A 72,089-nucleotide genomic window follows, 5' to 3' on the forward strand; every position below is an offset into this window, starting at 1 on the left:
AGAGCATGCATGAGGATAGGAAATAGCAGAAAAGAGAATGCAGGAGACGATTAGCACTGAAATGCAACAAAAGTTATAAAAAGGTAAAACAAGTATTTAGAAACTGTTTACGATATTCAGCGCTTTAGCAAACTAAATGTAATTAAGTTGTGGTTCACATTTACGCTTAAAATGAAGCCTGAACTAAGAGAAATACAGAAGCTGCTATACCCCCACCTCCCATACCCTTCTGAAAATACTAGTCGCTTAGCTGTCTGGTATCAGTATTTTCTTAGACACAAGATCAGATCAAGATCAACTCAGATAAGGAAAATTAAAGTCAATATTTATAATCTAAATAGCTTTTCCAGGTCAGTGACTCAGAAGTAACCAATGCCAATAAACCCAAATTACAGCCAAGGAATCAGTGTTTCCAGAAAGGAAGGTCAGAAAGAACAGCCAGCTTAATTTTCTGAACAGATTTCCTTTAACTAAGGGACCCGGTTTTAATTTTCCTTGCACCTAATTGGGCATTATTTGAAAAGTGAATTTTCTCCACATTCCCTAAGCTAAGTGAAAATTCCCTTAAAAAGAGAACAGATTATTTGGTTTTAGTAAAACAACCCCAACGAGTCTCTTCCGCTGATTTAAAATATACGTTCAACTGAGCTTTAAAAATATAATTTCCAACATTCAAACTGATATTTCATATGTAAGAATATGTGCAGTAGCTCTCAATGTATTTTGTATAATTATTTTAATACTATTTTTGTTCAAAAACACCACTTTCATGTTGTTTACTTTGTTTAAGAACCCCTGTAGATTTTTGTTGACTGTTGTGGAATAAAGGAAACACTACCCGTATCTATTGCTATTAAGAAATGTTCTTTGAGTCCAGGAATCTTTACACTTTCAGAAAACTGTGATATATCTCATGGGTTTCAGAATGTGTATGCATCTTGTCTGTGTGAATCACTTTTCAGCTCACTTTGAGGAAAAGGCTATAAAAATTCAATTTAGGAACACAGTTCCATTTGTAATTGGGCACTGCAGACCTCTACAAAGCTATAAATGACTGTCTGGCCATAGAGATAATCCTTATAATTTCTTCAGTCTGATGTTAGATGGGGTGTAGAATGTACTGTTGTATCTCTTTAGAAACTGTGTTAGGCTTTTGTTTTTTTTTTGTTTTTTTCAGAATCCTTGCTTAATAATATTCAAAGTAGTTTTTGAAAACGGTGGTGATTTATAAAAATCGTAGACATTAACCTGCATAATTTAAGTTAGTGAGTCATATCCTTAGGCAACTTACACATTAGTCAGTTTAAAAAGAAAAACTGAACCAATTCCCCCATCCACACATTTGTTGAGGTGGATGGGGTCAGGGCCATCTTTAAGGCAGGGCAAAAGGGGCAGCTGCCCTGGGCCCTGTCATTGTTGTGGGGCCCAAAGCAGCTGCCTCGTACTTGCCAATTATCCTGGTTTAAATGCCCTCATCCCTTGAGGTTTTAGTCCTTTGCTGTGTCCCGATATCTCAGTGTGAAGTGCTGCTACTAATGCTGCCCAGCTCTGCCCTATTGTTGTGTACAGATGACTCACCTGCAGACCCTGTGTTTACATGTAAATAACCGGAATTCATATGTAAATAACTGTGGCTGGCAGCATTGATATGTAAATAAAGGTGGCATTCGTATCTATATCATGCTCCCCTGCAGTGAGGAGATGATGTGCTGCAGCCTCTAGCAACTAATCAGTGAGCCCGTAATGTGTCCTGTAACCTCTAGCAACCAGTCAGTAAGCATAGATGATATGCTTTAACTACTGGCAACCAATCGCAATTGCTGTCTGATCTGACACAGTAAACTAATTTTAAGTCTAGCTGCTATTTATTGTATGCCTCAGAGCAGATGGATAGTGAAAATTTTTGCCCAGGGTCCAATCAGAATTAAAGACGGCCCTGGATGGGGTAATCCTCCTGTTGAGCTATTGCATTTTGACAGTGGGGAGACTTCCTTGCCATCAGAATACACTGATCAGTGTTGCAGGCCATAGCCTGTAATCTGTAAACATCAGAAGCTTGATTTCTGTATAACTACAGTGTTCGTACTGTACGTGGATCAAAATGTGGCTGCTTGTATGTGAAACATGCCAGCCACCTATTCTCTACCCCTTCATTTTATTGCATAAGTCTATATCAAGAACATTTTGTTCTATTGTGCCTTTATCTATGGCTCTATCACATGAGCAGGTCACGAGTAACACCAATCACAGCACGGTTCAACCAGTTCAAGATTCCTTGCCCTTATCCCTATCCCTCCCCCCTTTTTTTCCCTTACCCTGGCACTATCAGAGTACAATGTACAACATTTATGTTAATTCAAAATTGTTCACACTTGGAAGGAAAATACCTCCCCTTTCCAAGGTTTCCTTTTTGAACCCTGTTGAATATATATGTTTATGGCTATTTTCCTTGGTTTGCTTTGTATTCTCTTTTTTAAAGACTCTGTACTGTATTGTAAACGGTAAAAATTCCAATAAAAATTGATTTAAAAAAAAATAAAAAATGTGGCTCCCTGCTGAACTGGCCAAATTTCAATCCATGTATGGTCAGCTTTACACTCTCTTGATAACTGGTATCCAACCACATGCCAAGCTGAAATTGTAATAGGAACAAACAATCACATCAGCTGCACTGAAGTGGAGCTCCAGGCAAAAAAAATAAATACAAGGTTGAGTGTTTAACGTTTACACTTCCAAAGGATTTTCAATTTTAGATTCTAGCCATCTGGATTTTAGCCATTCTTGTGAAGCAAAAACAGACAGCTCACTCATGAGTGCACTGTTACCTAGATGGAAAAAGCATGGGCAATAAAATTCTCTAAACTGAAAGTAGGGATGAGGCCAGATGTTCGAGTTGAACGTAAGTGTATTTAATATAAATATAAATATTAGGGCAGTTACTGATTAAAATTTTCCTGTTTGATTAATCGATTTTTTAAAATCGATTAATCGACTAATTTCGATTAATTATAACGCACATACAGTTTTTACAATTTTTTTTTTTATTAAACTTTAAGAAAAACGTAGAAAGTTAGTTTAACTTTAACTTTAACATCTCCCCACATCTCCCCCATGCTGTACTGTCCACATCTCCCCCCATGCTGTACTGTCCACATCTCCCCCATACCTTTATATTCCCGATTGTCTGCTCTGTCCAGAATAGACAGCAGGCAGACCCATCCGTCCTCAGAGTAGACGGCACAAGCAGGCGGGAGATGATGACGTCAGTGTGTGCGTCTAAGCCCCTGTCGGGTGGACCAAGATGGCCGTGGCTCCGGAGCTAGGCCAAAGCCGCGGCCTTTCCTATGGGCGAAACCGCGGAACTCACTCCACGGATCGTCCTCGATCAAAATGATTTTGATCGATCAAAGAAATTGATGATTAATCGAACAATTAATCGTTAATTTCCACAGCCCTAATATATATATATATATATATATATATATATATATATATATATATATATATATATATATATATATATATATATATATACTGTCTAGTATAGATACAGTATCACGCAAAAGTGAGTACACCTCTCACATTTTTGTAAATATTTTATTATATCTTTCCTTTCATGTGATAACACTGAAGAAATGACACTTTTCTACAATGTAAAGTAGTGAGTGTACAGCTTGTATAACAGTTTAAATTTACTGTCCTCTCAAAATAACGCAACACACAGCTATTAATGTCTAAATCACTGGCAACAAAAGTGAGTACACCCTATGTGAAAATGTCCAAATTGAGCCTAAAATGTCAAAATATGTCATCGCGCACGCCCAGTTCCATCTACCACCTCCAAGTCGCTTGTCTTGGCTCCACCATAGTGACAAATGCACACACGCCACCAGAGCTTGATGCTGGGGATCATCGAGGTGAGCTCCAACCAACATTGTGACCAGCGGGAGCCCCCTCCTCTTTCTTTCTATCTGCACATCCATCAACACTGTGTCAGAAGGAGGAGGCTTTCCATCACCCCACTCCTTCAGATTGGAGCTAGATTGCCCTCCACACACCCCAGGATTACCTCTTTCCATCTGTGAATGGCAAACTTCCTGAGAACAGTAAACCCCTCTCTTTCAAGATCATATGGTGGTACCATTTTTAAATTTGTCTGATCAGTTGTACAGCTACAATTTTTCTTCCACTGCAGTTTACATGAACATCTACAGCCCTGTGGATACTGCTGGGCTATATTTTAAGTGAAATAAGTTGTTTTTATCTGAATCCTAGGTATATATAATTTGATACATCTACACATATACTGTATCTACACTGCCTTTTGTTTCTGTATATCATGCTTTCCATTTTTCCATTGGTTCACTTCCAGGTTGAGAACTTCAGGAACTTGTTGCTTGTTACTATTATTTTACAGCACTCCTTAACCTTCTTGGGCATGGAGTTCACCAGAGCTTCACAGGTTGCCACTGGAGTCTTGAGATACTGTATATACAGTATCTCACAAATGTGAGTATACCCCTCACATTTTTGTAAATATTTTATTCTATCATTTTAGGTGACAGCACTGAAGAAATTACACTTTGCTACAATGTAAAGTTGTGAGTGTACAGCAGTGGCAGCCTGTCCATAGGGGGCGCCCGGGTGCCGCCCCCCCCCCCCCGTAGTCGCCAAAAAAAATAAATATATATATATATTTTTTTAAAACTACCCCTTTAAGACATAAAAAAAGGCATTTAACATAGTGCACTGTGGCGCCAGATGCATTGCACTATGGGAAGCGCCACGTATATGCAATCACAAGATTGCATACATGACACTTCATTTGCGAGCCTTTAACCCTCCTTGCAGCGCAATGCAGAATGCCGAGTAGCTTCCGCCTGTAAAATCACTGTGATTCTATGGACGGGAGCATTGTTGTTTAAACCCCGAGGTCACTTCTGGGTTTCGTGAAGCAGACGAAAGCCGGAAGTGACGTTGGCACCTCCGTTCCTCAGCCTGAGCGGAGCTGCAGTAAGGTGAGGGCATCAATAAATGTTCTCTACGGAGTGTGTGGAGCTAATGACTATTTTTAAGCAATTGAAAATTACTAAAATTAACTCCTTTACACATTGACTTGAGCAATATGATCCATGTTTTATTTTTTATTTAGAATATATCCAGCAGCCAGTTTTTTTTAATGAATAATGTCCTCAATGCTTGCAGCAGTTGTCCCTCCTTCCCACTCTCCCTCTCCCTCCGTCCCTCATTCATCTCAGACACTAACCACACCACCTTAGAGCCACACCCACTATTTCGATGAAACCATGCCCGTTTTCACCAAGTAGAAGGGGTCAAAAAAGAAGGGCGGAGTCTTGCGCCCCCATCCTAAAACTGCCACTGGTGTACAGCTTGTATAACAGTGTAAATTTGATATCCCCTCAAAATACCTCAACACACAGCCGTTAATGTCTAAACCACTGGCAACAAAAGTGAGAACACCCCTAAGTGAAAATATCCAAATTAGAACCAATTAGCCTTTTTCCCTCCCCGGTGTCATGTGACTTGTTAGTGCTACGGGATCTCAGGTGTATATGGGGAGCAGGTGTGTTAAATTTGGTGTTATCGCTCTCAGTCTCTCATACTGGCCACTGAAAGTTCAACATGGCGCCTCATGGCAAAGAACTCTCTGAGGATCTGAAAAAAGTTGCTCTACGTAAAGATGGCCTAGGCTATAAGAAGATTGCCAAGACCCTGAAACTGAGCTACAGCACAGTGGCCATGACCATACAGTGGTTTAACAGGACAGGTTCCACTCAGAACAGGCCTCGCCATAGTTGACCAAAGAAGTTGAGGGCACATTCTCAGAGTCATATCCAGAGGTTGTCTTTGGGAAATAGACGTATGAGTGCTGCCAGTATTGCTGCAGAGGTTGAAGGGGTGGGGGGTCAGCCTGTCAGTGCTCAGACCATACACCGCACACTACATCAAATAGGTCTGCATGGATGTCATCCCAGAAGAAAGCCTCTTCTAAAGATAATTCACAAGAAAGCCTGCAACCGTTTGCTGAAGACACGCAGACTATGGGCATGGATTACTGGAACCATGTCCTGTGTAAAACCAAGATAAACTTATTTGGTTCAGATGGTGTCAAGCACAAAGTACAAAGACAAAGGTGACAGGTGGTGGGAGTGTCATAGTCTGGGGCTGCATGAGTGCTGTCGATACTGGTGAGCTACAGTTCATTGAAGGAATCATGAATGCCAACATGTACTGTGACATACTGAAGCAGAACATGGCCATCTCCCTTCAGAGACTGGGCAGTATTCCAACATGAGAACGACCCCAAACTACCTCCAAGATTACTACTGGCTTGCTAAATAATCTGAGGGTAAAGGTGATGGACTGGCCAAGCATGTCTCCAGACCTAAACCCTATTGAGCATCTGTGGGGCATCCTCAAATGGAATGTGGAGGAGCGCAAGGTCTCTGACATCCACAAGCTCTGTGATGTTGCCATGGAGGAGTGGAAGAGAACTCCAGTGGCAACCTGTAAAGCTCTGGTGAACTCCATGCCCAAGAGGGTTGAGGCATGCTGGAAAATAATGGTGGCCACACAAAATATTGACACTTTGGGCCCAATTTGGACATTTTCCCTTTTTTTCCAGCGGTTTAGACATTAATGGCTGTGTGTTGAGTTATTTTGAAGAGACAGCAAATTTACACTGTTATACAAGCTGCACACTCACTACTTTATATTGTAGCAAAGTGTCATTTCTTGAGTGTTGTCACATGAAAAGATATAATAAAATATTTTAAAAAATGCGAGGGGTGTACTCACGTTTGTGAGATACTGTATACTCTGCATTTAGTGTAGACTAGATATTCAGTGTAGACTCTATATTCAGTCAGTTTAGGCAGTGTAGTATATATGAAACAGTGTATTGAAGTGGTTAAGGGGAACTCCATGACATAATTTAAAAAACAAATGGTGTAAATGGTGTAAAACAAATTTGTTTTAAAAATGGCGTAGGGTCCCCCCAAAATCAATACAAGACCCTTATCCGAGCATGGAACCTGACAGGTCAGGATTGGGGGGGATGATCGAGTGCCCCCGCCCTCCTGAACTATGCCAGGCCACATGCCCTCAACATGGGGAGGGTGCTTTTGGGGGAACCCATGTTGATGGGGACAAGAGCCTTATCCCCAGAACCCTTGCCCGGTGGTTGTGGGGGTCTGCGGGCGGGGAGCTTATCGGAATCTGGAAGCTCCCTTTAACAAGGGGGCATCCAGATCCTGCCCCCTATGTGAATGGCTATCAGGTACATTGTACTCTTACCCCTTCACCAAAAAAGTGTCAAAAAAGTAAAAACAATTAGTTTATTTAAAAAAAAAAAGTTTCCCGCAATGTCCATCCATCGTCAATCACGGCGCCGACTGGCCAGAAAAATAGAAAAAAATAATAATCTGCTTTGATGGGAGGCGTCCCGCCAACTGCTATCTCTTGGCTGTGGCAGCTGTTATATAGGCAAGGGCAGGACCACCTGGTTATGGCTACTCGGGTACACTCAAACAGAGCCGCTGCCATCACTTCCGGGTTGAGGGGGGAGTGGGCAGTGCACACGTTCGGAGCATGTGTGCTCCTTCGTTAGGCAATCTGATTTCAAATATAAAGTGTAAGCGCTAAATATATGCTGCCACAATAATCAAAATGAAAAGTGAAGGCAAAAAAAAATTGATAAATGTGAAAGAGTGAGCAACATATATGTTGAAAAAGGATATAGGAAACCCTATACAGTGTATTCATATAACCATGAATTTTTTGTGAAATATAAACACGAATATAAAAATATCAACACAAGTGGTGAAATATATAAACACAAATAATGATTAAGTAGAGTCCATATTTTGTGATAATAAATACATAAACATGAGTCCCAACAAAATGTGATGAAAACCGGAATCCAAATCAGATGTGACCATGAAAATTCCACCGCAGTGCAAATCCCCCCACCTTAAGAAGCGCAGGCTTACCAGATGGAAATGACCCGAATAGACATATATCTAAGGGGTCAAAAATCGCTTATGGTTCCAATTACTGAGGCACTGGTTCAGCGTTCTATGGTTGTATGGATCCCAAGACAAATGGTTCTTTCAATGTGTTAGACTGTATGTGGTAACAGCTTTTAAAGAGACAGCTCCGACATCAACTCAGATATGAAATGGAAGGATAAAGCCAAGATGGTGTAATAACGTTTTTAAAAGGCAATCTGATTGCCTGATGAAGGAGCACGCATGCTCTGAATGCACGCACCACCCACTCCACCCTCCACACGGAAGTGACGCTAGTGGCTCTGTGTGAGTGTACCCGAGTCCCGGGAAGCGTTGGGGGCCACCAGCACAGCCGGAACCAGTGGCAACCTTATCCCCTACCACAGCCGTCCTCCCTAGGAATGGAAGAACCCAGTAATATTAGCACATGCGCTGACATCTTTGTGAACTTGTGAGTTTTATCATTTACCTTTGGAATAAAATGCACTATCATTTATGCACTTAGATGGCGCTGCTCTCTTTCTTTTCTACATTCTTGTGATGTACACACCTTGCTGGTCAGTACGTTTACTCTGCAATTTTGTTACATAATATTACTGCTTTCTGATTTCTGATGCACTGTCCATTGAAGAAACTATAAGAAGAGAGTTGACATAAAAGGGTTAATTACGGAAACAGAAAGATTATTCCGTAAATAATGTATTTTACCTGTCTGCTTGCACAGAATCGAATTCTATATCAATCACAATATTTTCTTTCTGGAACTACACATTTTATGTCAGTAGAAAAGAAAAACATTCCTCTAGTAAGTAGAACAGTATGCATACAGTATATGCATTTTAACTGTATATTTAGTTGCTTTTTTTTTGAGTTTTACTTAGGGTACTTTCACACTGGAGCGGGGGTCTTTTAGCAGTAAAGCGCCGCTAGTTTTAGCAGTGTTTTACCATCATTTCAGCAGTGCTTTTTGGCCTCTAGCGGGCAAAGAAAGGGTTAAAAGCGCCAGTGTAGGAGCACTGTTTACAGCGCTCCAAAACCACCCCAAAGATGCTGCTTGCAGGATGTTTTTTTTCCCGTCACGCAAGCACACTGCCCCAGTGTGAAAGCACTTGGGGAGGCACACTGGGGAGGCATGAGAGCACGAGAGATGCTTTTTAAGGTGCTTTAGAGGCGCTATGTTTAGCGCTAAAACACCTAAAAAGCACCTCAGTGTGAAAGGGGTCTTAAATATGAATGATTGGTATAAAGCTGACCATAGATAAATCAAAATTCATCCAGTTCAACAGATCAACTTTTGTAATTTTGGAAAATTTTGGCCAACCAGTAGCTGATTAATCTATAGGTAGCTTTAGAGTGAGTTTTACCGTTCTTTACTGATAAAAAACAGACAACCTGGAGCAGTGAGGGAGATTTACTAAAACTGGGGCACATAGAATCTGATACAGCTGTGCATACCAACCAATCAGCTTTTAGGTTGTATTGGCAAAGCTTAATTGAACAAGCTGAACTTAGAATCTGATTGATTGCTATGCACAGCTGTACCAGATTCTGTGTGCAGCAGCTTTAGTAAATCTTCCCACTATGTACAGCCCTATTGGAAATGTGCCAAAGTGTAAACATTTAATTTCTAGTAAGCATAGGTGAATGTTAAGATGAAGAATAATCTGATTGATCACTCCTAATGAGACAATCAGAATTAGTGTGTGGTTCCTTGCAGCCATTATTTACTTTACCGGCTCACCTAGATGATAGATAAAAAATACTTTTAACAAAAACACTGCAGGCACAAATAAATCAAACGCACTTTAAAATGACTATAGATGTGATTCTAGGGTTGATTTACTAAAGGCTGATAGACTGTTCACTTTGCAAGTTCCATTGTACTCTGCAAGGACATTTTCACCAGATCTTAGTGAATGAGGTAAAGCACTGTTGAATTCCATTATCCAATGCTGTTTTTTTTAATTTTCCTTACGCATATTCTTTGCAAAATAAAGACTCTTTACATTCACTAAGCTCTGGATAAACTTACTCTGCAGAGTGTAACTGCATCTGCAAATTGAACAGCCTATTTGTCTTTAGCAAATCAATTCTCCAGTCTCCATTAGGGGTCCCTTTCACACTGCCATGCTTCAAAAATGTATACATTTTAAAGAAATGCTTAGCATGTTTTAAATTGGTTGTATTATTTGCGTTTTTTAACTGCTTAAGCCCCAGCCATTTGGCTGGCCAAAGACCAGACCACTCTTTGCGATTCGGCACTGCGTCGCTTTAACTGACAATTGCGCGGTTGTGCCACGTGGCACCCAAACAAAATTGACATTTTTTTTCCCCACGAATAGAGCTTGCTTTTGTATGATCTTCCACAATGAATACATTTATTAATTCAGGTATGGTACAAAATAATACACATTTCAGCATGTGGCCTTAGTCATAGCCATAGCTGAAACGCGTAAGCCCTGTATTATTTTATGCCACACCTTGATTAATAAATGTATTCATTGCAGAAGATCGAGCTGCCAGCTTTCCTTTATCTACATCAGGGATATGCAATTAGCGGACCTCCAGCTGTTTCAGAACTACAAGTCCCATGAGCCATTGCAAGACTCTGACAGCCACAAGCATGAACCCAAAGGCAGAGGCATGATGGGACTTTTGCAACAGCTGGAGGTCCGCTAATTGCATATCCCTGATCTACATGTTTGCTCAAGTGGTAGGGAGACACTACAAGCCAGTGCACTGACGCTCACTACCTTGGAGAATTACTACAGGTGTTTTCTACTATAATTAATACTGGTAAGTTGCTGCCTGTTTCTGTGTTCAGGGTGTCCATTACATCCCCCGTCGACACCCAGCTGTGATTGTACACATTGGGAGTTTTTCAGGAGGTCCCGGCTAAAGATGGTCAGAACCTGCTGATCGGCTATATCAAATCACAGCCCAGAGCCCTGTGTTGACAAGCAAACAGGGCTCTGTACAGAGGGAACACTCTCTCTGTTCCTTCTCCCTGCAAAGCAAAGCAGGGATAGAAAACAAAGAGACCATTAGTAAATCAACACATATTACACACAAATGAACACTTGTTAGGTACACATTTAGCCCACCACTCTATCACTGTCCCATTATACGTCATTGATAACCGCCATTAGTAGTATAATTTTTTTTTTATTCCAGTATAAGTACCATAGTTTGTAGACACTATAACTTTCACGAAAACCAAAGCCATGCAGCAGAATACATTTTGTCCAAAATTTAGGAAGGAATTAAAAAATTTTATTTTTTATTGGATATGTTTTATAGCAGAATTTTTAATCTTTATATTTTAAAAATTTCCTGTCATTTTTCCTTTTCAATTTTTTTTTAAACCCAGTGGTGATCACATACCAGCAAAAGAAAGCTCTATTTGTGTGGAAAAAAAAAATATAAATATAGTTTGAATACAGTTTCATGACCACGCAAATATCAGTTAAGCGCATACCGATTGGCTGCCGCAGTTGTTCTGCGGCAGCATGGTTTAGCTGCGCAAATCGCCGTTATGCTACACCCTCCCCCCGCTCGCTGCCCAAGCAGATGTGAGTGCCCGGTGGTCTCGATCGCCGCTGGGCTCCCGCGATCGCTCGGGGCCCACGGAGAACCGGCAGCTGTGTATGTAAACACATTGTTTCCAGTTCTCTGTGCAGGGATCTGACAGATCGTCTGTTCATACAGAGTATGGACAGCGATCTGTTAGTTTCCCTGCACAGTCCCATCCCCCCTTCAGTTAGAACACAAAACAGGAGACATATTAACCCCCCCCCCTGCCCCCTAGTGTTAACCCCTTTACTGCCAGTGACATTTTTACAGTAATCAATGCCATTTTAACCTCACTGATCGCTGTATTAATGCCAATGGTCCCAAAAATGCAATTTTTGTAATATGTACTTTTTGATCTCATACAGTGAGTCCATCCAATTGTTGCCCCTGATGAAGGGACCTAGTCCCAAAATGCATTGGGTTGATTGTAACACGTGGGAACATAACACTAATTTCTATCCAATTTTGTTATTGGTGTTTGATAATCCATGATTCTGTAATTTGAATATTTGTACATTTGTATATCATTGTAATAATAAAATTGTATGTATTTTGTCATTTTAAATTGTGTTGCCTTTAAAGTCCCATTCTATTGGGGGGTATTTTCCTTTTTTTTTGATCTTGTGAGTACCACCGTCTCCAGTCCAAAGCCCCCTACCCATCTGCCACTATGTAGATTGTCTAGTCCCTTATATCGGGACATAACTAATAGAAAAACAAGATGTCCTATAGACATCAAAAAGAAAAAAGAAAAAGAAAGCAAAAACATATAATAGATATAAGTATCATTCCTTTTATTTGCTATTTCTTTCAGTGTTGCATAAAATACCTGAAATTGAAAAAAAAAACTTTTTTCATTTGCAAATAACTTTTCCATGCTTTATAATAAAAGCATAATTTTTGCATCATAAGCACTTTTCTACTACAGTAAATTTTTGAACAGCAAATTCCTGGGTGATTAATACCCTAGAGCTGTTCATAAATGGCATTGACTGTGACCAATCACAGTGATCACAAAAGTAAACACACTGATGGAGATTTACTAAAAGTGGAGCACTCAAAATCTGGTGCAGGTGTGTATGGCATCCAATCAGCTTCTAACTTCAGCTTGTATTTAAGTTTTGAAAATGAAACCTGGAAGCTGATTGGTTTCTCTTCAGAGCTCCACCAGATTTTGCACTCTCCGGTTTTAGTAAATCATCCTCACTGCTGTTTATATTGGAGATTTCTCCCCTTTCTCTTACAAAGGAGGATGACGAAATAGTAGAAATTTATCAATTAAGTTTTGCAAATTAATGGATCATCATCAGCAGATTAATGATGAGGATTTTCATTGACTGCACTCCTTTCCATAAAATCTTTGAGTCCCTTCTTATCCTCTACATCTGATCTCCAGTCTGTGTCTGTGACTTGTTATGTTAGTCCTTTACCTTCCTTATCAAGCACATCTGCACATTAAAGTGATTGTAAAGGCAGAAGGTTTTTGTCTTAATGCATATGCATTAAGATAAAAACCTTTCTGTGTGCAGTGGCCCTCCTCAGCACCCTTAATATTTACCTGAGGTCCCTCTAGATCCAGCAATGTTGGAGGAGTGTCTTGGCTGCCCAGGACTCTCCTCATTGGCTGAGACAGCAGTGCGGCACCATTGGCTCCCACTGCTGTCAATCAAAATAAGGAGAGAAAGGGACGGTCCATGGTTCTATGTCTAAATGGACACAGGGAGCTGTGGCTCGGCTTGGGTGCCCCCATAGCAAGATGCTTGCTTTAGTGGCACTCAACGGGGGGGGGCAGGAGCACTGAATAGGGACCTGAGAAGAGGAAGATCTGGGCTGCTCTGTGCAAAATCTTTGCACAGAGCAAATAAGTATAACATGTTTGTTATTTTTAACTCCATTATCTCCATCCTCCCACAATGTTTGACCTGTATAAAAGCAGTAATGTTGTTTTTTTGTCCTGTCCTGGCATTTTTTTTTATATGCCTTACAGTAAAACGTAAGGGAAAATTTTATAATAAAAAACAAAACAAAAAACAAGGGTTATAAAATACCAACATAACAAAGCACAATCTGTCTCGAAAAAAAAAAAACTGATTTGAAATCAATTTGGGTACAGTGCTAGATGCACAGATAAATGTCAGTCAAACTATCACAGCACTAAAAATAGAAAAATTAACTGGTAATGAAGGAATATTACAGACTAAGTATACCTGGTTCTAGCCAAATTAGAAAAACAACACATCTTTTTTTTTGTTTACATTTTTTTTGTTGATACTGTATGTTATATAGAAATAACATATTTTTTGCAAGACAATATAGCCTAGTTTGTCTTAAAATATGTGTGCATTACTTTGTGTAAAGTAAGGACAAAGTTATTGCTGAATAAAGTGCCCCATAGAGGAAATGTAGAATTTGCTCTGGTTGATAAGGAGAATACAGATGAATGAGAGGAAGTGGTTAAAAGAGAACAGCTAGCAAGTTGAGTTCACTATAGATTTTACCTGCAATGCCTGAAAATAACCAGGAAAAATCTTTATTTCCAGGTAAAAAAATTTAAGTTCAATCAAGGAGTATATTCATTACCTGTTTTTATCTTTTAGAAAATGTAACTTGGAGCCCCAATTTCTTATGCAGCAAGCATACAGGCTTGTATCTCCATTACATGAGGAAGCAGATCAAATGTCATGCTGGTAGTTACCGATGTTACTGTAGCGGCCATAACCCGTTGCAGGGCGGCCTTGACTTAATGGGCTTACCAATTACCTTCTCGTGGCCTGCTCTTCCATGGCTAGGGGTTCCCAGGGTTGATACCCAATGACTTGAACTCTGACACAGATGAAGTCCTCTTTAAAGGGTTTTATTTTGCATTAAGAACCTTCAAATAACACAGTCTCTTGGGGAACAGAGGGCACCGGTGAAGAACTCAGGCACCTTGAACTGCAGGTCTAGCAAAGTCTCTATTTCCACCCAGAGAGTAGCCACTCGCAGCTGGGTACTTCAAGGCTGAGCAGATCTCTAGCCAGAGATCATGGCAGTCAGCACGTTGACTCAAACTTGATCTTGATCAATGTCCTTCCCATCTCAGTAACCAGGCACTTCTCAGGATGCCACTTGCCGGCCCTCCTCTGAAGAGTCCTCCCCCGGTCACTTCTACGAGCTGTGGTGTCCCTCCAAGCCGAGAGCACACCCGGACATTTTGAATCCTCCCTCAGTTACTGCGCCTCGGACCAGCAGGTTTTGCCGAATTGCAAAAAGTAGTCTGGTCTTTGGCCAGCCAAATGGTCCGTGGCTTAAGCGGTTAAATGGTGTAAAATTCCACTGGTAAATACTACTATAATAGTGACTTATGTGACACATGTATAATAATTAGTGACTGTATACTAAATAAATAGTAACTATTTATATACAGTAATAATATGACTTAAGGCTATGAATATGCAAAATACAACAATATAAAGTGCTTTTGTGCTTCGTGCTCCAACTGTGACTTTTGTTCCACCTGTGTGTGGTTCCGCACTCACCGGATAGGTTGCAAAGTAGATATTTGCCAGCACGCCATGGATCGACACAAAGTAGCATCCAAACGGATTACTTATTGCATGATCACAACACAAGGAGAACACTCTCCTTGTGTTGTAATCATGCAATAAATAATCAGTTTGTGACTTGAACCAGTATCCAGCTGGTTGTTGCTGCAGCACCCAAACTTTGAGAGCTTATTCAGGAATGTGTGCAATGGGAATATGAAGTATCACCGGAAAGGTTGGACTCCTATACCTTATGGCAAAGTGAGTCAGCTGTGCTTAGGGTCTCTTGGGGGGACCTATCTCTCCACAGTATTTTCTGGGTACTCAAACTGTGATGGCTACCTCCATGTAGTGGCATTCAAAGACCAGGATGAGTAGGCATATAATATATAAGAAGAGGAGGACTCCTTATGGTGTAAGATCCTTAAAACTTTTATTTGGCAATAACATCTTACTGTATAAAAATGTCCTGTTTAAAAAGTTCCAATAGGCATCCCGTGCAACTGTTGGCTCCTATAAAATGGCACTGTCTGCAGACCAGTGTGTGAACCAACTTCAGTGCCTGAAATGAAATATCAGGACTTCCATCTTGATGCGTTTCGTCATCAAAGTGTGACATTTTCAAAAGCAGGAAGTGCCCTTGCATTCCAGTCATTTATATAGGGTGATCATAACAGATTGATCTCCTTCCCCCATGCATAATTAGAACACACCACCAGGAAGTTCCACCCATAGAATGTATTACAAAGCTGTTAATGCCCTGAGTCTGGCGAGGGACATATTGTGTTGAATTAGGTTATACATCCTCCCATACTTTGGTTTCTTACGTTGAGTCCGACATGGACATCTAATGTTAGATTATGCCCTCTACTAGCTATTTATATAATTTTATTTAAATGAATCAAATAAAAGTAAAAATAAAAATGAAAGTAAAAATAAATATGAATGTAAAAAATAAATAAAAATAAAGATAAAATTAAAATGAACAATAATAACAAAAATAAATTAAGATTTAAATAAAAAAAATATATAAATGGTTAAAAAAAATGGAAATTAAATTGGAAATGAGATAAAAATGAAAAAAAAATACAATTTACAAATAAAATTTAAATATAATAAAAATAAAAATGAAGTAAGATAAGCAAACTGAGTGAAAATTAATGAATGTGCATATGGTGGCCAGAGTGAAATTGGGATAGTGATCATGAGTTGAAATGTATCCTCCCTCTCAGTTCCAAGCGCCCCACTTCCCCCCACTAGGGTTGAATTCCCCATGGTGTTTTTTTTCTTTATATTACAATTAAAAAATAGAGATGAAACAATTAATATCAATACTCAATACCACTAGACATCCCCCTTTCCGGGTGGACAACTACCTCTTTTATTTTTTCCAGGGTCTTAACATCTGCCCACATGTACTTTGATTAATTTTCCACTATAGACTTGAAAACTTCCAAGTATTGATGGTTGGGATTCTTGGGGTTGAACATAGAATTGTTTCTTAGTCCACTGTGCTTGAATTTACACACTCTCTATGTGGACCTCTTACCCATGCTGGGATGCCATGTTTGCTAAAAAATTGTGGTTCATTTTAGTAATATGTGTTTAATTGTTTAACAAATTATTGTTTCCTTAAAATATTTGTTTGCAAGAATTATCTTTTTCAAATGGATTTAAAATATACAATTATGGTGAAGGAATTAACAATTAACAGAGCAAAGTGAAGGGTACATTAACCACTTGAGGACTAGCCTTGTTTTGAGATTTTGGTGTTTACAACAGTTTTTTTTGCTAGAAAATGACTTAAAACCCCCAAACATTATATATATATTTTTTCTAACACCCTATAGAATAAAATTATGATCATTGCAATACTTTTTTTCACACCGTATTTGCGCAGCGGTCTTACAAGCCCACTTTTTTGGGAAAAAATGCACTTTTTTTAATAAAAAAATAAGACAACAGTAAAGTTAGCCCATTTTTTTTATATTGTGAAAGATAATGTTATGCCAAGTAAATTGATACCCAACATGTCACGCTTCAATATTGCGACCGCTCGTGGAATGGCGTCAAACTTTTACCCTTAAAAATCTCCATAGGCGACATTTAAAAAATTCTACAGGTTACATATTTTGAGTTACAGAGAAGGTCTAGGGCTAGAATTATTGCACTCACTCTAACAATTGTGGTGACACCTCACACAAGTGGTTTGACCACCGTTTTCATATGCGGGTGCTACTCACGTATGCGGTTGATTCTGTGTGCAAGCTCATCGGGATGGGCGGGTTAAAAAAAGCATTCTTATTTATTTTACTTGATTTTATTTATTTTTTCAGTTTTTTTTTTTTTTTTTTAAATGTGTCACTTTCATTCCTAGTACAAGGAATGTAAACATCCCTTGTAATAGAAAAAAGCATGACTGGTCCTCTAAAATATGGGATCTGGGATCAAAAAGTCCTTAGATCTCATATTTGGACTTAAATGCAATAAAAAAAGAAATTGTCATTTGAAAAAATTACTTTGAAAAAAATGCCCCATTTTTTAACGTCGCTTCCGCCCTGTTATGGGTGGGGGCCATTTTAGCCTCACTCGTCTTGATACCCGGCCACAGAGAGGTTCCTATTGCCTCCGTCGCTGCCGACTGCTCCGGTAAGCGGTGGAGAGCGGTGAGTGGCACCTCTCCCGCCACCGGTGATCTCATGGCAAATCTGCTGCAGAGACCACCATTATCGTAAACATGACTGACTCCTGAAGAGATGGATAGCTTGGTTGTGGCAGCAGCTGCTGCCATTACCGAGATATCCATTTTTAAAATGCCGACTTATATATGTACAGGAGCAGGTCAGCAAGTGGTATAGCTGTTTAATTTTTCTATTGCTCCTGAAAAATAATGTTAGCAACAATTAAAATACACCACCATACAACAAGTTATCTTGTTTTCCTTTAATGATAATGCCAGTAGAGATTTACATAAAATATTTTATTCAATCTAAGTATACAATATTTATTCAAAAATTCAACTAATAAAAATGTACATTACTTACCCTCAAAACAAATAAATAATGACAAAATATATTCTCTACAGAAAATATGTTAAATATGATTTTGTTTTTGTGGACAGTAAATACATTATAATGACAAATTATACATATTAAATACAACTATGTTTTACAGCAACGATATACAGCTACATTCACTGTAGCTTACAGACAGTTTGATTAGAAAAAGCACTACAATTAAACAAGTGTAGCATTATTTGAGCGACAATTTTAACTCCCATAAAAGCATGCTTTTCGGATGACCTCGTACATTTATGTCAAACTCCATTTAACTTCACAGAAAACCTAAAGATATATACAGGGCATAAAGGTCCCTAAAACATTTCATACACAACTTTGTCATAACATTTTTAAATCCACTTACACCTGACCTTCTTTTTTTATTGCTAGAAATCAAAAAAATCAAGGTTATAGTATGAATTCCATAAAGTGATTAAAAAAAAAAAAACAACGACAACAAAAAGCATCAATTGCAACTATAACAACAATTGTAAACACAGCAAGACAATGAGAGAGTAAGAAAGTATTAGTGTAGTTGTTCTAGGGAAAAGGTGATGTAAAACAATTGTTTCCATTCTAATCTTAAAGCAGTTAATGTAAATAATAAATGTAAATATTTTATGTGTACATCATCTTACTGTGTTTTAGATGTATTGGCCTGTTTTATTGTAATGTACTCAATCTCGGTGGACTTCAAATAACTTATTCATAGCTTATAGGGTTACAATACAGGTCACCTTGAAACTGAACTCTAAATTACCTTTTGAAATGAGCTTTTTCAACTTCAAATAGCCTTCCTTTACCCTGTTCATTTTATCTGTTGCACTTGGAAAAACTAAGTGCTAAAGCCTTTGTAATGGTTATTTATTTATAAATATAGTGTATACCTCTTTTAGATCATATTACCCTAAGCATATACAGTAGCTCTTGAAATGTTGTCTCTGTTGTACACTTGTACTGTTGTAAAAGATTCTGGATTGTCCTGATTTCCTTCTGTCCATAATTAAATCAATTTTTTATTAAATATTTCACAGAACATAAGTGAAAAAACATGTAGAAAAATATTCGCTTAGACGTGCATTTCCTCAGTTTATGACACAGTCTTGAGGATTATTCCATAATAAAGTCTGTATACAATGGACATGTTAACCAACGTAAAAAGTGTGATAAATAATATATAACTTGCTGGATCAAGAGTGAGGAACATCGCCCCCCCCCCCCCACCCCTGCCCAGGCACCTCAACCGGGAACACGCTGCACTCTATTTTCCAGTTCTTTCCATCTAGTATTGGGGCTTTGGGGGAACAATGTTTTGATTTGTGCCAATATTGAGGCAGTGTAGTAATCTTTGAGTACTACTAAGCCCACTCCTCCTGTCTTCCTAGTGTTGATTAGTTTGGAGAATGTACATCTTGCCCTCCTCCCTTGACAAAGATATTGGTTGATCGTGGATTGTATCATGGATTGCTTTAATAAAGAAGGTATTAGGTACTTGAATAGCAATGTTTTTGCTAGATCTTGAAGTCTGGAGTGTAGTTTGTCTATGAATGTGGAGTAATTTGCTTTGAACAATCCTGCCGTCTTGGGTGTTAAGGATGTATGACTTATTGTTGTTTACTTTGTAATAAGATATATATTTGAACATTTTGAGTGTTTGATATATCGAGGCTAATGAGGTCTCCACATTTGTGATCATGAGTATAACATCGTCAGCAAATAGACTAATGGTGTGTGTTGAGTTGCTAAACGTTTGTCCTGTAATTTGAGGGTAGTTGCGTATGTAACTCACCAGAGGTTCCATGAGAAAGTTGAATATTAATGGTGAAAGTGGCCACCCCTGCTGAGTTCCATTTGTGATATTAAATGGAGTGGAAAGAACCCCCGAGGTGTAAACCTGGGCAGAGGGCTTGGAGATTAATGCCATAATTGCAGAAAATATAATGCCACTGAATCCAAACGTCTCCAATACCTTAGCAAGATATCCTCAACTTGGTGCACGTTACAGACATAAATTTTTCTTTTGTGTGGTAAAAATGTAACCGTTGAATTACATCCCTATGGATCTGGTTGGGGAGGTATGAAGGTTTAGGCAGGTGATGGTCTATGATCACATCTAGATCCATGAGTTCAGGAAGGATTTCTTTAAACAGAGTAGTGGTGTGCTCACTCAGGTCTCCTTGCTGTATAGACTCTGGGATCCATCTGATTTTTAAGTTATCCTTCTATTTCTGTCCTCCATGTCAGCCATTTAGATTTGAGCCCTTCTATTACCTCCTCTTTTTCATCATGGGCATCTACTAAATCGTTAACAGTGGCTGCAAACTCCCCCATCTTGTTTTCAATGTGCTCTGGATTCTACAGCCTGTATCTCCTTATTGAACTTTTGCATGCAGGACATCATGTCAGTTTGGATTGAGCTCCTTAGAGACAGTAACATGTCCTTTAGTACTGGGTCCATAACTGGATGATTATTCATTGGGGACACCCCAATGCAATCAGGCAGCTCTCTAGTGTCCTCCTCAGAATCATGCAGGGACCAGCTGTAGGGCTGCATCCAGAGCCATCCATCTGGATTTTGGCTTTAGCTGGGCTTGCAGACTGAGGGATATTAGGGTAGGATTGCTGGCTGCCTAGGGACCCACTATTTTTTCTGATAGATGCAGAGTTAGCTGGGGTGGAGTGTATGTTATAATCTGGGGTGGATGTATGGCCGGCGCCATCTTGCCTACCTCCATCTGTCTGCCATGTAACAAAATCTGTCAGTTTCTGGGGCTTCTTGAGTTCTTTTCTTTTCCTGGCCATGGTCACCGATGCTGTGGTGTGGAGATCGCTCCGTTTTGGGGTGAAAACCCCCTCTGGAAAGTTGCTGTGTGCTGCTGTCTGTCTGTGGGAAGAGGAGCTCAGCTCTCACATTTTCATCTTTCTCTGCAGCCGGCCACGCTCCCCCTTCCGTCCATAATTAAATACAGTTGCTTATAATCATTCTGAACTAAAAAAAATAGTAATCCATTTGTGTGTCTGGTGGAAGAAATTTTGAAGCTGAAATTACAAAAATACAAAAATACAATTAATGTTGTTGTAAGTGTTGTTGTTTAAAACCTATTATAAAAAGGAAATGGAAAGATTGTTAGGGGATACTTGTACCTATACATGTCTTCTGTCCAATCCAGTTAGACAATATAAAAATTATCTCTCCAAATTAGTCAAGAAAGATATTTTGAGCAAGAAGGAGGCTGAATACCTGAACCCGACATCATGTCGTACCCCAGTGATATATTTTCTCCTGAAAATTCATAAGGACAGTATTAATCCACCGGGTAGGCCCATAGTCAATGGGGCAGACTCCTTAATGTTGAGATTCTGTCAATACCTCAACATCTTGTTGCAGCCCTTGGTACCCAGCGTACCCGAAGGACACCAAACGTCTACTTCAAATACTTGAAAATGTTGAAATTGAGAATTCCCCTTGTTTTTTTGGTAACAGCAGATGTAGGATCTCTGTATACCATAATATAACACAAAGATGCAAAAGAGTCAGTAAAATGGGCATTAAATAACTCCACAGTAGATAGAAAATACAGAAGATACTTATTGGAATGCCTAGAATTTGGATTGCTCCATAATTATTTCTGGTACAACAATGATTATTATTTACAAAAGACCAGTGTTGCCATGGGAGCCCATTTTTCTCCCATTGTGGCCAATTTATTTTTGGAACATTGGGAGTCCCAGGTGGTGTTGCATGACAGACTGGTACAATAAGCCATATATTTATTGATGACCTGTTCATAATATGGAAGGGGGATAACCAGCCTCCAGTCCTTCATGGACAGATTAAATCAGAACAACAAAAATATTGTGTTGACTTGGAAGTATGATCTGCTCTGTATGGTATTTTTGGATGTAGAAATATACATACGGGGGGGGGATGTGTACCAAAAATTATTGTAAATCCACTGACAGAAATGGGTATATAACTATTGATAGCTGTCATTATAGACCATGGTTACTTCATACACCAAGGGGTCAGTTTGTGCGATTAAGGAGAAACTGCACTAAAGAAGTTCATGCAAGCAACTCGGTTTGGAGAAAAATTCCTACAGAAAGGGTACGATAAGAAGTTCATAAATAAAGAATTAGAAGCAGTTAAAAACATGGATAGAAGACTTGTTAATAAAGGTAAAACAGAAAGCAAAATTAAAACAGGAGAGGAGTTCAGGATTCTACTAGGATACTCAAGGCACAAAATCGAAAATATTTTTAAAAAACACTGGGACATATTGTTGAGGGACAAGATATTGGGGGAAGCACTTCCATCAGTCCCTAAATTTATCTATAAAAAAGTTCCAAACTTAAGAAATATTTTGGCTACTGGTGTATTGGACCCACCCATTAAAGGGACAGGAATACTTACACCTTTTTTGATAGGTTTTTATCCATGCGGTAAATGTTTACCGTGTAGGATTACTAAAGGAAGTAATGCAAAAAAGTGCAAAGAGCTACTGGCAACAGCTAAAGGTAGGACCCATAAGATAAAGGAATTCATTACATGCTCATTAGAGGGGGTTGTTTATGTGCTGGAATGCCCATGCAAGCTCCAATATGTGGATCGTACCTCCAGACCCCTGATGGTAAGGGTACGAGAGCACATAAACAATATAACAAATGGTAAAAAGGACCATAGTGTTCCTAAGCACTTTAGAGGGGTCCATGGTAGGAACCCAAGGTACTTAAAATTTTGGGGAGTTGAAAAAGTGAAACCCCATTGGAGAGGTGGTCACTACATCAGAGAGATCAGTCGACGAGTCGACGTGAGCCTTTCTGGGTATATGAGACCAAGGTCTTGGCACCCAGGGGACTCAACATTGACTTGATTTAAACTTGATTTAAACTGCTTTGTTAGAAATAATTGAAGATAACAAAGGGGTCACCCAGAAAAAGTTTTAGGAACTTAAAGTTAGGTGAATATAAGATTGATTAATTAATTTAGAAAAATAATAAATAGTAAATATTAAGGTCAAAGTGGAAACTTATAGCATAAATAGAGAATAATCACCAATTAGAAAAAATATATATATATAGGAGAGAGTAAGTGGTTCAGTGGTAGAATTCTCGCCTGCTACATAGGAGGGCTGGGTTTGATTCCTGGTCATATTATATATTTTTTGGTCGGATTATTTTAAATGATTACTACATTTTAATGAATTTGATAGTTAAAATGAGTTTATGGTGTAAAATGAATGATAAAATGTATTGTATTTAGAGTGTTAACTGAGCATTCTTCACGGTAGTGAGTTAGAGTATGATAGGCATAATTTTTATAGTTTTTCTTTTTTTTGGGGGGGGGGGTTAACATACTCTTTAAGTTCCAACTCATAAGCTCTATTGCATGGATAAGCACAAACTATTCAGTTTGACCTGTTTGTCTTTCACACTGAATCTATCAAATTGACGTTTTATGTATTCTGTTACAAATTTTGGGATATGATAGCAAGTAAAAGATATATATTCTGTTACAAATCTTGGGCTATGATAGCAGGTAAAAGAACAGGAATCTGAACTGCTTGAATCCATTAACTGTGTTGCTCTTTAGGGCCAAGCCACATAGTGCTTTTAATTTGTTGCTGCAGAGAGATTTAGTTACTTACTGACAATCATGTCATAGGGCTAAACCTACCCAGGAGATTTTTAGCAGCACATTTGGTCTACTAAAATCATTAGAGATTAAGCACTAGGAGTAGCAATTAATCTTTAACACATGGACTTCCTATGAACTAAACTACACAAGCAGCATGTACTAGTGGTCAATCTTTCATGTTTGCATTATGCTCTATAATCATGTGCAACTAATTACTATGAAATGGCACTCCTGCAATTTACTTCAAATGGTTTTAGTAATACAATTGAGTTAATAAAAATCTCTTGTATAGCTCGAGTCTAATGAGGTGACTGCCAGCAAGTGCTCCAAATGTACTAGGACAAAATAGGACAAAAAAATAAATAAAAATATATTGTCTAATTTTATTGGCAGGCCAACCTACCCTGTTAGATGCCTCAGATCACAGGAGATGCAAGAGGGCTAATCCCTGACTACAGCGCTTATAGCCTTGTACACTAAATCAGCTGGTTCTGCAGGAACCAGCTGACATTCAGCCTATGTGTACAGCTGTCTGTTGAAAAGAAGTCAGTCATGCTGGAAAACTAGCATCCAACCCGCATCCAATCAGTGCTGGCAGCCAATGGTTTAGCAGGTACTGCCAAATATTTAGAATGAGCCTCCTTTTGGTGAATACTTTGGCTCAAGTGTTGGTCTACAAAAGCACCTTGTGAGAATGCCTTTGAAGGACAACACCAAGGAAGAGGACAAAAACTCCTGCAGGCAAATCTTCATTTTTGTTGGACTACGAAAAGCTCCCTTCATTTCTCTTATGTTTACAGGATCAAGTTTAAGCTCAGCTCACATAAGACCTGGCAGTACTGTAAGCCCTTGTACACACGGTCTGAGAATCCGTCGGAATGTGGCCTATCGGACCATGTTGTCGGATAATCCGACTGTGTGTGGTATGCATCGGACTGATTCAGTCGGAATATCCGTCGGACCCAATTTTCCAACTTGTTGGAAATATTTTCTGACCAACTGGTTTGATCGGACATACTCCGATCATGTGTAGAGAATTTTGATCGGACCAAGTGCCACGCATGCTCAGATCAAATTTCTACATCAAAGCTATTGGCTACTAGTCTGAACGTAGTCCCATCGTAACAAAATTACGTCATCACGTTCTGAATGATCGGATTTTTCGACAACTTAGTCTGACCGTGTGTATGCAAGTTCCGACGGATTTGGTTGTCAAAATCTCTGACCGTGTGTACAGGGGCTAAGGCTAATTTCATTTAAAACCATTGATACATATTCTGGCTGCACTGGACAAGCAAATGCTATGTGTGTCTTAGAATGGTGAATTTCCAGTCCAGTGCTGAAGTCAGGGAAGTTCTTTTTCCTGATAATAAACTAAAGCATCCCATGCTGTAAACTCCTGATAGCAGCCAAATATATTGCATTTTACCCTATAACAGTGATGGCAAACCTTATCACCCCAGATGTTTTGGAACTGCATTTCCCATGATGCTCATGCACTATGCAGTGTAGTTGAGCATCATGGGAAATGCAGTTCCAAAACATCTGAGGTGCCAAAGTTCGCCATCACGGACCTATACATAGAGCTTAAAAGCAATGCAATAAAATCTTGGTGCGGTGCTATAATTGATATATGTGTCAGATCAATTGGAAAATACAGTATATACATGTAACAATGGTAAATAATATTCTTCAAATGGTAACTTGTTCAACTAAAAACTATTAAAAATGGCAAGTTAGGAAATTTCTTGACAACTTAGATTAGATTGTATGCCTGCAGCTGTCTCAGGCTAGGAGGATGATTTTTCACACATTAGAAAAAAAGTGTTTGGTCAACCAATCAGGAACCCTCCAGTTTCATACACTAGTATTTCAGATGAACTTTTAGCTGTTAAAGATACATTCATTCACACATTAATTCTTCATCATGATAGAAGCACGGGTCTGGATTGCAACACACATTATTGCATGCATAGAAGCTACTTAGGTGCATATTATACATTGGACATATTATGCTGGATTGTAGTGTCTCTATGCTTGCTATGACATGACGGATGGGACTCTTTGGCTGCTGATCATTTTAATATTTACTCTGATGGATTTTGTCATCTGTTGCAAGTATCTTGTGTAATGTTTTCTGTGCTGGGACTCAATAAAATGCATCACTCTGGGTGAACTGAGTTGCTGCAGGAATAATTTGCTTCTTAGATATAGAAGTTTTGCATTCCATAACAGCTTTTTTTGAGCTCTTGCCTCAACAAAAATAATTATTACAATAATTATCATTGCATCACTATATGACTACAGTGACCACACATGCTCCCCTCCTGTCTCACTCACCAGAGCTCCTTGACCCCTTATTTTTATAAGTGGGGCAAAAAAATGCTTTGGGATACATCTTTCCTCCAATCCTCCAAAGTTTTCCTCCAATATTCATATATAGGGAAGAAAAGCCAGGAGGCAGCCTCCAATAGTTTAAAACCGCATTATTTTGGATAAAAACAAGTAAAAAGGCACTTGCATTTACTGTACGTATGTAAACAAGTATACCGCACTGTCTAAACGCAAGCAGCCAGCACAGCAGTGTAGGAATAAACAGAGAAAAATATAGAAAATGTGCAGCGCTAACAAATAACCAATATCAAAAATGAAATTGGCATGTGAAAAAATATATATTATGAATACATTGTGACATATACTCAATAAAGCATAGTGTCCATATATAAACATAAAGGACCACAAGGAGGTCCTAGGGCAGTGATGGCGAACCTTGGCACCCCAGATGTTCTGGAACTACATTTCCCATGATGCTCCACTACACTGCAGAGTGCATGAGCATCATGGGAAATGTAGTTCCAAAACTTCTGGGGTGCCAAGGTTCGCCATCACTGTCCTAGGGTGTTCCAAGGTGTGTAGTCCAATGAGACCTGTAGTAAGACACAAGACGCTCGGGCCACCACGTTTAGAATATCCCCTAGCACGGGTGTGTATTTGTTCTTAATTTAACCGTTTTTTATTTTTATTTATTTTTTATTTATGGTAGCTTGGCCATTTTGGGTCATACCTCTGGTCTGCTGTATATGTTTTTTTTAATCTAATAAATTTGTCAATTGTTTAATGGTACTTTCAAGATTGGAGTCCACTTTTGTTCCCCCTTTCCCTTCACTCGTGGCTGGGTGGCCCGAGCGTCTCGTGTCTTACTACAGGTTTGTTCATTGAAGAACCTTCGTATATGATAGCCTATCGGAGAGCTCTGCAAAACTCCGGAAACTAACAGTGATTGGACGGCTACCCTGCCCATCTGCTCCGCGTCGTCTGAGAGGAAAGCAGGACGATCGGCTGGTTCCGGAATCTTTCGGCCCGCGTCGGTAACCTTCGGAAGATCCGTACGTGCTCACGCCCTCAGCGGCGTGTGAGAGCGGAGTATGCATCTGTGATCCCTGCAGAGGGTTTGTCTGCCAGCGCTAACGACTCCGTTGATCTGGAGTCCATCCATTGCGGTAAGAGTCCAACTTTTTTTCCGGTCTGGAAGTGATACTGGCAAAACCAGGAAGGTCTCATCAAACTTTTGAGAAGGACTGATTTCCCTGTTCTCTATAATTTGGGGACTTACGTTATAACTAGGATTTTTTTATATAAGGACTTTTTGATTGAATTTCTTATATGGTGTATTTTTCTTTTTTGACTCATGGTTTATATATAATCTATATTGGATTTCATAATTTTTTACACTATAGATTTCACGTATATTCAGCGCAACGTTATTCATAATTTTTTGATTTGATCCATAATTGATATTTGATGGTTTTTAGTTGCAGCTTTTAGGTTTTGCCCCAAGCGCGATATTTTTGTTTGTTTTTTGTTTTTCCACTTTGAGACTGATAAAATTGCTCAGTTCTGTTTGATGAAAAATAAAAGACTTATGCCGCGTACACACGAGCGGACTTTTCAACATCCAAAGTCCGACGGAATGATTCCGTCAGACTATTCGATCGTGTGTGGGCTGCAACGGACTTTTGATTCGCAAAAGTCTGACGGACTTTAGAAAATGGAACATGCTTCAAATTTTTCTGACGGAACTCCGCCGGACCCGGTCCCTCCGAAAAATTCGCTCGTGTGTATGCTATTCCGACGGACTAAAACCGAAGCTAGGGCAGCTATTGGCTACTGGCTATGAACTTCCTTATTCGAGTCCAGTCGTACGTCATCACGTTCGAATCCGTCGGAGTTTGGTGTGATTGTGTGTGGCCAAGTCCGCTCAGTCGAAGAGTCCGTCAGAACTCTGTCGGAACTCCGGCAGAACTCCGGCAGAGCTCCTTCGGAAGTCTGTCGGACATAAGTTCTCTCGTGTGTACGGGGCTTTATACATCATGTTTATCAGAAAAAGTGAGTTTTTCAACATGACATAAAGAAAAAGAGGATGGCTTGACTTGAAAAAGGGCATAGGTAATACCTGTGTCACCTTTACACAAAATCAATATCCAAGATAGCATAAAAAGTGGCAACAGTGGCAGTGAGCAAACCAGCATCTGCACCACATGACAGCCGTTCTTATGTTTTTAAAAAGACTGCAAGAATCCCATCAATACAAAATAGATTTCAAGTACATGACTCTGCTGTCCAGCTTTTCAGCAAAAATAAATCTGCATTTTTCTTAGAAGTAATTCATTTTTTACATCCTGGAGGTCCATCTACCATTGACAAAGCTCTGCCCTTTCATCCTTTACCAACTACAAAATAATAGCTAACATCTCATTTCACTGCTGTAGACAGTTTTGAATATAAAACCTTCATCTATTACTTCTCCCATCTTTTATTAAGAGCTGTTAACAGAGTAGAAAACCATCTCTAAAAAAAAGTGTACTGCAAACGAATCATTCCTAGAGTTTCTGCAATATAATTTAAAATCGCAATGAATAGTAACTAAAAACCAATGCATGGTCAGTAAATAACATTTGATCGATCTGTTTATAAATGCATTATTTATGACAGATTTTTAAGTAAGAAGGAAAAAAATTGCATCCACTTTTTTTTTTAGAACCTGCATTCTATGTTATGTGCTTTTAGTTAAATTTATTGTTAGATGCCTGTAAGCTTATTAGCTTTCCTAATAAAGTTTCTGGGTGTGTTCTTTATTACCAACAAACTCACATACGGGAAGGAAAATGTTTAAAATATAATTACTCACCTCAGCGGGATTGTAGATTTACTTCCTCATTATATTTTGTGTTCCTTGTCAATCCCTAATAAAACACATGAGTAGTTAAAAGTGCGAAGCAAGCTTACTAAGCAGACTGTTTTCAGTGGGATTTTGTTTGAATTTGGTATCCAAATCCTCTGTGAACGCTTTACATGTTTCCCCTTTCCAAGGATAAAAAGTAAGCAGATTTTGGATAACAGATGTCAGAAATTATGCATGATATTAGATGCTCATTATTTACAAAATATTATCTTGGGGCTTGGTATTAATAAATCAAAACTGCTTGGTTACAGCCCACAGTACAGCAATAAAAATGTATTTTCTTTTAAGTTTACAAACTGGAACATCATTTCTATAACAATCAACAGTGCTATTGATAGAACGTAGAACAAAAAACTTTTGCAATCTTTAATCAGATATTTCAATAAATACAGTGCCTTGCAAAAGTATTCACCCCCTTGCCGTTTTTTGTGTTTTGTTGCCTCATAACCTGGAATTACCATGGTTTGTTTGAGGATTTGCATCATTAAATTTACAGAACATGCCCAGAACTTTGAAGAATTTTTTTTTTTTTTTAATGTGAAGCAAACAACAAATAGGGCAAAATAACAGAAAAAGTCAATGTGCATAACTATTCATCCACCTAAAGTCAATACTTTGTAGAGCCATCTTTTGCGGCTGTCATAGCTCCAAGACAAATAGGGCAAAATAACAGAAAAAGTCAATGTGCATAACTATTCATCCACCTAAAGTCAATACTTTGTAGAGCCACATTTTGCGGCTATCACAGCTCCAAGTCACTTTGGATAAGTCTCTATAAGCTTGCCACATCTTACCATTGGGATTTGTGCTCATTCCTCCTTGAAAAACTGCACCAGTTCCTTCAAGTTGGATGGTTTGCTCTTGTGAACAGCAATCTTTAAGTCTGACCACAGATTTTCTATTGGATTGAGTTCTGGGTTTTGAAAAGGCCATTCCAAAACATTTACATTTTTCCCCTTAAACCATGCAAGTGTTGCTTTAGCAGTGTGTTTGCAGTCATTGTTCTGCTGGAAGGTGAACCTCTGCCCTAGCCTCAAATCACACACAGAATGAACCTCTGCCCTAGCCTCAAATCACACACAGATTTAAAAAAACAAAAAACATTGAACTAAAGGCTGTAATGTAACGAAGTAGGTAAAAAGCCAAGGGGGGGGGGGGGGGGATACTTTTGCAAGGTACTGTATCTTTTCAGGGTAGTTTTCTGGGCTGTGGAATCACAATTGCAGAATAGTGCTAAATTAAATTATCCATATTTAGAAAAAGGGCCCTATTATAATAAAACAAACATGCATGTCATGTTATAAAGTATGCCTTTTAAGGTATTTGTTCTACTTATATTTTCTATACATTTATTATAGATTATATAGGATAGTCAAAGCACTGACCAGTATAAACAATGGGCAGATGCCACATACTTTTATTTGGGTGAAGTAGTGTTTCCCTTGGGCTGAATATTTTTTTTGTTTACAAACTTTTATTGAAAAAGTACAAATTAATACAAAGAAGAGTACATTACAGGTACATTGATCCAAATCGTATTGTGTCATATAGATCAAAGATTCGCACCAAACAGAACATCAAACCATATAAAGTGCGAAGGAATCTATGGTGCATTGTCATCACTCACAATATATTATGTGTGGTAGCATTATGTATTCTCTACAATGTCCATCTTAGAGATTTAAAATTCAATAATAGAACCAATAATCTAACGAAAAATAACATAAAAACATAAAAGAAAAATGTGACATACTGCTTCTGGTGTTTGTATTTTCTTAAGAAAATATTTCAGTTAGAGTAACTGCCTATCTATCACTTATAAATTAGTAGCCTAGGTCACTTCTAAATTAGTAGCATAGGCTTGGGCTGAATATTGAGGAACCACATGGTATGGGGAGTTTTTTAGCTGAACCTCTCTGAGCAATATCACACGATAACATATACTGTAAGCTCCAAGCCCAATTTTCTCGAGCTAGCCAGTGGATTCCAAAAGTTCTAACAGCATCACTGGAACACTGGAACCCCACATGATATTGTTTCCAACTATAAGATCAATTCATAAAATCAAAAGGATAGGGCTCTCTACTTTACCCACCTGACTCTAATTCTAAAATAGTATTGGACTTGAAAATAGCTATCACTTAAAAAAAATATATACTCATCCTTGTGTGTTAGTTAAGAGCTGAGCCTAAGTTTGATGTAGACTTCAGACCTACATTTTACAAAAAAAAAAAAAATAAGTATACAGTAAGGCCGCGTACACACAGGCGGACTGTTCGCCCAACCTTGTCCGCTGAACAGTGTTTGGGCGGACAGTCCGCTCGTGTGTGGGCTTTCAGCGGACAGTTTCAGCGGACAGTTGGACGGACAAAGTCTTTCGGAAATTCCGAAAAACTGTCCGCTGAAACTGTGTTTGAGCGAACAGTCCGCCCGTGTGTGGGCTTGTCCGCTGTACTTTCGTAATGAGCGGACTGTTCCCGCTCGGAAAGTCCGCCCATTTCGAGCGCGTGTACAGGTAGGCGGGGCCCGCGAAGGAGACGTCGCGGGCTCCGCCGCCTGGAATGGGCTTAAAGGGGAACCCCAACGCCGAAAAAAATCGGCGTGGGGGTTCCCCCCAAGTCCACACCAGACCCTTGTCCGAGCACGCTACCCGGCCGGCCAGGAAAGGGGGGCGAGCGAGCGCGCCCCCCCTCCTGAGCCGTACCAGGCCGCGTGCCCTCAACATGGGGGGTGCCTTGGGGAAGGGGGGGCCGCGCGGCCCCCCCACCCCAAAGCACCTTGTCCCCATGTTGATGAGGACAAGGGCCTCTTCCCGACAACCCTGGCCGTTGGTTGTCGGGGTCTGCGGGCGGGGGGCTTATCGGAATCCGGGAGCCCCCTTTAAGAAGGGGGCCCCGGATACCGGCCTCCCACCCTATGTGAATGAGTATGGGGTACAATGTACCCCTACCCATTCACCTGTGAACTAAAGTACAATAAAAAACACAACACAGAGAAAAAATATTTTATTGCACAGCTCCGGGGGTCTTCGGGGGTCTTCTCGCCAGACTCCTCCGCTATGTGTGTGTAGCTCTTTTGCTAGCGGAGGAGTCCGGCTTTCTTCCTCCCCGCCGCCGGCCTCTTCTCCCGACTTCGGGGGTCTTGTCCCCCTCTTCGGTTCTTCTGCCGGGCCACCGCGCCTGGTCCGGTGGCCCGGTCTTCTGTCGCCGTCTTCCGTTCTTCTGTCGCCGCCTTCGGTTCTTCTGCCGGGCCACCGCGCCTTCTTGTAGCTCTTTTACAGGCGGTGGCCCGGTCTTCTGTCGCCGCTGTCGTCGCCGCCGCCGCCGCCTTCCGTTCTTGTTCTTCTTGTTCTTCTTCTTCTCCTGGAGATGTTGACTCGACGAGCTCTCCGGCCGGAATGCCAGGGACACGCTCCGCTGCCACTTATATAGTGACAATGGGGCGGTGTCACATGGTATATGTCACATGGGTTGGTCACATGGGTTGATGTCACATGGGGACTATGACATCGTAAGGGGGCGGGGTCACCATGTGACCAACCCATGTGACATATACCATGTGACACCGCCCCATTGTCACTATATAAGTGACCGCACAGCGCGGCTCTGGCATTCCGGCCGGAGAGCTCGTCGAGTCAACATCTCCAGGAGAAGAAGAAGAACAAGAAGAAGAACAAGAACGGAAGGCGGCGGCGGCGGCGACGGCGGCGACGACAGCGGCGACAGAAGACCGGGCCACCGCCTGTAAAAGAGCTACAAGAAGGCGCGGTGGCCCGGCAGAAGAACCGAAGGCGGCGACAGAAGAACGGAAGACGGCGACAGAAGACCGGGCCACCGGACCAGGCGCGGTGGCCCGGCAGAAGAACCGAAGAGGGGGACAAGACCCCCGAAGTCGGGAGAAGAGGCCGGCGGCGGGGAGGAAGAAAGCCGGACTCCTCCGCTAGCAAAAGAGCTACACACACATAGCGGAGGAGTCCGGCGAGAAGACCCCCGAAGACCCCCGGAGCTGTGCAATAAAATATTTTTTCTCTGTGTTGTGTTTTTTATTGTACTTTAGTTCACAGGTGAATGGGTAGGGGTACATTGTACCCCATACTCATTCACATAGGGTGGGAGGCCGGTATCCGGGGCCCCCTTCTTAAAGGGGGCTCCCGGATTCCGATAAGCCCCCCGCCCGCAGACCCCGACAACCAACGGCCAGGGTTGTCGGGAAGAGGCCCTTGTCCTCATCAACATGGGGACAAGGTGCTTTGGGGTGGGGGGGCCGCGCGGCCCCCCCTTCCCCAAGGCACCCCCCCATGTTGAGGGCACGCGGCCTGGTACGGCTCAGGAGGGGGGGCGCGCTCGCTCGCCCCCCTTTCCTGGCCGGCCGGGTAGCGTGCTCGGACAAGGGTCTGGTGTGGACTTGGGGGGAACCCCCACGCCGATTTTTTTCGGCGTTGGGGTTCCCCTTTAAGCCCATTCCAGGCGGCGGAGCCCGCGACGTCTCCTTCGCGGGCCCCGCCTACCTGTACACGCGCTCGAAATGGGCGGATTTGCCTCCGCCTTACGTGGGCGAGTCCGTTCATTTCAAAAGTTGAGCGAACTGTTTGCCCAACCTTGTTCGTCAAACAGTCCGCTCGTGTGTGGGCAAGTCCGCTCATGCAAATTTTGAGCGGACTGTTTGATGAAACTGTTTGCCGAACAAGGTTGGGCGAACAGTCCGCCCGTGTGTACGCGGCCTAACAGTTGTGCTGTTTTGAAAAAAAAGTGACAGTGGGTGTGGGGAAAGCATCCTTCCCTTGTTCTGGGGGCACTGGGCAGGAGGGAGGGGCCAGGACCACCAGTGGGAGACCCAAAAAGAGGAGAATCAGGACTGCTCTGTGCAAAACCGCTGCACAGAACAGGTAAGTATGACATAAAGTGCATTTTCCACAGCTCACCTGCCCCTGAACTCCTAGCTTACAGATTACCTGCACTCAGGGCTGGGAAAGGGGGTGGGCAGGAGGGGCGGCTGCCCAGGGGCAATGGTTTATTACAGGGGTGGGGGCTTCCTGTGCCATTTTCTTCTGTTAAAAGGCTGACAGATATATTGACAGTGACAGCAATGCTAACCTTAACCCTAAGGGAAGGGCGGCCCAGTTTGGCATCTTTACCCTGGGCACTGGATGACCCTATGCCTGCACCCAGCTTACCTGAACCCCCCTCTACAGCCTACTGGCCCCAGGGGCATTGCTAGGGGTGGCTAATGTGGTTATAGCCCTGAATCTGGGGCCTATAGCCCCAAATCCAGGGCGGGCCCTACCGTGAGATTGTCATGGGCTGCCTTTTACAGTGCTGTCCCGCACAGTTGTGGCACTCTTACTGAGTCTGCACTTGGTGGTTCACTGACAGCTAGAGCTAGAGATCAGTGTGAGAGCGAGTCTCCTCCCTTGCTCCGTCCATATCATAGAGTCAGGAGGAACTTCCTCACACAAGCTCCTGAGCTGGGGAGGCGGCAGGTGAGTGCAGGCCATGGAGGAGGGGGAGGGGGAAACTCTATACTACCCTAGCCTGTCTTCTGTATATCCTAGCCTGTTTTTATACACTAGCCTGTCTTCTATATGCCCTTGCCTCTCTGTATACACTAGCCTGTCTTCTATATACACTAGCCTCTCTGTATACACTGGCCTGTCTTCTATATACAATAGACTCTCTGTACACACTAGCCTGTCTGTATACACTAGCCGATCTTCTATATACACTAGCCGCTCTGCATACCCTAGCCTGACTGTATACACTAGCTGTCATGAACAGGTGTGACCAGAACCATGTGATCTGTGACAGAGCACACCAAAACATATATAAGTGAATAGTTACGTTTATTTAACGATAAGTGATAACAATATATAAACAATATATAAACACCTCCAATACAAACAGTGAACAGCCAACCAAACAGTGACCCACAAACAACAAATACAGTGCCTTGCGAAAGTATTCGGCCCCCTTGAACTTTTAAACCTTTTGACACATTTCAGGCTTCAAACATAAAGATATAAAATTTAAATTTTTTGTGAAGAATCACCAACAAGTGGGACACAATTGTGAAGTGGAACAAAATCTATTGGATATTTTAAACTTTTTTAGCAAATAAAAAACTGAAAAGTGGTACGTGCAAAATTATTCGGCCCCTTTACTTTCAGTGCAGCAAACTCACTCCAGAAGTTCAGCAAGGATCTCTGAATGATACAATGTTGTCCTAAATGACTGATGGTGATAAATAGAATCCACCTGTGTGTAATCAAGTCTCTGTATAAATGCACCTGCTCTGTGATAGTCTCAGGGTTCTGTTGAAAGTGCAGAGAGCATCATGAAGACCAAGGAACACACCAGGCAGGTCCGTAATACTGTTGTGGAGAAGTTTAAAGCCGGATTTGGATACAAAAAGATTTCCCAACCTTTAAACATCCCAAGGAGCACTGTGCAAGCGATCATTTTGAAATGGAAGGAGTATCAGACCACTGCAAATCTACCAAGACCTGGCCATCCCTATAAACTTTCAGCTCAGACAAGGAGAAGACTGATCAGAGATGCAGCCAAGAGGCCCATGATCCCTCTGGATGAACTGCAGAGAACTACAGCTGAGGTGGGAGAGTCTGTCCATAGGACAACAATCAGTCGTACACTGCACAAATCTGGCCTTTATGGAAGAGTGGCAAGAAGAAAGCCATTTCTCAAAGATATCCATAAAAAGTCTTGTCTAAAGTTTGCCACAAGCCACCTGGGAGACACACCAAACATGTGGAAGAAGGTGCTCTGGTCAGATGAAACCAAAATCGAACTTTTTGCCCACAATGCAAAACGATATGTTTGGCGTAAAAGCAACACAGCTCATCACCCTCAACACACCATCCCCACTGTCAAACATGGTGGTGGCAGCATCATGGTTTGGGCCTGCTTTTCTTCAGCAGGGACAGGGAAGATGGTTAAAATTGAGGGGAAGATGGATGCAGCCAAATAAAGGACCATTCTGGATGAAAACCTGTTGGAGTCTGCAAAAGACCTGAAACTGGGACGGAGATCTATCTTACAACAAGACAATGATCCCAAACATACAGCAAAATCTACAAAGGAATGGTTCACAAATAAATGTATCCAGGTGTTAGAATGGACAAGTCAAAGTCCAGACCTGAATCCAATCGAGAATCTGTGGAAAGAGCTGAAAACTGCTGTTCACAAATGCTCTCCATCCACCCTCACTGAGCTCGAGCTGTTTTGCAAGGAAGAATGGGCAAGAATTTCAGTCTCTCGATGTGCAAAACTGATAGAGACATACCCCAAGCGACTTGCAGCTGCAATAGCAGCAAAAGGTGGCTCTACAAAGTATTAACGCAAGAGGGCCGAATAATAACTTTTCATTTTTTTATTAGTTAAAAAAGTTTCAAAAATCCAATAGATTTCGTTCCACTTCACAATTGTGTCCCACTTGTTGGTGATTCTTCACAAAAAATAAAAATTTTATATCTTTATGTTTGAAGCCTGAAATGTGGCAAAAGGTTGAAAAGTTCAAGGGGGCAGGATACTTTCGCAAGGCACTGTAACTATATACAACAAAGGGAAGTACCAGAATCATAAATGTTTAGCCAGGCCAGGATCATTAACAGGGAGTCAGCAGATGGGGCCAGGAACAGGACAGGAGAGGGAGAAGATAGATGGATCAGGCTGCAGAGCAGGGATGAAAGGTAACAGGAACATAGGAGTCACAGGATCAGGATAGGCTCGGGATCAGGATTAGGATCGGGGTTGGGTACAGGCTCAGGTCCAGGATCAGGATAACAGGCTTGCAGGTCAGGGCACAAGGACGATACCAGGACAAACATGTGAATGCTTGCCGGGTATTTAAATGCACATCTGCAATTAGCCTCAGGAGACACCTGATCGCAGGAGGTGCTGTCTGCTCCACACTGCCAGGACCCATCCACTGGTGGACGCTAGTACTGTGACCAAAAGATGATATAACACCAGCAGGAGGAAGCTCTCCTCACAGTTCCGAACTGCCAGGAGGCAGTACTGCACGCCAAACGATAGATATTACAAGCAGATGGAACCTTTCCTGACACTAGCCTCTCTGTATACTCTAGCCTGTCTGTATACACTAGCCTCTCTTTATACACTAGTCTGTCTGTATACACTAGCCTGTCTGTATACCCTAGCCTCTCTGTATACACTAGTATGTCTGTATACCCTTGCCTCTCTATATACACTAGCCTGTCTGTATACCCTAGCCTCTCTGTATACACTAGTCTGTCTGTATACACTATCCTCCCTATATACCCTAGCCTGTCTGTATACACTAGCCTCTCTATAACCCTAGCCTCTCTGTATACCCTAGCCTGTCTGTATACCCTAGCCTACCCTAGTGATGGCAAAGCTTGGCACCCCAGATGTTTTGAAACTACATTTCCCATGATGCTTTACTACACTGCTGAGCGCATGAGCATCATGGGAAATGTAGTTCCATCACATCTGGAGTGCCAAGGTTCGCCATCACTGATCTAGCCTCTCTGTATCTGACAATCCGCATCTGGTGGCAGTTGACGTGGCAAGTGACAAACTGCATCTTATTGCAGGTAACATGACAAGCTCTCTGGGGACCCTGATGTAAGGGGGAGGCTTTCTGGGACCCTGATGTAAGGGGGAGGCTTACAACAAATGCCAGAAAAAGGCCTTGTCTTATTTAAGCAAAAACAGGCAAACGCTCTTGATTTTGACAATCTCTCTCTCTTTTGTATCATGTGTTGCTAGTTTTGTCTTTTAGCAGAGTTCTCCTTTAAACCTGTATTGCTGGCCTTATTTCTACTTGTGTTGGTTGTGCTTATAGAAGATAGCTATGCCTAAGGCCTCTTATCTGAAATGCATTAGTGATCTTGTTCTGTCCATTGCTCTGAAGTTTTAACTAGTAATAAATCTAAAGTTTATGATGCAGCGCCAGAATTTCTTTTTGTTGGCTGTTGGCCTTTTATCTTGGAAAGTTCTATAACTATTCCCACATGGGTGTAACCCTTTCTACTTCCTTCCTACATACGTTTTCATGAGGGAACCATTTCTGCCTATAAACTCATATCAAAATCAGATATCAGCCATGGGCATCCTCTGTATTAATAATGTGCTATAAAGCGAGGGTAGATTTTATGGCTAGGAGAACCCCAGCTTTCTTAGCAGAGTTCACTGATAATATATGGTCAAATTGCTTAAAATGCAGTTTTGAAGATATATGTCTCCTATACAAAAATAATATCCCCTTTCACAGACTTGGCTTCCTTTAATAGTACTGGGCTGTTGAGCCTCTAGCAATTAGGAAGACCTTTAATAATCATTTAATGACAATTAATGGGAATACTTAGGGTAGCATAGATGAAAGAAATAAGAGTCAATATAGGTACACGGTTATTGTAAGTTGAAACCTCAGGTAAGTAGAGTTCAAAAGAGCAGCATCCCATATACAATATCTCACAAAAGTGAGTACACCCCTCACATTTTTGTAATCATTATATTAAATCTTTTCATGTGACAACACTGAAGAAATTGTATTTTGCTACAATGTAAAGTAGTGAGTGTATAGCTTGTATAACAGTGTACATTTGCTATCCCCTCAAAGTAATTCAACATGCAGCCATTAACGTGTAAACCACTGGCAACTAAAGTGAGTACACCCCTAAGTGAAAATGTCCAAATTGGACCCAAAGTGTCAATATCTTGTGTGGCCACCATTATTTTCCAGCACTGCCTTAATCCTCTTGGTCATGGAGTTCACCAGAGCTTCACAGGTTGCCACTTGAGTCCTTTTCCAATCCTCCATGACAACATCACAGAGCTGGTGGATGTTAGAAAACCTTGTGCTCCTCCATCTTCCGTTTGTGGATGCCCCACAGATGCGCGATATGGTTTAGGTTTGGAGACATGCTTGGTCAGTCCATCACCTTTACCCCAGCTTCTTTAGCAAGGCAGTGGTCGTTTTGGAGGTGTGTTTGGGGTCGTTATCATGTTGGAATACTACCCTGTGACCCAGTCTCAATAGGGAGGGGATCATGCTCTGTTTGATTATGTCACAGTACATGTTTGTATTCATGGTTCCCTTAATAAAATGTAGCTCCCCAATGTCGGCAGCACTCATGCAGCCCCAGACCATGACACTCCCACCACCATGCTTGACTATAGACAAGACACACTTGTCTTTGTACTCCTCACCTGATTGCCACCACACACTCTTGACACCATCTGAACCAAATAAGTTTATCTTGGTCTCATCAGACCACAAGACATGGTTCCAGTAATCCATGTCCTTAGTCTGCTTGTCTTCAGCAAACTGCTTGTGGGCTTTCTTGTGAACTATCTTTAGAAGAGGCTTCCTTCTTGGACGACAGCCATGCGGATCGATTTGATGCAGTGTGCAGTGTATAGTCTGAGCACTGACAGGCTGACCCCCCCCCCATCCCTTCAACCTCTGCAACAATGCTAGCAGCACTCATATGTCTATTTCCCAAAGACAACCTCTGGATATGAGGCTCAGCACATGCACTCAACTTCTTTTGTCGACCATGGCGAGGCCTGTTCTGAGTGGAACCTGTCCTGTTAAACCACTGTATGGTCTTGGCCAACATGCTGCAGCTCAGTTTCAGGGTCTTGGCAATCTTCTTATAGCCTAGGCCATCTTTATGCAGAGCAACAATTCTTTTTTTCAGACCCTCAGAGAGTTTTTTGCCATGAGGTGCCATGTTGAACTTCCAGTGACCAGTATGAGAGAGTGAGAGCGATGACACCAAATTTAACACACCTGCTCCCCATGCACACCTGAGACCTTGTAACACTAACAAGTCACATGACACCGGGGAGGGAAAATTACTAATTGGGCCCAATTTGGACATTTTCACATAGGGTTGTACTCACTTTTGTTGCCAGTGGTCTACACATTAATGGCTATGTGGTTGAGTTATTTTGAGGGGAGAGCAAATTTATACTACTATACAAGCTGTACACTCACTACTTTACATTGTAGCAAAGTGTAATTTCTTCAGTGTTGTCACATAACAAGATATAATAAAATATTTACAAAAATGTGAGGGATGTACTCACTTTTGTGAGATACTGTAAGTGGTTGCAATGGAGATGGTACATGGAACCTGGCTAAAAGAAGAAAAGAAAAATAACAGTAATGAAAACATACAATAAATCTGGAGAGTATCCCAGACAACAATGAATAGTTTAGATTGCTAAGAAACGGGTTGAGGATTGGTTAAATAGTTGAACCATTTATAACTGGGATACTAGTGGAGAGTTGGCTCCATTGAGTGGACCTCAATAATAACCTCAATAACCTCAATAGTGGTTTCAATAATGCCAATCAAAGCTTTCCTAGTTTGCCAAAATAGTAAAACACTTATCAAGTACTATTTGGAGTTTGGTTGGGTTTGCTTGTCATGCAAGGGGGCATCAAGCAATAGGATATAACATTCTTCTTGTAGTTAGAGGCCTGTATGGCAGTGGCAGAACTTTCAGGGTCACAACAGTCGCATTTGTGACTGGGCCCTGCTGTTCTGCTGCGGTGGGGGAGCCAAGACCCGGCATCTACCCCTACACCTCTGGCTTTCAGCTTGGGATGCAGTGGGGGTAGTGGGAGGCAGCGATCGGCAGCTCTATGGTGCCCGCTGGGCTAGTAGTTCTCCTCCCGAGTGTATACAGTGGAGAGGGGAGGGGCCTCTGACCCAGGCAGCTATCAGTTTCACTCTTCAGTGTACAAGTGAGTTGCTCTGCTTGTACACGCTTGTTGATAGCTGCGCGGGTCAGAGACCCCACCTCTCCTTGTGCTGGGGGTTGGAGGTGCACAGATAGTGGAGACCAACCAGGTACACGAAGAAACCTTTGGAAGGTTGGGTGGCTGAAAAGTGAAATTCTGTCCAAAAATGGTGAGCTTACCCTTTAAGAGAGTGGAAGGCAGAATGAGATTACTTACCTCTCCCTGTAGCAGACCAGATACTCCTTTTTTGATGCCAGTCGCAGCTGTGAGGAAGAGCTGCCATGAAGAGTCCTAGCCTGTCCTGAGACTCCTGACTGTTCACAGTTTGACTGTCTGACTAAGACTAAGTACCGTATTTATCGGCATATAACACGCACAGGTGTATAACACGCACATTCATTTTAAGAGGGAAGTTTCAGGAAAAAAATTTAATTTTTGTATTGGCATACAACACGCACACGCTATCTGCACCCGATTTTCATGGTGAAAAGTGAGTGTTATACGCCAATAAATACAGTACATTGCCTTTGGTAATTATTTCATTGTCAGTATTGCTGCTGGATGGATATGGGGGATGCTCTGCTATCTATTAATGCTACTGTCAGGAAATGGGGAAGTCTAATAATGCTGACAGGTTATGGGGATATCTAATAACGCTTCCTGGATATGGGGGATATCTCTTGCTGGATTTGGGGGATATCTCTAGCTGGGTATGGGGGATATCTCTAGCTGGATATGGGGGATATCTCTAGCTGGATATGGGGGATATCTCTAGCTGGATAAGGGGATATCTCTTGTTGGATATGGACCTATTTCTTGCTGGATATGAGGGATATTTCTTGCTGAATATGAGGGATATCTCTTGCTGGATATGGGAGATATCTCTTGCTGGATATAGGGCTCTCTCTTGCTGGATATGGGGGCTGTCTCCTGCAGGATAACAGGGTGTCTCTTGCTGAATATGGGGCATTTATCTGCTTGGCTATGGAATGTCTCTTGCTGAATATGGGCAGGGCTGGTGCAAGGATTTTTGACACCCTAGGCGAAACCTAATTTTGCCGCCCTTATCGGATCCGCCCATGACTATGCGGTGGAGGTGGTGGGGGTGGAGATTTTGTTGCACCTTCCAATGACCCCCCTTCCTTGTAGTGAAGGTGTGCTGTGTGGTGTAGTGAAGGTGTGCTGTGTAGTGATGGTGTGCTGTACTGTGCTGTGCTGTGTAGTGGAGGTGTGCTATGCTGTGCGGTGTAGTGGAGGTGTGCCGTGCGGTGTAGTGGAGGGGTGCTGTGCTGTGTAGTGAAGGTGTGCTGTGCAGTGTAGTGGAGGTGTGCCGTGCGGTGTAGTGGAGGGGTGCTGTGCTGTGTAGTGAAGGTGTGCTGTGCAGTGTAGTGGAGGTGTGCTGTGTATATAGGACTGTCTCTTGCTTGATTTGGGGACATGTCTTGTTGAATATGGGGAATGTCTCTTGCTGGATATGGGGAATGTCTCTTTCTGGATATAGGGACCATATTGGCTGGCTTTGGGGGCAGTGTCTTGTTGGATATGTGGTTGTCTCCTGCTGAATATGGGGGCTGTCTCTTTCTGAATATGGGAAGTGTCACTTGCTGGATATGCAAATTGCTCTTGCTGGATATGGGGAATGTGTCACTTGCTGGATATGGGGAAATATATCTTGCTGGATATGGGGGCTGTCTCTTGCTGGGTATGGAGATGTCTCTTGGTGGATATAGGGGTTTCTCTTGCTGGATATGGGGGATGTCCTTAGCTGGATATGGGGAGGGGGGTGTCCGGAAGTATCTCTGAGCTTACTAATCACAGGATATTTATATTTTTTTGTACATTTTACTGCATTACTTTTTATTAACAAATCACTTACAAATGACCTTGTATATCCCCCCAAATTATACTTGATTCCCTGTTCTCTAAAGGGAGCAGTGACAAGCATGGCCTAGGGAAGGGGACTGAGTTCCTGCACCTGTTCTCTGGAAATAAAAGTCCTGCCTTTATCAGTTATGAGCTCATGTTTGTTAGCATCTTGGGTACTAGCTCAGTCAGCAGCTGTTGCAGAAACGTATCCATAAGCAGTTGCGGAATTGTTTCAGAGATCACACTGATTTTATAATTGTTGTTATTTACATCACCAAGTTTAGTTTTGATCCACTGTCTGCCCCATGTTCATTATGAGAATCTATCAGGTCGTAGTGTGCAGAGTCCCAATGTGGGAGACTCTGGTATTTATGTTCGTCACAGCAGGATCAATTTTTGTAATTATGTTTCTCATATCTGGATAGAGAGTCTCTAATCTCTTAGGGCTCAATCACATGACCAGCAAGGGGGCAGTAAAAGCTATTGGTTTCCTTCCTCCCACCCCGACGACCCTGCTAAATAAGGAAATACAGATGCTTAGGGCTGTAGACATGCATCACCTGCAATGCTTTGTTTCACAGATATAAAAATGAACCCCCCTATCACATTAGGCATGCAGTACAGACACTGACACAACCCATTCAGATGAATAAATCCACATTGGAACTGCCCTGCAACCACAAGCCATGCATCCAGTTATTGTTCGGTGATTTAGCCTTCTTAGGCCGCGTACACACGAGAGGATTGTCCGTCCAACTTAGTCCGCTGAAACGTGTTTCAGCGGACAATCCGCTCGTGTGTGGGCTTCAGCGGACTTTTTCAGCGGACAGTCTGGCGGACTAAGTCTTTCGGAATTTCCGTAATTTTGTCCGTCCACACTTGGTTTCAGCGGACAGTCCGCTCGTGTGTAGGCAAGTTGGACGGACTAAGTATGGTGCATGCTCAGAAAGGATTTACACGCCGAAGGTTGCATTGCAGTGTATTGGACGTCAAATTTCTAGTCCCGTCGTATGTGCCGTACACGTCATCGCGCAAGCTGTCGGCGGACTGTCTGCTCATCGTGTGTGGTCAAGTCCGTTCATTCAAAAGTAGGACAGATTGTCTGTCGGATTGTCTGACGAACTTAGTTGGCCAGACAATCCGCCCGTGTGTACGCGGCCTTAAGGTTAAAAGAGGGGTTAAAGAGGCTGTCAGGGGGAGAAGATTCATTGGTTGTCTGCTAAATGCTATGGCTGCTGGTTGTTTGCTGAGAGAAGGTAGAGTGGGCATACTCTGGAGAGGACTCTTTGTGCAGTGGAGAGCACATGGATGCAATTCCACCATGCTGGTGATCCTAGTCTGCCAAGTGGAGGAAGAAGCCCATCAGTTTCTGTGGGCAGAAGCATAGGTTGATTCTCTTTGGCATATTAGGGAGTGTCCATGGCGGATAAGCATGGTGATTGCAAAGACTGGTGTGCCCTGGAGTCGCTGCAAAGCTACTACATAGACAAGGGGAAGCTGGGCACTGTTAGATTGCAACTATCTTGGATGCAAGCCAAACACACCCCTCCAGTTTTATTAATTTATAGTATGAGGAGTAACCACAGCTTTGTTTCTTTTCTCAGGACTTACATTTACAAAACCGTTGTTTCCTCTTTTCTAGAGAAGCTGCTAATAAAGAAAATTACAATATACTGCATATATTATCAAACTGTAATTACAGTAAAGACCTGAATAAAACATGTGTTAAAATAACATTAAGGCTCCATGCACACTAGTGTTCTTTTATGTTCCTAGAAGCTGGTATTAGCATTTTTTTTCTGCTCCTAGAAGCTAAATAGTGTTATCTTATATGTCCATGCACACTACATTAGGCTTTTAGCATTTTTTGAGCTTCAGCGTCTAGGAGCAGAAAAAAAATGTTTTTGTTGAGTTGTTTGTCCAGCAGAAAAAAAAAACTCTAAATGCTCCTAAACAGTTCTAACTTTCTAAGTGCTACTAAAATGCTCCTAACAGAATTTTTTTTTCTCTTCACGTACTGCAACACACTCCTAAATGTTCCTAAAAGGTTCTAAATGCTTCTAAAGCCTACTAAAATGCTACTAGATGCTGGCATAAAAATGCTATTATCAGCAATTTTCATTCAGCATTTTTTTCTAGCTTTTTTTCGAACTTATGAAAAATGCTAGTGTGCATGGAGCCCTAATGCCATGTACACACGAGCGGACTTTCCATCCGAATGAACTCTGACGGACTTTTCAACGGAGTTCCACTGAAACGAACTTGCCTCTACACGGTCACACCTAAGTCTGATCGTTTAATGTGATGATGTACGATGGGACTAGAAAAAGGAAGTTCAATAGCCAGTAGCCAATAGCTGCCCTTGCGTCCTTGTTGGCCCGTCGGACCGGCATACAGACGAGCGATTTTCTTGATAGGAACTGGTTGTGGCGGAGTTCCGATGGAAAGAGTCTATTTCTAAAGTCCGTCAGATTTTTCAACAGAAAAGGTCTGATGAAGCCCACACACGATCAAATTGTCCGACGGATTTGTTCCGTCGGAACTTTGCTGTCGAAAAGTCCGGTCGTGTGTACACGGCATAAGAGTACTTTCACATTGGGGCAAGGGTGGGAGGTTAAGCACTAGCGGCACTTTTCAGCCACTAACAGGGGGGTTCAGGAGTGGTGTATACACCGCTCCTGCACCGCCTGAAAGATACTGCTGGCAAGACTTTTTCTAGCATCCTGCAAGCGCACTGCCCCAGTGTGAAAGCATTCAGGCTCTCACACTGGGGCTGCAGGGGAGGCGTTTTTCAGGCGCTTTACGGGTGCTTTTTTTTATCCGAAATGCACCTGAAGAACACCCCAGTGTGAAATGTTCATGACAATTGAGACTGCATGGACACAACCACTGCTGCCAATTAGACACTCATGTAGATGTTTTCCTGTTGCAAATGATAAAAGTACAACATTTTTTAGCAAACTCTGTGCTGGAGAAAAAAAAACTTGCAATAGGGTTGCCTCTTCACTGCAAATGCTTCTTTTGTCTAGGGGTGATGAATAAGGTGAATGACCAAACACAACTAATAAGTAGACAGCTAAATAAAAACATTAATATTTTATTATCGAGACATAAAAAAAGGATAGAGAAAACACCTTGTATGTATAATTAAAACGTGTATACAGAAGATGTCAACGCATTTTGTGGGAGCTGCTTCCTCAGGACAGGGGCACCAATCTTCAGAGTATTAAAGTGTTGTTGCCACCAAAAAATTAAAAGCTGCTTAAAATTCGTAAAAAAAAAAAAAAAAAAAATAATTGTCAAAAAAAAAATTTTTTTTACTCACCTCTAAATACCTGTTGCTAGGGGGTCCCTCGTAGTCTGCCTTCTTCATTGCCCGGGCTGGTGACATCACTTCCCCTCGCGCCGCACATTCACCTGGGACCTGTCACGTGTCCAAGATGACTGTGCGGCGTATCACGGCGCCCTGCGCCGCTCGCGCATGCGCAGTGGGTGCCCGGCTGTGAAGCCACAGCCAGGTGCCCACAGTACGCATGACAGCGCCGCTATCGGAGCGGGGAACGAGGGGGGTCCCCCCGCATCGCTGGACCCTGGGGCAGGTAAGTGTCCGATTATTAAAAGCCAGCAGCTGCAGTATTTGTAGCTGCTGACTTTTAATTTTTTTTTTTTTAGGGGGTACCCCACTTTAATATATAACTCTACAAAGTAAATATATAAAGAAATCAAACACATACAACTGAATAAATGCACTGTGACAGATTAGAAATGTGTTTAGTCACTATAATCTCTAATCTTTATACATTTTATCATTATATACTGTATATATGTGGTGTTTTTCACACCTCTATTTTTTACATTGAGATAACAAAATATTGATGTTTTTATTTACTTATCTACTTATTGGTAGTGTTTGATCTCCTAAAAAAAAATATTTAAAGCCCCATTTTCTAGTTTGTTTCGGTAAATAAATTATGTCATGTCAAAATCTTTAGCCATTTTATCCATTGAGCTAATGAAAACAGTTAATGCATTGCCCAGCAATAAGTTAAGCTTACTTTTGCTCATGAATAATTGCATATGACTTCCTCCTGGTGTTAACTGTCTTCCTATTTTGATGTGTTTCTTGAAAGTGTTTAATTACTATGTAGTGCATAAAGTTAAGTGTCTTCAGTCATCACAGGGTAATAAGGCACACATTAAGGTAGAGTCTGAAAAAGCAAACATTGACATTCCCTGGTATTAGAGCTTGCTGCAATTATGCTAGTGTTCTAAATAAAGAACCAATCATTTTAGGTTCATCATAAGTGTAATTGCAGAGTAGACGTGTGCTAATAGCATAAATTAAGTGGAAAAATCTTAGAGAAAAATCTGATTACTTGACATAAAAGCCAGAACTATGTTTTTAACACTAGGATGCCAATTGAACTTTTTTTGTGTTTTCAAATTATTACATTGTGATGACCAGTTTAAATATATTTGTTCAGAAATATGATTTTCTGTATCACCCTTTTGAGAAACGAAATGGATCTAATAATATTTTTGTTTGTTAATCCAAAAATGCAAGTTCACATATACACACTGGCCCTGATTTACAAAAGAAAAGTAGAACATGTTAACTTTTGAAGTGAATTTTCCTTTTGCAAGGTGAATTTTCTTTTCACTTAGTGCATGATGCCAAAATTCACTTTGCAAATCGAAAATGTATTTAGCTTAATGAATGAAGTGAAGTTGTGCTGGTCTCATAGGCATGCGCACTAGGTGTGCCAGGTATGCCTGGGCACACCCTAATCACTCCATGTGGTGTAGCTTCCCCCTGCTGCCTGGCTGTGTTTACTATGCTTCAGCTTCTAAATTAACAGGACGCTACTCAACACAGAGCATGTCCCTTTCATTCGCTGTACAGTGCAGCTGAGGCAGCAGAAAAAGGGAATGGGGAATCTATCCTCAGTCCCTTTATCTGTCTCAAAAGTAAGACATCAGCGGTCTGTTTAGACCCCTAATATTTCACCAAAGGCTCCCAATGGGCTCCTAAAAAAATTGTAAACATAAAATAAAAATGTATATTGTACAAAAAAATAATAATAATATTGTAAAAATTAATCAAAACAAATAAAAAATAAATAGCGAAAATGACCGACACCATCCACTGCTCCACTGACACCAATCTCTGGCCTGCTGACACTGTCCACTGCTCTACTGACTAACACCATTTACTGCCCTACTGACACCAATCTCTGCCCTACTGACACCATCCACTACCCTCCTGACTGACACCATCCACTGTCCAACTGACAGCAATATCTGCCCTACTGACACCGTCCACTGCTCTACTGACATTATATTCTGCTCTGCTGATAAAGTCCACTGCCCTACCAACACCAGCAACTGTCCTACTGCCACCATTCACTGTGCTACTGACACCAACCTCTGCCCTACTGACATGTCCACTGCTCTTATGACAGACACCATCCACTGTTGTACTTACACCAACCTCGACCCTACTGACACTGTCTACTGCTCAACTGATGCCACCCACTGCCCTACAGACCACGCCCTTGTTTTAATACATTTTAAAATGTTTGTTTACAGTTATCTATGATGTGTGTGTATGTAAAGTATATAGATATCTATCTATCTATCTATCTATCTATCTATCTATCTATCTATCTATCTATCTATCTATCTATATATATATATATATATATATATATATATATATATATATATATATATATATATATATATATATATATATATATATATATACACAAGCACACAGGTGCATGTGTTTGAGCAATGCAATAGGCTCTGCACACTCAATTGGCTTCAATCATCCAATCACGTATAAGCATAAGTCCTGTTTTTCTATTTTTGGATTTAAAACCACCAAAATATTCTTAATGAAAATCTGCTGGAGTGCTACGATACAATATGTATCATTTACAATTCATTGCATTTGATAAATGATATACAGTACGTTTTATATGGGCGGTGTAGCTGATTTCTTATTTGATGGGATTGCGGTTGTTTCAAATTTAGCCTTTCCATGACCAGCTCACTGGGTGGAGTGGTTACAATTTTGGTTTACTTTTAATTTTACTTTGCAAATACTTGAGTATTCTTTGTTTTACTTTGGTTCACCTCATTCACTAAAATAATTGAAATTTTAAATTGAAAGTGAATGTGCCTTACTCCTTTAGTTAATCAACTCACTAAATATATTAATTTATTTTATATAACACATAAAGTACCCATTTATGAACCAAGCATGGCTTTATGGAGAGCATTAGCATACACATTGTAGTTACATAAGAATTACAGACAAAACATTTAAGATTCCAATATAACATTTGTGCATCAAATAACTTTGTCAAGGAACAAGCTCAAAAGATAATGAGCCTCTTAGCTGTTATAAATAACATATAGTAGTTTGTGAATTACAGTATCAATGTTTATGTTTGTAAGTGTTAATGTCTCATTTGAAAATAATGACCGTTTATATCTGTTTATTACATTAGAATTTTTTATACACTTTCAAATGTTTTTGTTGCTTAAAACAGGTATTAATGTAATTATATTCCCTACTTTGTTTGCATGCTTTACCTTGTCATCATAGGCTCACATTTTGGGGCTGCCATTTGTAGTGTTATGGCTAATTGATTCCCCTAGGTCCATGTTATCATTCACCTAGCATGTCTCTATTCCCTAAAGGGATAGGCAACTTCTTTTTCCTTATTGTCATGCTGCATACAACCAATATAAGATAAAAACACCTTATGTACTAAACCACAAAATGTGGTTAACATTAATACATGAACTGTATTATTACCATTCCGTTTATGATTTCCGTGTTTATTGTCCGACAGTGTTGTGATTCCACTTATGCACTATACATTTCTTCTTTTAATAAGTACTCTAATATACCCGGCATCCTATGGGTGGGATGTATTAAAATTGGATCAGCTTGCCAGTCTACAGCCCAAAGTTTAAAGGCATGTTTTCCTCAATTTTTTTTATTTCTATAACAATTTAGACATGTGTACACTGAAATAATTTGTTTTGGGATTTCGGATTTGTCCAAAAAATAAATGTATTTAGTTACTCCCGAAATGTGTTTTTATTTATTTAGTTCCTTTAAAAAATGCATTTGTCCGAAAATCCGAATTAATTAAGGTCGGATCTGTTAATTGAAGGCTTATGGCATGTGTGCTCAATCTGTGGCCCTCCAGCTGTTGCGAAACTACAGGTCCCATGAGGCATTGCAAGCCACTGCCCGTTACAATCATGTCTCCCAAAGGCAGATGCATGATGGGACTTGTAGTTCTGCAACAGCTGGAGGGCCACAGGTTGAGCACCCATGGCTTATGGTGTCTGTTGGATGTTCTAAGAAGATTCAATGAAGCATCTAAACTATACAACGCTGCGATCGTACATTTACGGTCAAATGCTCCGCTCACATGCTATAGTAGAATTCTAATGTTGTTTGACTAGTAATAGTTATAATTATTAATTATTATTTCTAGTCAAACATTACAATTCTTCTATAGCCTATGGGAGGAGCATTTGACCGTAAAAGTCTGCTCGCGGCGATTGTATGTTTTTAGCTGCTTTGACGAATCTTCATGTCTCTATAATGTCAAATCTTTTTTCTCTATGTCGTAGAATTTTGGACTAATAGTGTTAGGTTGGGGACATTCATCTGCTATCTATCTATAGCGAACTGTTGTTGCAACAATACGAAAATATAATGGATATGAAAATAAAGCTTTTTTTTTTTTTGGATCTTTCGGGTTTCGGATTCGGATTTCGGATTCTGCGCGTTAGTTATCGTTTGTTAAAACTAACACGAAAGTCCCAGAAATTCGGGCTAAAATGCATTTGGACGAAAACGAATGCACATGTCTATAAAGTTTTGCCAAATTTGTATGCAATCTAATATACAAAAAGAGCATTGCATGGAGTTACCAGATACAAAATGTTTTCAGTTTAATTATTTGTGGACACTGTTTACTTAATAAAATAGTTGGTCATTTTGCTCAGTAAATAGGGTTAAGAAATGTTATATATAATAAAAAAGTATAATGTACATATATTAGTACTTTATATACTAAAATCACAGCATCAAGACGTGAATTGTATATGCTTTAGTTACCACTTAGGTGACATATTCTAGTTAATGGATTACCTGAATTTTTCTAAAATTGTGATGCATTTGACATTTGGACATTGTGTTTATGTAAGGACAGAAAGTCATCTTTCTTGTCAATATTTTTAGTAGAATTTGCTATACTATTTAACTGGCTCGAATACTTTAAAGGTCCAGAATTAAGTGTATGACATTTAATTTAGCAAATATAGTGCATTCTAATATTTAACTTACCATACTAACTGCATATACCATCTGTTCATTTTCCTTCCCCGTGTTCTGTTTAAGTTCACTTTTATAGCTTGCAGTGAATCTGTTCTAAAAACAAATATTGATATGTTCTAGTACATTGTTTACCGTGTACAATTTTGTATGTTCTTCAAAAAAATAAATATATATATATATATATATATATATATATATATATATATATATATATATATATATATATATATATATATATATATATATATATATATATATATATATATATATATATATATATATATATATATTGAGAGAGAGAGAGAGAGAGAGAGAGAGAGAGAGAGAGAGAGAGTTACTTTTCCAAATAGCCCTTCAAAAATCTACCAGCAATATTATTAACTTCCCTGGCGGTATTCCCGAGTCTGGCTCGGGGTGGAATTTCAGTACCACTAGCAGTAACCCCAAGCCAGACTTGAGATCGCATTGCAGGATACAGGGAATGTTACTAACTTGTCCCCTGGATCCTGCGATGTCTCCCCGCTGTGTGTGCGAGCCGTCCTCCGCTCGATTCACACAGTGCCCGAGTGCCGCCGAGCTCAGTTCCCTGCGACGTTACGACGCATGGGAGCGGAGATCGGCGCCAAATTCAAAAAAGTAAAAACACAAAACACATACAGTATACTGTAATCTTACAGATTACAGTACTGTATAAAAAAATACACATCCCCTTTGTCCCTAGTGGTCTGTCCAGTGCCCTGTATGTCGTTTTATATTATAAATACAGTTTTTTCTACCTGGAATTTGGAGATTGTCCATAGCAACCAAAACGTTTCCCTTTATGTCAAAAGTGATTTTAGACCAGCTAGAAAACAGTGATAATAAATTAGAATCACTTGCAGAATTGAGCGATAGCGATTTGTGGGGAAATTCGTCATCAAACACTAAATCTAATGACAGCGACAATTCTGCAACTGAGCAAATTTCAGTGTTTTTGGATTTGATTACATTATTGAATAATTTTTATTATTATTTGTTATAATTATTTATAGTTATTTATTATATTATAAACTTTATCATACCCAGGATGTCTACTAGACTCTGGTTTGAACAGATTTAAGTGAGTTATTCCTAAGAATTGCAGGCCTACAATATAAAACGCCAAATTTCCATGCGAAATAATTGTACCGCTTTCAGCATTTAAAATCAGAAATAATCATACCGCCAGGGAGGTTAAATCTGTAGCTTATGTGTGAGAATTGTAGATGAATTAATGCTGTGTTTAAGGCAAAAGAGCACTGAACCCTTAGTAAAGACTAATTGCCTAGACTTAACCACTTGTCGACCGCTGAATGCCGATATACATCCATCCTTTGAGGACGGATATCGTTGTTATGGCAGCAGCTAGCTGCCATTACCCCGGTATCCCCGTGTTCGGCCGGCTACAAGATAAAAGTGGTCTCTGTGGCGGCAGGAGAGAGCCCCCTCAGCAGCGGTAGAGGGCCCCCCTCCACCATCCTCCACGCCCTCCACCGCGCTCTGGGGCCGCCGACAGTGGAGGGGGTGATCCGGTCCGCTCAGTGGCTATGCATGGAGATGAGTAAGGGGAAGATGGCCCCCTTGACATTGCAGGGTGGAAGCGACATCAAAACGTCACTTCCGCCCATAGATCTTAAAGTGTCTTTTTTTTTTAATCATTTTTTTAATTGACAATTTTTGTATTGCATTTTAGTGTAAATATGAGATCTGAGGTCTTTGTGACCTAAAATAAAAGGTAAAATAAATAATAATAATAAAAAAATTTAACCATGCCCTGTCCCACCGAGCTCACGTGCAAAAGAGAACGCATACATGAGTAGCGCCCGCATATGAAAACGGTGTTCATACCACATATGTGAGGTATCGCTGTGATCGGTAGAGCAAGAACAATAATTCTAGCCCTAGACTTTCTCTGTAACTTAAAACATGCAACCTGTAGAATTTTTTAATCACCTATGGAGATTCTTAAGGGTAAAAGTTTGTGGCCATTCTACGAGTGGGCGCAATTTTGAAGCTTGACATTGTGGGGAATCAATTTATTCGGCATAAAATTATCTTTCACAATATAAAAAAATTGGGCTAACTTTACTGTTGGCTTATTTTTTAATTCGAATAATCAATTTTTTCCAAAAAAAAGTGTGCTTGTAAACTGCTGCGCAAATACGGTGTGATAGAAAGTATTGCAACGACTGCCATTTTATTCTCTAGGGTGTTAGAAAAATGTTTGTGGGTTCTAATAAATTTTCTAGCAAAAAACTGTTTTTAACTTGTAAGCAAAACATCTAAAAAAGAGGCCCGGTCCTTAAGTGGTTAAAGTATATTTCCACTTTTTTAGGGATAACAACCTACTTTGTATTTGTTACAATTTTCATTCACATAGCATTAAACTGCAGTTTTCTCTGCTGTGTAATGTTTACCATAAATAACTCTGTTTGTACAATCATAGCAGATCTCATTATCAGTCAGCTAGATTTCAACACTGTCTGTCCTAACAAAAGTTTAAAGCATTAGATGTTAATGAGGAAAACTCCATCTGTTCCCATTTTGTCCATCTCACTTTGAGTTTATTAAGATAAGCTTGCAGCCTGCTCGAAAAACAAAAAACAAAAAAACTACTAGAAAGGGAAGAAATAGTGAAATTACAATATTTCTAATAATTACTGAAATAATAGTATTATTGATGCAATATTAAAATATATTCATAATTTCAATTCTGGCTAATACATTGTAATTCATTAAAACAGGTGATTTCACATGAATACACTATTATCTCAAGCCGACAAATTATTCCCTGCAGCTGGGATCAATTAACATGTTCCAATATCTTTTTCTATATCTTCTTCAGGGAAAGAAGTATGGGTATGCCAGTATAACAAATGTATCAACCAAAACATCAGCCAATTTTAAAAGTACCAGGTGCCTAGTTTTTGGCCCGTTTAGGCCAGAGCCACCTCAGAGAGACACCACATGAGCACACAAGGGATTTCACAGCCCACTAGATCACCTAGAACAGTAGTGTGGATGACATCATAGTACTGGAATAGCCCCAGTCACATTCACCATCTCCAAAATCAGTGTGCGTAACAATGTACAACAAAACAAACGGGCCAGCGCTCAATGGGTTGAGGAGTAAACACAGTCTCACAGCAGACAGTTGAACATTATTAGTCCTAGTGTATTCAGTAATGCATGTAAAAGAACAATCCTGTTGTCAGACAGGAAGGGATATAAGGTAGGTAACAGCAACAAGCTAAAGACAAAGAAGCACTCATTCAAGAGTTTAGCACTTCCTGTCTATACTTAAAGTGGTTACAAGTTTTAAATAAAAACGTCAAGAAAGATAAGAACAACCTTATTTTAAAGAAAACCAATAAATCAGAACATGACCTCTTTGACTATAGCAATGGTCAAGTGTTTGATTGGAAAAGCCCTTATCAAGAAGGTGGAGGGTCTGTAATATATAAAACACAAACAACACATGAAAAAAACTAAAACAAAAACCCAAGGGTAATAAATCTACCATATCTAATAAACACAAATATAATTTGCATAAGTAACCCCCTTCACACTCACTGGATACCTGTCCTTCACATCACGAGTGTGATGCTCCCTCACACAGCGATATCCAATTCTGCTAATAACCCTAATCCACCCAATATGAGACCAGTCACCATTGTTCTGGGTCATACGTCACCCCCATCCTCTGTTCCAGAGGAAATTACTTCATCCACTGCAGGACATGCACTTAGTTTTGTACCATCCCCACATATTTCATCCCAACCCCCAGTGTTCAACATACCAATTCATAATAGCTTTAGTTCTCTGTCTCGAGATTTGGAGAGTTATATTTTATTAGGTGCAAGGTCAAAAACTCAAGATCATCCAGATATGGACTCTTCCCCTCTGGAACAAGTTAGTCAGACCACTTCCTCTGCCAATCGGATTTTTCAGTTGTCAAAGAAAATAGAAAATTAGATGAGGATGAAGAGGAGCAATCAATAGGAAGAAACAACAAGAAAGAAAGAACAGAGTTAACGAATGCATTAGTACAATAAAAATGTACAACTTGTCTACTCTTAGCCCTTGTACACACGGTCGGAGATTCCGACAACCAAATCCGTTGGATTTTGTCCGTCGGATCTTGTCCGAAACTGTTGCATACACACGGTCAGACAAAGTTGTCGAAAAATCCGATCTTTCAGAACGTGATGACGTAATTTCGTTATGATGGGACTACGTTCAGGCTAGTAGCCAATAGCTTTGATGTAGGAATTTGATCTGAGCATGCGTGGCACTTTGTCCGATCGAAATTCTCTACACATGATCGGAGTATATCCTATCGGACCAGTTTGTCGGAAAATATTTCCAGCAAGTTGGAAAATTTGGTCCGACGGATATTCTGACGGAAACAGTCCGATGCATACCACACACAGTCGGATTATCCGACAACACGGCCCGATAGGACACATTCCGACGGATTCTCTGACCGTGTGTACAAGGACTAACCTTACTCCTGCTCAATGTCTATTGCTTCATAAGGGTCTTAGTATTTCCCCCTCTATAGGACCAAATAAATTTGGCCTAGTCAAAGCTTTATATTGTTTAATTTGTTCTTTGACACTCAAACGCCATTATGCCACCAACCCCCAGGCTAGTCACAAAAAGACTATGGGGGATATAAATGAACCTGAAATAAAAATTACACACACTGTAGGTAATGATGATATACAGATTTTTGAATAACTCTGGGACGATGGCCACACAGAGGACCCCAACACCTTTTTTAGAACCATCAATTGTACACATTACATTTAAATGCAAATCTACTTTTTTCCTATACATTCAAAGGGCCCCTATATAGAGATCTACTACCAAGCAGTTTATAAAGAAAAAGGGGAAAGGTCTGGTGTCCCCAATAACCCACTTGCATCCCTGTAACATATAATAAAACAAAGGGTTCGTCCCGAGACTTTAAATTAAGTGGGTACCATTTCCATCAGTAAACAAAACAATAGTAAATACAGTATATGATTTATTCAAGTAACATTGTTTACATGCATAGATATCACCAACAATTGTCCATTTAAAAAAGATACATAAACATGGAATATTGATACATTGATGTAATAGCAGTCATAGTACATGGGCATCATAGCACCAACGCGTTTCGTGAGATCCAGCTCGCTCTTCAGGGGTGGATGTGTGTAACAATGTGCCTAGGATGAAAAAGTATATATTTGGCAATATAACACAGTAATAATTATAAAGGCACGGGGTAGGAGGGGTTATGGGTCCCCATACTCACCACTGAGCTTGACCATGGCTACAAGTGTGCGGCTTCAAGACAGTGGCAGCAGGTTCTTACCAGGGAGCTGAAGGGGTGGAGTCAGATGGGACACTGCCAGGGACCAAAGGGAGAGCAGGCATGGCATGGATAAAGTGATGTATCTCTAGAGACCTCGTTAGTCCATAAAGAGTATATGCTGTGAACATAAGTATGTTTGTCAGGCATCAAAAATAATGAAATAGAATCAATAAGTATTAACATAAAAATACGTATATATGAATGAAAGGCCTGGCCCAAAGATAGTAGGGACATAGACATGGTTAGAAACATAAGATAGCAGAGGGATACTAACAAGTGACAAGATAGAAAAGGAGAGATAGAGGAAAGAGAGGTGGACTGTAATTGTGTAATGGTAGTGTACTGATGTATCCCTAGAGAACTCGTTAGTCCATAAAAAGTATAGGCTATAAACATGAGTATGTTTTTCAGGCATCTGAAGTAGTAAAGTAAAAACAATAAGTATTGGCATAAAGATATGTATACATAAGTAAAAGGCCTGGGCCAAGGATGGTAGGGATATGGAGATGGTGGAAAACATAGGATAGCAGAGGGATACTAGCAAGTGACAAGATGAAAAAGAGAGAGGAGAGAAAGGTGAACTGTGATTGTGTGGTGAAATCTGTGATATCAGAAAAAAAATAAGTGCTCAAAAAATGAACTGTGTAAGATGTGTAAGTATGCCTAAATATAGTAGGTATCAAAAGGTGGATATAGTAAGTACCTGAGTATAGTGAATATCTTTAGTATAAAAGTAATGGATCACAGCAAGAAACCTCCACAGCTGTGTGTGTCCTCAGTGAAGAGTGAGATTGAAATCCAAGCCATGCCTGACCTACAATTTAACCCCGGAAGAGCCCAGGAGGCTCTGCCCCAATGCCATGCCATGGCTGTCTGACCTGTGAGCGCAGGAGGCGCCCACCGTCATAGGGAGGCACGCAAATGCGGACACTCCCCCAAGCCATTAGATGATATAGTGCGTCCAGCTGCGGTGACGTCCACGAAATCGCAGACACCACACCTCTGACAACTGAACATGGCGCCAATGTGTAGGTGTCCCCATCCACCCAAAAGCAGATGGGGACAGCGAGAGACACAGAAAAGCCTCCCTTTGTACACATTGCAGCTCCCAATGTGAGACAGAAAATGCTCCAACTCCAACCATAGAATCGCACAACAGGGAGTCAGGGTATACAACAATACTGGGTTAAAACATGTGTTAGGATGAATAGCTAGTATAGCATCAAAGTGTAATGGTTGTTTATACATGTAGATATTAGTGGGGGTGACAACAGACCAGGTTTGGGCTAGTGGGTGTCTTCCACCTGGGTTCAACATAGAAAAAGGGGAAAGGTCTGGTGTCCCCAGTAACCCACTTCCATCCCTGTAACATATAATAAAACAAAGGGTTTGCCTCAGGACTTTAAAGGAAATGGGTACCGTTTCTGTCAGTAAACAAAACAGTAGTAAATACACAGTATATGGTTTATTCGAGTAACATTGTTTACATGCATAGATATCACCAACAATTGCCAATTTAAAAAAAGATACATAAACAAGGAATATTGATACATTAATGTAATAGCAGTCATAGTACATGGGCATCATACTACCCAACGCGTTTCACGAGATCCAGCACGCTCTTCAGGATGAAAAAGTATATATTTGGCAATATGGCACAGTAATAATTATAAAGGCATGGGGTAGGAGGGGTTATGGGTCTCCATACTCACCGCTGAGCTTGGCCATAGCTACAGGTGTGTGGCTGCAAGACGGCGGAAGCAGGTGCCTCACCAGGAAGCTGAGGGGGCGGAGTCAGATGGGACCCGGCAAGGGGACAAACGGAGAGCAGGCATGGCATGGATATAGTGATGTATCCTAGGAGACCTTGTTAGTCCATAAAGAGTATATGCTGTGAACATAAGTATGTTTGTCAGGCATCTAAAGTAATGAAATAGAATCGATAAGTATTAACATAAAAATATGTATATATGAATGAAAGGCCTGGGCCAAAGATGGTAGGGACATAGAGGTGGTTAGAAACATAGGCTATACCACTAATACCACAGCCTGGTGACATATAGGGCATCCACTGATGCTCCTGTCCTCTCAGATTCCAGGACCTTGTTCAGCTCCCTTTTAAATGTACTCCACACAGTACACCCCTCACATTTTTGTAAATATTTTATTATATCTTATAATGTGACAACACTGAAGAAATTACACTTTGCTACAAGGTAAAGTAGTGAGTGTACAGCTTGTATAACAATGTCAATTTGTCTTCCCCTCAAAATAACTCAACACAGTTGAGTTATTTTGAGGGGAAGAGATATTTTGGACAGGTAACCTTCTCCACTTCATTGAGAGCTGAATGCATAAATAATGTGTGTTATTTGGCCAGGCCCTCCTTACTTACACTATTGGCAGCCCACTAGACAGGTAAGAAGTGTCATAAAACAAACATAGGAATACACACTGTACAAATTGAAGCACATTTTTACATTCTGCAATTGCCATTTGCCAACTGTACCATTTTAAAGTATTCAGGCAGGCCCTTTCACTTCATGCCCTGGTGAATCCAGCCATAAATATGAACACGAAAGAGGTAGGTATAGTGTGTATGGGTTTGGCAAAGCCAGCAGAGTATTGGTATTGGTTGACGGCTGGGGGGGAGGGATGGTTCCAAATGAGTTTGGGCCCCCCAAAAAAAGGCTCTTGCACTCTGCCTGATTTTAAGGACAAAACTTATCCTAATATAGTCCTTCTGCAGGACCTGTATGATGGCAGAATAGGTCTCTGGGATAATGATTCAAAGAGCCTATGGGGAGATGCCTGTTGAAAACTTGATGTCTTGCAGACTTCTCCTCATCACCAAGTACCACAAGGCGACTAGCCTTTGCTTGGGAGTGATGGCTTACCGCATGCAGGTGTCCTGCTTCGTAATATGAGGGGACAGCAAAACCAACAAACGGTGAAAAACGGGGTCCTTCATCCGGAGATAATTCCTGAAATCATCAGGATTATTTTCACGGATTTCCCGCAACAAAGGCATGTGCGAGAATTGGTCACGCTGGAGCAACCAATTCTTCGTCCATGAACTCCTCCCCGCCCTGTTCATGGACTGGGCTTGGGTCAAAGTAAGAATCCCAACACCGAGCGCCTGCATAGCACAAACTCTATGAGGGGTACGTAACCAAAACATGGCTTCAAATCGGTCAGCTGGTCAGAACAAACTAACAGAACTCACTGAAAATCAGAAAGGCCTGAGAAGAGCGAGCTGAATATCAGAAACGAGCGGACAAGAATGCACTGAAAATCAAATACGTACTAGAAATAGCATGCACTGAAAACCAGATGTGAACTGACTACACGCACTGAACACCAGATATGAACTCACAAGCACAAACAGAAGAGCAGTAACAATCGTAAAAGCGCGAGGCTGAAAATCGCGAATCGTCTCTCACCAAACTTCTACTAACACAAGATTAGCAGGAGCCCAAAGGGTGGCACACTGGCTATTGAACTTCCTTTTTCTAGTCCCGTTGCATGTCAGCGTTTTCTTGCCGATCGGAATTTCCGAAAACATTTGTGTGACCGTGTGTATGCAAGACAAATTTCAGCCAACATCCGTCGGAAATAAATCCACGGTTTGGTTGTCTTAAATTCCGATCATCTGTACGTGGTATAAGACAAACTTTACATCCTTTTATCTTTTTATTACATATAAACATAAAAGTGTGAGATCCCTCAAGCTACCAGTGGCTAATGCTATAAAACCTGTGGATATACTAAATGCTAAGGACAGAGCAAAATGGTGATCTCACTATAAGGTTTATTTATTGTCATATAAAGCTGGCCAATAGACGGACTGAAATTCAGAGGTATAAGAAGATTATTGACAGAAGTTGAATATTAGAACAGATTTTTGACACCCTAGGCGAAACCTTATTTTTCCGCCTCCCCTTGGCTCCACCCCTAACCCCCCCCCCCCTTTGCCCTTCCCATGTATATCCCACCTGTTTAATGAAGTGCCCATCAAATGCAGCCTCACCAGTGCCCATCAATGCAGCCTCACCAGAGCCAATCAATGCAGCCTTACCAGACCCCATCAAATGCAGCCTCACCAGCACCCATCAAATGCAGCCTACAAGTGCCCATCAATGCAGCCTACCAGTGCCCATCAATGAATGTTTGCTTGCTTCCATTCATATGGGAGTCCCTGACACTATGTGCGAATGAAGTGGCAGCTGCCCGCTGATGCTGAGACTTAGATGCTTGCTGCAGAGAGAAGGAAGTAGAAACACCAGTGGCCGGGTGCCCTAGGCAACAGTTTGCCTAGTGGAAAAAATCTGTTTATTTTTTTCAAGCCAGCTGTCTATTAAAAAAAGAAAAAAGATAAGTCCTTTACGGCCAACCTAAACCTATAGCTGAAGCTCTACCCCTTGCAGAGATTTGCACTCCCTTAAGGTTAAATATACTGAGGTTTTAGAGCTATGTTTGATTGTATATACTATATGTATTTTAAAGGATATGGTTAGAGCATAAAATAAAATGAGATATTTGTTTGAGGGCTAAATCTGTCCAAGATTTTGTGTTTTCCCATATATAGAGGGTGTATTGCATTCATATTTTTGGGTTTACACTGCTGAGCCACTGGATAGAATCAGGTCATTCGTTGGCATTTTGTTTTTCAAAATTCTTCTTCTTGGAAAGCTACAGTACCTGTAGGTATTCAGAGAGGCATTTTACATTTTTACCAGCTACTCAAAATGCAAAACATAAAAACAAGCCTTGCAGAGCTTTTTTTTATACTTTTTTTTATCCAAAACTGTAATCTAAACACAAAATGTAATGTCCTAGCTGTTTACAAGTTGCAAGCATTCTGCTAAATGTAATAATTTATTGTCTAAACTTATACCACACTTGTCAAAGATCTAACGTAATTTAAGCATTTTACCTAACAAGAAAACCAAAAGCCTAAAGGTTTACAAAACCTTACATGCTCAGCAATAAAAGTGAAAGATGGTTTAATTTGAAATAAGTAATTGGCTCCCTGTCAGACAGGTATGAGAAATTGAATGACAAAACTCATAGGATCAGCTTTCTTTCTGCTGTCCATGAGACAAGAGGCTTACTGTATCCTGGCTGGGATTAGATGTTAATGTAATAGTCACAAATTCTCTTTGCTTCATAAAATGCCAGGACACAATGTAGAAAATGCTGGATCAGTAAAATAACACATTTTCATTTGTACTAAGTGACTGCATAGAATAGGATAAGAAAAAAAAAACTTTTTTCCTGGCATTAGCTACTTGTTAGAGATCAGTTGCACTAGAGGAATGCAAGAGTTCAGCTTTATTAATAGAGCATTTTGGATTTCACAGCTGGAATTTATGCAATACATGCAAAAAACATCTATAGACAGCCTCACAACCAGATACATCCTTATGTAGCAGCGGTACCAGTGATTTTTATGAGTTGATTGTGTTTAGACTCATTAATTTGTATCAAAGTCTGCGGGGATTGCTTGAGGTGGATATAAAGACTGCCATTTATTTTTTTGGCCACACATTATGAATACATGTCAACTGTAAAGTTTTCATCAGCTAGTGCAGCAGATCTAATCTGGGACAATAACCATTCAGACTAGATCCATCCTGCTTTTACTTCTTAAGCCCCGTACACAAGAGAGAACTTATGTCCGACAGACTTCCGAAGGAGTTCTGCCGGAGTTCTGCCGGAGTTCCGACAGAGTTCTGATGGACTTTTCGACTGAACGGACTTGGCCACACACAATCACACTAAACTCCGACGGATTCGAACGTGATGACGTACGACTGGACTCGAATAAGGAAGTTCATAACCAGTAGCCAATAGCTGCCCTAGCGTCGGTTCTAGTCCGTCGGAATAGCATACACACGAGCGAATTTTTCGGAGGGACCGGGTCCGGCGGAGTTCCGTCGGAAAAATTTGAAGCATGTTCCATATTCTAAAGTCCGTCAGACTTTGGCGAATCAAAAGTCCGTTGCAGCCCACACACGATCGAATAGTCTGACGGAATCAGTCCGTCGGACTTTGGATGTTGAAAAGTCCGCTCGTGTGTACGCGGCATAAGTGTAGGATTTTTTTGGACATCTATTCTTATCATGCACCATTCCCAGTGATGTTTTTGTGATCTTCTTGATTTATAGTGCTTCATCTATCTCTGTACCTATAAACATTGTGAGTAAATTGATGTTTAGAGTTTTACAGTTTAAAACACAAGCATTAAATATTGGCTCTTTCTTTATTACTCCATGTTTCTACATTGTTATAAACTGACTGAGACCCAACTCTAGACCCAACTCTAGAGTCTTTGGGGTTGATTTGGGCAAAGCATATTGTTTCTTTGCAAGAGAATTGTCACCTAGCTTGATGAATATGGGGTACAGTTCTAACTTCCATCATCCAACAATGTGTGGCGCTACCCCCTAGAGGATTGATTGATTTTGAGTCCCCCTATCCCTGCACAGCCAGGCAACACATATTTTCCAACGTTCATTCAGAGAGAAATCAGTCCATGGGCTTGTTTTTGTTGTTTTATTGGAGGAAAACAACTTGGATGGGGAATAGGGATTATGGGGTCTCTAGATTGACTCGATAGAACAACACAAGGACAACTTCTTTCACTCTGTATACTGAAAGTAGAACATTCTGTACTGTATTCACTTTGGAACAATATCAGTCTCTCTTAATTTGACAGTGAGAATTCCCCTTATAGGAGCTGTGTCCCCTTTTGTGGAATTTACCAAGGTCTGAAACTTGCAGGCGCTCCATGTCCCCTCTTTTGAAAATACCAGCCCACCTGGCTGCCTTGTAAAGTGTCCTGGAACAAGGAATTCAGTTTATCTGTTGGCATTGTCCCTGGAAAGCTTGCTGGATATTTCATCTGGCAGCCTTCTTCCTTTCTGGCACTGGAGGTGTAGTGGTACTCACACTGTCCCTGGAATCCTGATGCTGATGGTTTCCAGGTCCTCCCATGCTAACCATGGTGTCTCCTAAAAGAGAATGAAGAACAGTGTAGATCCCTCTGTCCATCTTCTCTCCTTCCTTAGTTCCAGCCCAGAGGCAGAGCCTTCACAGCCCCGGATTCCCCTCCCAGGCTCCACAACACAGCCTCAGGATTATATCTTCCACCAGACTTCAACAACAACCCTGCTGGCCAGGCTCCACAATATATGTGGCTGACCTAATCATCCTGCTAGGCCTCCTGCCTGAGGAATGGCCAGATGCCCTTAAATATGCAGATCTTAGCCTCATTGCCACCAGCCTCTAGCAGCTTCTAGAACCTGGAGGAAGTACCAGAGGCCTGACTTGTAGAGCCCTTCAACTTGACCTACGGTATTTAAGATCAATTACCAGACTCACACAGCAACTGTGAGTCAAGATACATTTTACTCACACTAGACTCTACACTAGAGAGTGCTACACATGTGTTAGAAATATTCTTGTTTCTTTTTTTAAATTTGTTTTTTAACTTTAATGGCATTCCAGTCTTAGTCCATAGGGTTCAATATTGAGTTGGGTAACCCTTTGCAGTTATAACAGATTCAACTCTTCTGGGAAGGCTGTCCACAAGGTTTAGGAGGAGTAATTTTCCTCCACCCCAAACTCGTGCAAAATCATTTGGTGGCCGGGTGATTCTGGTGCGGGGTTGTATTTCAGGGGTTGGGCTTGGCCCCTTAGTTTCAGTGTAGGGAACTTGTAAGGTGTCAGCATACAAGCATACAAGCATACATTTCAAAAAACGTCATGCTCCCAACTTTGTGGGAACAGTTTGGGGATATCCCCTTCAACTTCCAACTTGACTGCACACAAGTGCACAAAGCAAGGTCTATAAAGACATGGATGAGCGGCCTGTACAGAGTCCTGACCTCAACCCGATAGAACACTTCGGGATGAATTAGAGCGGAGACTGTGAGCCAGGCCTTCTCTTCCATATCAGTGCCTGACCTCACAAATGTGCTTCTGTAAGATTGGACAAACATTCCGATATACACACTCCTAAACCTTGGGAAAGTCTTCCCAGAATAGTTGAAGCTGTTATAGCTGCAAAGGGTGAGCCAACTCAATATTGAACCATACGGACTAAAACTAGGATGTCAACAGTCATGTGCGTTTAAAGGCTAGAGTCCCAATACTTTTGATAATATAGTTTATATACTCTTATAGGCATTGGAGTGTATTCACATATTCCCTTAATCTAGTTAACAATCCCTAGTCATCATTACCATAAAACATGATATTTCTGAGTTACAAGAGTTACGGCAGAGTCTATTTTTGCCATGAATTAAAAACTTGCTCTGAGTTCTTCTCTGTTGCTTACAGCCTAGTTTATAATGACTGGGTATCTGCTTACTTGGTGCACTATATGGTTTGACTTAAACAGAGACTACAGCAGTGTATTGTTTTCAATCTGGCAGACTATCATAGCAAGAAAAGCATGTCAGCAGGAAGCAAATCCTGTAATGATCAAAGTCAACTGCCACCATACACATACTTAACTCCTTCAGATCCACGCTATAGCCGAATGATGGCTACAGTGCAGATCTGCTTTGCCAGGTGGGCGTCAATAGACATCCTCCCCTTTGCAGGGGGCGCATGCTATAATCACCCAAGTCAATGAGACTCGGGTGATCACAGATCGGAGTAAGAGGTCCTGTTGAAAGGGACATTGGTCCCGAGCAGTAAGAGGTGAAGTTGCCACATTGTTCCCACAGTCCCCACAAATCAGTGCCCACAGTGCCCACCAATCAGTGCCCACAAGTACACCAGTGCCACCTATCAATACCAACAAGTGCCACCTATCAGTGCCCACCAGTGGTGCCTCATTAGTGCCACCTGGCGGTGCTACCTATCAGTGTCGCCTACCAGTGCCGATCAGTGCCCATCACTGCCACCCATCAGTGCCCATGAGTGCCGCCTATTAGTGCACACCAGTGTCATCTATTATTATTATATTATACAGGTTTTATATAACGCCAACAGTTTGTGCAGTGCTTTACAACATGAGATCTATTAGTGCCCATCAGTGCAGCCTATCAGTGCCCATCAGTGTAGCCTCATCAGCGTACATCAGTGAAGGAGAAAAATTACTTGTTTGCAAAATTTATTATTAATATAAAACGGTTCTTTATTTTTTTTTTTTATTCAGTCTTTTTAAATTTGTTAAAAGAAAAAAAAAACCCAGAGGTGATCAAATAGCACCAAAAGAAAGCTCTATTAGTGGGAAAAAAATGATAAAAATTTCACTTGGGTACAGTGTTGTATGACTGCGCAATTGTCATTCAAAGTGTGACAGCGCTAAAAGCTGAAAATTGGTCTGGGCTTAAGGGGGGTTTAGGTGCCCAGTAAGCAAGTGGTTAAAAAAAGCTATAGATAAAATCTTGGCCTTTAAAACACATTAAAGCGGAGGGCCATCCTAAAAAAAAAAAAATTACATAAAATTGTTCCTAAAAATCTGGAAAAAAAAATGGAAAAAAAAAAATTCATAACTTACCAGAAATGGCTGTTGCTAGGCAGATCATCCTAATCTGCCACTTCCTACACCGCAGTGATCTTCAGTCTTCTCCTCCCCCCGTTGTCTTCTGAGGAATGGGGCGCATTGTGTTCTGCGCAACTCGCGCACGCGCAATAGGAAATGGGCATTGAAGCCGCAAGGCTCCACTGCCTGTTTCCCTTAGTTAGAATGGTGGTGGCAGGACCCGAGAGCCGAGGGACGAGTCGGCCTCGGGCGGCCGACATCGAGGGCACCCTGGACAGGTAAGTGTGCTTATTAAAAGTCAGCAGCTACAGTGTTTACACTGTGTGTACACAGCTGCTCATTTTCAAATGTAAAATATATATATAGTATTGTATATTATCTTTAAAGGATACTAGGAGATATTATGGCAATATGAGAATATGAGATATGGTTCTAAAGTACACCTTTATGGACATTATGGAACTCATGACAGTGCAGGGTTTAATAAACCCCTAACATAAAGTTGAGTCCAGATGATGAAAAATTATTATCAAATACTTACTGTAATTTTCCTTTCCTGATTAACGTCATGGCAGCATAGGATGAGTAGACTCCAATCTTGCTTCTATTCGTATGGCACAATGGACTTAGTATTAGGAAAATTAGGAAAATTAGAAAAACAGAAAATTGTTATCAAATACTTACCATAATTTTCCTTTCCTGATTAACTCCATGAAAGCATACAGGTAGAAAGGTCTACCTATCCTATACTGCCATGGAGTTAGTCAGGAAGAAACAGTGATGCACACAAATCAATCAATTCAAAATAAAATGCTTTTATACACCACAATTCACTAGTCCTAAAAATCTGAAATTGAGTAGTGATGTCTCATTGCTTACAAGATCATCACTATATTCAGAAACAATCACTGGAAACCGTTGCATAGTGTTAAATTTGCAAGAATGTACTAAACACAATTTCATTAGTTTGCATCAAAAACTATTTTTGGGGATTGCTATTTTCTCCAACCCCTCAATTACATGACTGTATGCACAGTTTATATAAAATGAAATATGGTATGTGGCAATTTTGTTATAAAAACTTTTTTTTTTGCCTTGTTCAGATCAGCTCAGCTTTGATGTGCTGCAAAGACAGATGGTCAAACACAGATTCCTGTCTGCTAGAAGTACAGGAATCAAACATAATATCATTTTTATTTTCTTCTCACACTTGTTTTTTTTCTTCTGAAAATGCAGTTTAATGTGGCTACTTGGATATAAGCAACAACTTTTTTCTTTAGCCTTTAAGCAAAGCATAAAATAGAACCATCATTTTTTTAGTTCCTAGAATTCCAGGAATCCATTATAATTTCTGCTTTTAATGCATACAATAAGTGATTACAATAAAACTGCATGCATAACCTCCTCTTACGGGACACAGCCATAGCCTGGAGAGAAGTAAGAAAAAGTCTGCAACGCTCTCCCTTCATGTTCAGGCGCCTTCCGACCCAGGGTAACCACAGCTTTCCACCAGGGATGGAGAACAGACCTTTTCCATCTGGCAACAAAAAGGCCTCACCAAATTCTCTACTCTATGCGACGTGGAAACTTCTAAGTCATCGCTGAAACATTCTCCCTCCCCCAATGCTCATGCTTTTCATTTTGGACAATGTGTCAGCTTCATACGGAACTCATGCAGAGAGGAATGCAAGAGATTTAAAGTGACCATTACAGATCATTGGCTCCAAGCAGACTCCTATACAATCTCTGACATCTACAAACCTCCTGCAACAGACCACTCTTAAGATAGCATCCTCATCAGCAGCAAACTGGGGCAGAGACTTTCCTGACACAGACATAGTAGATAAACTTCTACTAGGATACAACAAAATCCAACAACTGATCCCAACAAATCATGGAGAGAAACCCAACTAAAAATTCTTCACCATGCCTATATACCATTCCTCTCGGACAAGGACAACCAGGGCACCGCCACCTTCCCCCTATGCTACCAGCCAAGACCATCCCTAACTCACCGTTTCTGGGCATGCACCTTCATTATGACTTTCTGGGATCAAGTCGTCTCCTACAGAATTGGTATAACCTTGCTGAAACTACCTAAAAATCCCCTGCTCCTCATCTTCGGGTACTGAGACATACTCTCATTCAGCTGCTGGGAAGACATTTCTCTGGTACTGTCTCTCATGTGCATGGATCCTTGTTGGGAGGGAAGACAATTTCCACTGCTCCCCGTTCATCGTACTGCCACTGGGGAGATAAGCGGACTGCTCCACTTCTTATATCATTATCCAGTTACTGGAACAACATTTCACTGGTACTGTCTCCCAGGTGCACGGATCCTTGCTGGGGAGGGAAAACAGTTTCCTTTGCTGTGGCTGACTAGTAGGGAGGGAGGGACAGCTGTGGAGCTGCCATTGGGGTAATGAGCTACTTGCTCCCTCTCCTGGAATCTCACTGTGGAGGGTAAAAGACTTCCTTTGCTCCCGAGTCCATATATTGCTGCTGGGGAGGGAATACAACCACCTCCTTTTCTGGACTCTGGATCTGCCACTGGGGAGGGAGGGTGACCACTTTATCTCCTGGACTGTGAAACTGCTGATGAGAAGATGAGTGGGCTGCTCCATATCCTTTTCCTCATCTGGCTGCTGAACAGATGCATCCCTCTATTCTGTGCACAAACAGGTTTGTCAAAGTTACTCAAAACTTGCTGCATTCACCATTATAACTCCACTTCCATAGCTCTTGGCAGAGGGGGCCAAAGCACACTGTTAGCCTGCCCCGTTGCTGACAATTCAGCTTGGATTTCAGAGGTGTGGGCTGGTACTTCACAATGGTCCCAGGCAAAGGGAACTCAGCCCAGCTGCTGAGCAGAGTCTAGCAGGTGTCTGTGGGCGATCCCTAGCACCCATTCCTGAATGGCTAGAACCTCCTATACCCAGAGAACTTCTGAGATATTCAGCATCCAGTCTCTGTACTCCGTGATTTCCTCCAAATGCCACTCTGGATTGCTCCTCAGGGTTCTCTGACAGACTTCCATTAAACTGCCCCAGGCTGCCATAGCCAAAGCCCTCCATTGGGCTGTCATTGGCTGTCCATGGGCACACTTGGGCTAAATATCAGCAAAGGGCTCCATAGCTCTCATGCAGCTGCATCTCTGCTCAGGCCAGCTCAGCTGTCCACTCCTTCTGTGGGTGTTCCCCCAATAACAGCATCCACCTTTCCTAGATAGAGGGAAGAATTTTTCCTTGGTGGCTCTGCTTGTGGTCTAGCGCTTCCTTCCAAAGTGGCCGCCGGATGGAATCATACCACCCCAGCAGAACCTGCACATGACACTGGTCCCCTGTGTGGCACCCACATCTTATAGCAAGCCTCCGAATTCCTCTTCCATAGTGGCTGGTATCTGTAAGTTTCCTCTTATGATAACCGGACCTTGGATCCCGGTGGTGGTTTGGATGTCTCAGATGGCAGGAGGGATCCCACCGTTGCCAACCAAATGTGATGGACCGCCTTGCACCCCACCTGGGTACCACCACCAAGATACAGCTTCCTCCACTCTGCTGCACTACCAAACTGTGGATTCTCCTGAAGCACCTCAAAGTATCAATTCTGAGCGCTAGGGGTACTAATGCAACCCTATCAATTTTAATAGGAAATGTCAACTTTAATAGGTCATATGATTCCTGTGTATAAAAAAAGATATTTGTGAGCAGATGTTTTTCCCACCTAGCCATCACACTAGTCAGAATTTCAAGTCCTGAGCCACTAGTTAGGCCTTAAGAGTTACTCGCCACCAGTTGCCCCACCCAACCCCTACCCTGCCCCACCCCTAAGTCCACCCCTAAACATGCGCTTTTCAAGTCAAGTCAAGTCAAGTTAAAAAAAAATATTAACAATAGCTTTAAAAATAGTGCCAATCAGTGCAGCCTTGTCAGTGCCCATCAGTGCAGCCTATCAGTGCACATCAACACAGTCCCATCAGTGCCCATCGGTGCATCATATCAATGATGCCTTATTGGTGCAGCTTATCAGTGCCCATTAGTGCCACCTCATCAGTGGCCATCAGTGTGGCCTTATTAGTGTGGCCTCATCAGTGGCCATCAGTGCAGCCTTATCAGGGGCCACCAGTGCAGCCTATAAGTGCCTATCAGTGCAGCATATCAGTGCTGCCTTATCATTACAGCCCCATCAGTGCAGCTTTTCAATGCTACCTCATCAATTGCCATCAGGGCATCCTCATCAGTGGCCATTAGTGCATCCTCATCAGCAGCCATCATTACAGCCTCACCAGTGCTCATTGGTGCAGCCTCTTCAGTGCCCATCAGTGCAGCATATTAGTGCTGTCTTATCATTGCAACCTAATTAGTACCCATCATTGTTGCCTCATCATTACCCTTCATTGCTACCTCATCAGTGGCTATCAGTGCAGCCTTATCAGTTGCCATCAGTGCAGTCTATTAGTACCCATCAGTGCAGAATATCATTGCCCATCAGGGCAGCCTCATTATTGCCCACCAGTTCAGCCTATCAGTGCCTATCAGTGCACCAGGGAGGAATCAGGAGGAGAGCATATTGGATGACACAGAGCGAGGATCTCTTGTTGTGACACAGCTTGCATATTCTCACTGTCAACAAATTCCCAAATCCTTGACCGGCATTGGACCAGTGTGCTGTCTATAATAGGTGCTGGTCCAGGAGGCAACATTTTGTTTGACAGCAACCCCCATTTCATATACAAGCTGTGTCATCTCATCTGGCTGACAATCCCACTGGCAGTTTCCTGGCTGATCGCTCCTGGCAGAAGCAGTGCAGCCTTTTTTATAGGGCGACAGAGTGGCACGAGGGGAGGGAGGGGGGTTGGTTAGAGGGAGCAAAAAGTGTATATTAATAATGCCTTCCTTGTAAACAGTCAGAGAACACCGGTAGTTTTAAGCTCTCAAGAATTCTGGCAAAATCAATAGATATATTTGCATGTAATAAACAATTATAACATATAAATTAATTGGTATATTTATTAGACCAAAGCTAAGCAAATAAGTCTATTGTCAGGGTTTTGAGGGTTTACATACACTTTAAAGCTCAACTAATTGCCACGTGTTTTTCTTAGAATTTCTCTTAGCCCTTGTACACACGGTCGGACATTCCGACAACAAAACTCGTTGGATTTTGTCTGACGGATTTTGTCCGAAACTTGTGTTGCATACACACGGTCGGACAAAGTTGTCGGAAAATCCAATAGTTTGGAACGTGGTGACGTTATTTTGTTACGACGGGACTACGTTCAGGCTAGTAGCCAATAGCTTTGGTCTAGGAATTGGATCTGAGCATGTGTGGCAGTTTGTCCGATCGGAATTCTCTACAAACGACGTTGTCGGAAAATTTTATAGCCCAGCTCTAAAACTTTGTCGGTCAGATATTTCAACGGAAACAGTCCGATGTAGCCCACACACGGTCGGATTATCCGACAACACGGTCCGATCGGACATTTTCCGTCAGAATGTCCGACCGTGTGTACAAAGGCTGAGAGATTTTTGTAGATTACAAGTACTACGGTATGCACAAGAGATTGTAAATATTTTAGGATGTCTATACATCATGTAGGTGTGGAGCTGATTGTACTGCATTTGCAAGTCAGAAACTTCCCCAACAGACACTTTGCAGAGCTCAGGCACCCTATGATAAGTTTCACATGGTACAGCCTCAAAGGTGGCAGGAAACAAACAGGGCACATAGTGTAATGTGAAACACAGGCTTGCTACAGAAGCACAGGATAGTTCCACTTTTGCAATAATGGAGTACTCCACATTACCAGGTCAACCTTAGGAAATGAAAACCTCTTCCGAGACCTTCACTGGAATTGGCAGGGTTCACAGAAATGTAGAGCTACTAATTGCTAATACAGTGTTATGCTACTGTTATTTAAATTAATATAAAAGTTTAGGTACAAAGAAAAATCATGATAATATAAGCTTTATTACAACATTTGGGCTGTGGAATTTTAAAATACAATAAAAAAGCATAGTTCAAAAATGACCTAGAAAATGTGCGTGGGCATTGTTTAAAATTACCGTAAGTATATCAGACAAGCATTTAAACTTTGGAAATTAAACCTTTTTGTGTGGACACTTTATCAGCTTAATCTCGAGGATG

Source organism: Lithobates pipiens, unplaced genomic scaffold (genome assembly GCF_037356315.1).
Source record: "Lithobates pipiens isolate NorthernLeopardFrog02 unplaced genomic scaffold, aLitPip1_a1.2 Scaffold_1, whole genome shotgun sequence".
NCBI classification, from domain to species: Eukaryota; Metazoa; Chordata; class Amphibia; order Anura; family Ranidae; genus Lithobates; species Lithobates pipiens.